This window comes from Oncorhynchus gorbuscha, linkage group LG15 (assembly GCF_021184085.1).
Source record: "Oncorhynchus gorbuscha isolate QuinsamMale2020 ecotype Even-year linkage group LG15, OgorEven_v1.0, whole genome shotgun sequence".
NCBI classification, from domain to species: Eukaryota; Metazoa; Chordata; class Actinopteri; order Salmoniformes; family Salmonidae; genus Oncorhynchus; species Oncorhynchus gorbuscha.
The window spans coordinates 47014391-47086404 of NC_060187.1; the positions used below are offsets into that span (position 1 = coordinate 47014391).

At 42.3% G+C, this 72014-nt stretch overlaps 2 protein-coding genes across 4 annotated transcripts; one reads left to right on the forward strand and one right to left on the reverse strand.

Moving 5' to 3' along the window:
- Window positions 1-17951: 17951 nt before the first annotated feature.
- Window positions 17952-39909, forward strand: erich3 (glutamate-rich 3). 3 transcript variants are annotated; one of them, XM_046302470.1, is made up of 15 exons: window positions 17952-18125; window positions 19958-20051; window positions 23921-24046; window positions 24396-24467; window positions 24618-24746; window positions 26602-26760; window positions 27351-27563; window positions 28911-29088; window positions 29308-29494; window positions 29729-29961; window positions 31654-31806; window positions 32269-32706; window positions 34234-34368; window positions 34485-38096; window positions 38217-39909. In XM_046302470.1, the coding sequence occupies exons 1-14, from the start codon at window positions 18085-18087 to the stop codon at window positions 38072-38074; spliced, it is 5748 nt and encodes a 1915-aa protein (XP_046158426.1). In that variant the 5' UTR covers window positions 17952-18084; the 3' UTR covers window positions 38075-38096; window positions 38217-39909. The 3 variants fall into 3 exon arrangements, with proteins under 3 accessions (XP_046158426.1, XP_046158425.1, XP_046158427.1); XM_046302469.1 differs by having other exon boundaries at window positions 34485-39909; XM_046302471.1 differs by having other exon boundaries at window positions 31654-31785; window positions 34485-39909.
- Window positions 39910-55377: 15468 nt separating this feature from the next.
- On the reverse strand, window positions 55378-58120 carry fpgt (fucose-1-phosphate guanylyltransferase). Its single transcript, XM_046300421.1, has 4 exons — window positions 57848-58120; window positions 57512-57679; window positions 57265-57357; window positions 55378-57066 (listed from the first exon to the last, which is right to left on the reverse strand). Exons 1-4 carry the CDS (start codon window positions 57918-57920, stop codon window positions 55670-55672), a joined length of 1731 nt encoding a protein of 576 aa, XP_046156377.1. The 5' UTR covers window positions 57921-58120; the 3' UTR covers window positions 55378-55669.
- Window positions 58121-72014: the final 13894 nt, after the last annotated feature.

The window sequence follows — 72014 nt, forward strand, 5'->3', positions numbered from 1 at the left end:
TTATTGTTTTTTTTTACATAGAGGGTAGTGTATTTTAATGACCTCTGAACAGCAGGAGGGGGCTTCAAAGGCCTCTGCATTTGGTTGGGGCAGGCTGTGCGACTCTCCTGCCATTGTTGGGCTCAAGGGCTTTGACACCTCTCACTTCCCACGACTGTGCTAAATGAAGTTGTATCTCTTTGTCCTACCAAGCTTGGTAGCCTTAATTTAGCATTCAGTTCTTATAAAGTAAAATATATCATTGTAATGTATTTTTCTTCTAGGCTTTTGAAAATAGAAAATTACTTCAGACTCAACATTACTCACTTAGTTCCAGGTTGGATGGTGTTTCCAGGTTTCTGTTTGTTTGCCAGAGCATTTGCTGTATAGCTTGGGAATAATAATCACTGGTATTAGGAAGCCTTCCAGGTAATTCCGTCCAGTTTATTTCTTCAAACCAAGCTGCTTACCTATTGCAGATTCAGTCTTCCCAGCCTGGTGCAGGTCTACAATTTTGTTTCTGGTGTCCTTTGACAGCTCTTTGGTCTTGGCCATAGTGGAGTTTGGAGTGTGACTGTTTGAGGTTGTGGACAGGTGTCTTTTATACTGATAACTAGTTCAAACAGGTGCCATTAATACAGGTAACGAGTGGAGGACAGAGGAGCCTCTTAAAGAAGAAGTTACATGTCTGTGAGAGCCAGAAATCTTGCTTGTTTGTAGGTGACCAAATACTTATTTTCCACCATAATTTGCAAATAAATTAATTTAAAATCCTACAATGTGATTTTCTGGATTTTTTTTCTTCTAATTTTAAAGTGTACCTATGATGAAAATGACAGGCCTCTCTCATCTTTTTAAGTGGGAGAACTTTCACAATTGGTGGCTGACTAAATACTTTTTTGACCCCTGTATGTCCCTTCCAACAAATCTAAGTTGATCTAACTCTGAATATATATTTTGGTAAAAACATGCTGAAAATGTTGGGACCTCATCTGCTCATCACCGTAAATGCAAAATGCTAATGCAGACGTCAGATTGACCCTGCAGCGCCTTTTAGTCTTAAAAGTGCTACATGGCCAATCCAACGTTTGCATCGTCCGTGCAGCATTCATGGTTATATGGCCTCTGCAGACATTAGGGTATTCATACTTATTGTGCTTAGCCAAGCAGTGTGGAGCTGTTGGGAAGGGAGTGTCAAGGAAGTGAGTTTGTGTTTATACAGGACCTCCCCGCCCTCACCTACCATCAACCAATCACGCCAATGCGGAGCTATGCAGAGCAAGTATACAGAGCAAGTGGGGCGGCAGGTAGCCTAGTGGTTAGTGTTGGCTAGAATCCCCGAGATGACAAGGTAAAAATATGTCATTCTGCCCCTGAACAAGGCAGTTAACCCACTTTTCCCCAGTCGTCCGTCATTGTAAATAAGAATTAGTTCTTAACTGACTTGCCTAGTTAAATAAAGGTTAAATAAAAAATAAAAGTATGCTGTGTCGATCTCGCAACGGAGCCTTCAAACCCAATGGCCTACTGATGATAGATCAGCTCCTAGAGCAGTGATATTCAAAGTTGTAAAAAAAAATTTGGAACAAAAATTAAGAGTACAGATTATTCTATGGGACAATGTTATTGAGAAACATAATTTCAGGGAAAAAAAAAATATTGAGTAAATGTATTTACTGGTTTCTTTGAGATGAAAATGCATTATAATTTAATGATATTTGTTGATGTAAAAAAATCAACAAATACCAAAAATTTGCCCATTTTTAGATTTGGGTTGGGGTGGGGAGAAATTCTTGTGGATATAATGGGGTCCCCGGAAATTCTGGCGCCAAAAAAAAAAAGGTCACTGCTGAAAATGTTTGAATACCACTGTTCTAGAGAAATATTATCACCTATGCTTACAAATATTGAGGCTTATTCTAATGCTTACCCTATAATTGTCACATTTATGAGTGAAGAGTCCAGACCAGGTTTCCACCGTGCGCATTCCAGCTGAGTATGATGATTTGGCTATCGTTTTCAGTAAAAAGAAAGCGACCCAATTACCACCCCATAGGCAGGGGGATTGCGTGATAAATCTCCAGGTTAACGCTGCACTTCCCAGGAGTCATGTGTATCCTTTGTCTCAGGAGGAGAAGGTGGCTATGGAAAATTATATCACCAAGGCTCTGGGACAGGGGTACATTCGGCCCTCCATGTCACCTGTCTCTTCGAGTTTCTTTTTTGTGAAGAAAAAAGATGGTGGTTTGCGTCCTTGTATTGATTATAGAGGTCTAAATTCCATCACAGTGGGTTTTAGTTACCCACTACCTCTCATTGCTACGGTAGTGGAATCATTTCACAGAGCGCAGTTCTTCACTAAACTGGATCTCAGGAGTGCTTATAATTTGGTGCGTATTCAGAAGGGAGATGAGTGGAAAACTGCATTTAGCACTACGTCGGGCCATTATGAGTATCGCGTCATGCCATACGGTTTAAAGAATGCTCCAGCTATATTTCAATCCTTCGTGGATGAAATACTCAGAGACCTGCACGGACAGGGTGTAGTGGTTTATATTGACGATATTTTGATCTACTCCGCTACACGCACTGCGCATGTATCTCTTGTGCGTAAAGTTCTTAGACGACTGCTGGAGCATGACCTGTATGTGAAGGCGGAGAAATGTGAGTTTTTCAAACAATCAGTTTCCTTCCTGGGTTATCGTATTTCTAGCTCTGGTTTGGTAATGGAGGGTGATCACGTTAAGGCCGTGCGTAATTGGCCGACTCCGACCACGGTAAAGGAGGTGCAGCGGTTCTTGGGATTTGCCAATTACTACCGGAGGTTTATCCGGGGTTTTGGTCAGATAGCTGCCCCTATTACCTCACTGCTGAAGGGGGGACCGGTGCGTTTACAGTGGTCAGCAGAGGCGAACGGAGCTTTTCATAAGTTGAAGGCGATGTTTACTAAGGGACAGGGTCTGGCTCTCGACCCGTAACCTGCCTCTCCACTTGCCCTGCCGGAAGCTGGGTCCGCAGTGTATAGGGCCATTTAAAGTCCTGAGGAGAATAAATGAGGTTTGTTATCGATTATCACTTCCTTCATATTATCGTATTAACCCCTCATTTCATGTGTCTCTTCTCAGGCCGGTGGTAGCTGGTCCCATGCAGGAGAATGAGGTACCGGAGGTTCCTCCACCCCCTCTGGACATCGAGGGGTCCCCGGCGTACAAGATACGAGATATTCTGGACTCGAGACGCCGGGTGAGAGGCTTGCAGTACCTCGTCGACTGGGAGGGGTACGGTCCGGAGGAGAGGTGCTGGGTTCCGGCGAGGGATATTCTAGACCCATCCATGTTGAGTGAATTTCATCGCCTCCGCCCGGATCGCCCAGCGCCTCGGCCTCCGGGTCGTCCCCGAGGCCGACGTCGGCGCGCTGCGGGAGCTGCGCGTCAGGAGGGGGGTACTGTCACGAATATTACCGAAGGTGACTCCCCTTCTTGTTCGGGTGGCGCTCGGCGGTCATCGTCGCCGGTCTACTAGCTATCGCCGATCCGTTGTTCTGTGTTCGTTTAGTTTTGTCTAATTGGTAGCACCTGTTTCTAGTTTGGTTGTTAGGATAGGGTATATATAGTCTGTTTAGCGCGCTTCTGTTTCGTGCGGGCTTGTTCGTCTGTTTTGTTGGTTGAGTGTATTTTGTTGTATTTTGGGTTACACGCTGTCCGGTTATATTTCTGTTCATTTGTGTTTTCACTTTGTACATGTTGTGTTTCGGGACATTAAAGCGTGTTGTTTTTCCCACATCTTTGCTCTCTGCGCCTGACTCCACACCTCTTCACTCATAAATGTGACAGAAGCCTGCACCACGATATGGAGTCAGCAGGAGCAGCGACCACTCCTCTTCCCACTATGGAGGAGAGAGTCCAACATCACACATCCATCCTCCATCGCCTAGGATCAGCGATGGAACGGATGATGGAGAGGATGGATCGTTGGGAGAGGAATGGTTTCCCTACTACTCCACCGACCCTCCCACCAGCAACTCTACCATCTTCCCCATCTGGATCCGGTTCCAGCGCTCTGCTCATGACGCCTCCGAGGAAATACGATGGAACAGCGACAGGGTGCCAGGGATTCCTGCTGCAATTAGACCTCTACCTGTCCACCGTTCGACCGGCCCCCTCAGAGGAGGAGAGAGTAGGGGTCCTCATCACCTGCCTGTCTGGTAGAGCCCTGGAGTGGGCTAATGCGGTCTGGAATGGGCCCGACTCGGCAAGAGACAACTACTCAGAGTTCATCCGCCGTTTCAGGGCCGTGTTCGATCACCCTCCAGAGGGTCGTGCGGCAGGTGAGAGATTGTTCCATCTGAGACAGGGGAAGAGGAGCGCGCAGGACTTCGCGCTGGAGTTCCGGACCTTGGCTGCAGGAGCAGGGTGGAACGACAGGGCCCTGATAGACCATTACAGGTGTAGCCTGAGAGAGGACGTCCGTAGGGAGCTGGCCTGTCGGGATACTACACTTGGCCTGGATGGACTGATAGACCTGTCGATCCGGTTGGACCATCTGCTAGCTGCTCGTGGACGTTCTGAAAGGGTCTTGTCAGTTCTACCTCCTGATCCTCCTGCCCCTATTCCGATGGAGTTAGGAGGTACCGCATCAAGGGAGATCGGAGGAGGAAGCTCCTCCTGTACCAGTTGTGGCCGGAGAGGGCACACGTCTGGTCGGTGCTGGAGGAATTCATCTGGGAATCATGAGGGCAGGCAGAATACTCATCGGTCACCCCAGGTGAGTAAGCACCACACTCTCCCAGAGTTTCCTGTTGGTCACATGCTTCTATTAATTTGTTTCCTAAATTATTCTCCTTCTCTCCAGCATAAGGCACTGGTAGATTCAGGCGCAGCTGGAAACTTTATAGATCGCGGACTCGCTCAGAGGTTGAGGATTCCGTTAGTTAAAGTAAACCCCCCTTTTCCCGTGCACTCTTTAGATAGTCGACCATTAGGGTCAGGGCTGGTGAAGAAAGCCACAATTTCGTTGGAGATGATCACGCAGGGGAATCACAAGGAGCGAATTAGTTTGTTCCTTATCAATTCACCTGCGTTTCCAGTTGTTCTGGGGATTCCATGGTTGGCTATTCATAATCCTACGATTTCGTGGAAACAGGGAAGTCTACAGGGGTGGTCTGATGAGTGTTCAGGCAGGTGTGTAGGGGTTTCCATCGGTGCTACAACGGTGAAGCGGGCTAAGCAGACTATATATACCCTATCCTAACAACCAAACTAGAAACAGGTGCTACCAATTAGACAAAACTAAACGAACACAGAACAACGGATCGGCGATAGCTAGTAGACCGGCGACGATGACCGCCGAGCGCCACCCGAACAAGAAGGGGAGTCACCTTCGGTAATATTCGTGACAATAATAATGCACTAAATCAAGATTTGGCACATCATTGCGCACATGTTACACATCATGAAATATATCAAGGCAAAAATTACAGTAATTTTAATACAGTAATCTCGGTTTTCATTTGAATCATCTATATCTTTCACTAGATATGCAAAGAAATTGGTAACTTTGTATTATTATCAGTAGCAATGTTTCCATGAACTTGTCCAGTGATATTTTTTTCGACATTTAAGTTTGGACAGAAAGTAGATGCGACAATTGCCTGCATGCTATGGTGTGTTTCCATTTAGCCCAACTTGTGTAGATAAATAACATGTCTTTTTTCCATTACCCTTTTAGGCAAACAAATTTGTGATAGCCTGTATGCCCTCCCATCTGTTTCATGTCTCAGGTAGGCCTAGCTCGTGAAAGCAAGCATGGCTATAATGTAATGATTGACTAATATTTGCCATATTCTAATAATTATCATGTGCCAACTTGTCACCACGGTATGTGCCATGGTGAAACCTCCACACCAACCAGAATAGTAAGACAAACCAATTTAGGCATTCTTGAAAGTCAGGTCAATTCTTGTCCTGCAAAAAAACATTATTTCATAACCTAGTTGAAAAAAATAGATTTTGCAAGCAGTAGACGTTTACAATAAAATGTGTAGTGGAGCTACACTATATATATATAATAATATAATAATAATATATAATAATAATATAATAATATAATAATATAATAAATAATATAATAATAATATATATAATAATATAATAATAATAATATAATAATAATAATAATATAATAATATATGCCATTTAGGAGCTTTTATCCAAAGCGACTTACAGTCATGTGTGCATACATTCTACGTATGGGTGGTCCCGGGGATCGAACCCACTACCCTGGCGTTACAAGCGCCATGCTCTACCAACTGAGCTACAGAAGGACCACATATATACAAAAGTATGTGGACACCCCTTCAAATTAGTGGATAAGGATATTCAAGCCACACCCTTCGCTGAGAGTTGTATAATATGGAGCACACAGCCATGCATCTCCATAGACAAAAAATGGCAGTAGAATTACCTTACTGAAGAGCTCAGTGACTTTCAACGTTCCACTTTTCCAACAAGTCAGTTTGTCAAATTGCTGACCTTCGAGTGCTGCCCCAGTAAACTGTACAGTTGAAGTCGGAAGTTTACATACACCTTAGCCAATTACATTTAAACTCAGGTTTTCACTTTTCCTGACATTAAATCCTAGTAAACATTCCCTGTCTTAGGTCAGTTAGGATCACCACTTTATTTAAGAATGTGAAATGTCAGAATAATAGTAGAGAGAATGATTTATTTCAGCTTTTATTTATTTATTCACATTCCCAGTGGGTCAGAAGTTTACATACACACAATTAGTATTTAGTAGCATTGCCTTTAAATTGTTAACTTGGTTCAAACGCTTTGGGTAGCCTTCCACAAGCTTCCCACAATAAGTTGGGTCAATTTTGGCATGTTCCTCCTGACAGAGCTGGTGTAACTGAGTCAGGTTTGTAGGCCTCCTTGCTCGCACACATATTTTCAGTTCTGCCCACACATTTTCTATAGGATTGAGGTCAGGGATTTGTGATGACCACTCCAATACCTTGACTTTGTTGTCCTTAAGCCATTTTGCCACAACTTTGGAAGTATGCTTGGGGTCATTGTCCGTTTGGAAGACCCATTTGTGACCAAGCTTTAACTTCCTGACTGATGTCTTGAGATGTTGCTTCAATAAATCCACATAATTTTCCTGCCTCATGATGCCATCTATTTTGTGAAGTGCACCAGTCCCTTCTGCAGCAAAGCACCCCCACAACATGATGCTTCCACCCCTGTGCTTCATGGTTGAGATGGTGTGTTTCAGCTTGCAAGCCTCCCCCTTTTTCCTCCAAACATAACGCTGGTCATTATGGCCACAGTTTTTGTTTCATCAGACCAGAGGACATTTCTCCAAAAAGTACGATCTTTGTCCCCATGTGCAGATGCAAACCGTAGTCTGACTTTTTTTATGGCAGTTTTGGAGCAGTGGCTTCTTCCTTGCTGAGCGGCCTTTCAGATTATGTCGATATAGGACTCCTTTTACTGAAGAAATGTATACTTTTGCACCTGTTTCCTCCAGCATATTCACAAGTTCCTTTGCTGTTGTTCTGGGATTGACTTGCACTTTTCGCAACCAAGTACGTTAATCTCTAGAAGACAGAACGCATCCTACCTGAACGGTTTATACTTGGTTACTATTGTTTGTACAGATGAACGTGGTAACTTCAGGCGTTTGAAAATTGCTCTGAGGTCGAAGATAGGCCTTGAAATACATTCACAGGTACACCTCCAATTGACTCAAATGATGTAAATTAGCCTATCAGAAGCTTCTAAAGCCATGACATCATTTTCTGGAATTTCCTGAGCTGTTTAAAGGCACAGTCTTAGTGTATGTAAACTTCTGACCCACTGGAATTGTGATACAATTCATTATAAGTGAAATAATCGGTCTGTAAACAATTGTTGGAAAAATTACTTGTGTCATGCACAAAGTAGATGTCCTAACCGACTTGCCAAAACTATAGTTTGCTAATAAGAAATTTGTGGAGTGGTTGAAAAACGAGTTTTATGGTCTCCAACCTAAGTGTATGTAAACTTCAGACTTCAACTGTAAGTGCTGTTATTGTGAAGCAGAAACGTCTCGGAGCAACAATGACTCAGCCGTGAAGTGGTAGGCCACACAAGCTCACAGAACAGGACCTCCAAGAGCTGAAGCGCACAGTGTGTAAAAATCATCTGTCCTCGTTTGCAACACTCACTACCGAGTACCAAACTGCCCCTGAAAGCAACGTCAGCACAATAACGGTTGGTCGGGAACTTTGTGAAATGTGTTTTTATGGCCGAGCAGCCGCACACAAGCCTAAGATCACCATGCACAATGCCAAGTGTCGGCTGGAGTGGTGTAAAGTCCATTGGACTCTGGTGGAAACGCGTTCTCTGGAGTGATGAATCACACGTCACCATCTGGCAGTCTAACGAACTAATCTGGGAGTGGTGGATGTCAGGAAGACCTGCCTGTCCCAATGCAGTGTCAACTCTAAAGTTTGGTGGAGGATGAATAATGGCGTGGGGCTGTTTTTCATGGATCAGGCTCCTTAGTTCCAGTGAAGGGATATCTTAACACGACAGCATACAATGCCATTCTAGACCATGCTGTGCTTCCAACTTTGTGGCAACAGTTTGGGGAAGGCCCTTTCCTGTTTCAGCATGAGAATGCCCTCCTGCACCAAGCGAGGTCCATACGGAAATGGTTTGTCGAGATGAAGAACTTGACTGACCTGAACAGAGCCCTGACCTCAACCCCGTTGAACATCTTTGGGATGAATTGGAACTCTGACTGATAGCCAGGCCTAATTGCACAACATCAGTGCCCAACCTCACTAATGCTCTTGTGGCTGAATGGAAGCAAGTCTCCGCAGCAATCTCCCAACATGTAGTGAAAAGCCTTCCCAGAAGAGTGGAGGCTGTTATAGCAACAAAGGGGGGACCAACTCCGTATTAATGCCCATGATTATGGAATGAGATGTTCAACGAGCAACTCTCCACATTCTTTTGGTCATGTAGTGTATATAGTTACACAGTGACATCACGTGCTCCGTGTAGGCCCACTTCCAAAATGAATCGGCAATCCTCATTTATATTTTAAAAAGCGCTTTCAAGAGCAACCTTAGTAAAAATGGTTTTGGGAAACAGCTCAGAGATTTAACAATGCTCCTACAAAGGTTCCAACGATGAACATAGCCTTAATGCTTTTGGGAAACCGGGCCCAGTCACACACACAACCAAATATAAGTGTAGTAGATTATTTGAAATTTCTCTAAGAATTTGATTGAAACAAAACATTGTCATTATGTCAATAGTTTTATTCAAGGGGTTTTGAACAGATAATAATTCAGCTTGATCAAATCAAGATTAAGGTGCAAGATTTGGGGCATTGTTGATAATAGATACTACAAGCATTGGCCAAGAAGGAGTCTTCTAAAATCCCATAATTTGCTACTTCCTTCCTTTCTTTCAAACTTTGGGGCTTCAACTACTTATTTGTTTCATTGAAATGAGGCCAAATTGTGGTGGTTTATAATTGAAACAATGACTTTGGCGTGACCTTTTCTCCTTGATGTGAATGGCTCCTCGTTGAGGCTCAAGGGGGCCTGGTGTTGACTGGGGGCCGATGAGGGATTCAGTAGAAATCACGGCGGTGAAAATGGCAGTGGCAAAAGGGCTCTGATTGCATCAGGACAGCATGCGAGGTGGTGCGACGTACTCGGGCCCAATCAGGGCGACGTGGGGGAAAAAGTGCCCTTATCAGCCAGTAATGGCCCACTTGACAATCACACAGGCACAAAACTGCTCTATTTAACGCTGATTGCAAAGACTGGTTGTCCCCCCCCCCCTTCATCCCCAAACCGCATGACTCCTCTAGATCTCCCTGCCACCCCTCCACCCAGCTTAAAGCCAAGCCGCCCCTCCTGAAAGGAATTTATAATCACCCCACATCTATTTGCAGGCTAATTGTTATTTTAAGAATTATATTAGACGTTTATTTCCAGGGAAATGTCGGCCTTGATTACTATGTTTAATATGGGCATTGGAGGTATTCATACACACACACTGTGCCTCTCGATTCCACCAACTTGACGAGAGGGGAATGTTAAATGCAAATCTGTCTGTCTTTCTGCCCGTCTGTCTGTATGTTTGCCTATCTGTCCATGTCTGTCTATCTGTCTGTTTGTTTGTCTGTCTGTCAATCTGCCCATGTTTGTCTGTCTGTCTGGTTGTCTGCCCATCTGCCCATGTTTGTCTGTCTGTCTGGTTGTCTGCCCATCTGCCCATGTTTGTTTGTCTGTCTGTCTGTCTGTCCTGTCCTGTCCTGTCCTGTCCTGTCCTGTCCTGTCCTGTCCTGTCCTGTCCTGTCCTGTCCTGTCCTGTCCTGTCCTGTCTGTCTATGATTCCTGCTTCTACACTAGCCTCTAAGTTAGAGAAGCAGTCCAGTAACTGCAGGGTTGATGCTTTGAATCCCATGGTTAAATGGGAAATCTGTTAGGGGTATGAGGTGGCAACAAGGGAATTGCTAGCATCAGAATATCGAGTGCCACCTACTGCCATTGTGCCCGTCTGTCAAGTTAGTTGTTGATCATTTCAAGTCAAATTCGTAACTAGGCCACTCAGGAACATTCAATGTTGTCTTGTTAAGCATCTCCAGTGTAGATTTGGCCTTGTGTTTTAGGTTATTGTCCTGCTGAAAGGTGAATTTGTCTCTCATGTGTCTGTTGGAAAGCAGACTGAACCAAGTTTTCCTCTATTATTTTGCCTGTGCTTATAACTGTATCCCGTTTCTTTCTATCCTAAAAAAAACTCCCTAGTCCTTGCCGATGACAAGCATATCCATAACATGATGCAGCCACCACCATGCTTTAAAATATGAACAGTGGTACTCAGTCGTGTTGGATTTGCTCGAAACGTAACGCTTTGTATTCAGAACAAAAAGTATATTTTTTGCCACATTTTTTTTAACAGTATTACTTCAGTGCCTTGTTGCAAACAGATGCATGTTTTGGAATATTTCTATTGTGTAAAGGCTTCCTTCTTTTCACTTTGTCATTTAGGTTAGTTTTGTGGAGTAACTACAATATTGTTGCTCCATCTTCAGTTTTCTCGAATCACAACCATTAAACTCTGTAACTGTTTTAAAATCACCATTGTCCTCATGGTGAAATCTCTAAAGAGTTCCTTCCTCTCCGGCAACTGTGTCTTAGAAGTGATTCGGTGTATTGATACATCATCCAAAGTGTAATTAACAACTTCACCAAGCTCAAAAGGATATTCAGCATCTGCTTTTTAAATTTTATACATCTACCAATCGGTGCACTTCTTTATAAGGCATTGACAAACCTCACCTTGTGGTTGAATCTGTCCTTGAAATGCATTACTCGATTGTGGGACCTTGCAGATAATAGAATGTGTGCAGTACAGAGATGGGGTAGTCATTCAAAAATCATGTTAACCACTTTTATTGAACACAGAATGCATCCATGCAACGTATTATTTGATTTGTTAAGTACATTCTTACTGCTGAACTTATTTAGGCCTGGCATCAGTGGCGACCCGTCATTAAGGGCAGGTGGGCCAGAACCCCACCTGTTTTGAGCCCCACATTTTTTGCAAAAAAATTAAAAAGGCTTGCCTGTTTTGCATGTTATTTTGGCATTAATACATGTCACATATCAGTTTGCAAACAATGTAAAAAAATACATATCACTGAGTTAATAAAGCCGCATACATACATGGTCTCTTTTTCTGTTCTCTTGAGTAAGGCAGCTCCAAAATGCAGGTGTTTCAGCCTAGCTCAGTGCTTTCTGTGGTGGTGGGGCAAGTCAGCAGAAAATACGAAGCGTTGCACTGAGATTGGCTCAGTGATCGGGGTAGAGATAGAAAATTCTATCCCCCTGGGTGCTGCCATAGAGTTACATTAGAAGTGCCAATCCAAGATGGCTCAAGGTCATTGGCCACAGATCAAATTATGTCAAATCACATTATATGTACAGTAGCTTTGATTGGACTGAGCATGTCAACATCATACTTTCAAAATCTTAGCTAGCCGTGATCATCATGAATCAAGTCGACAATCTACTGGAAAATATTTTTTCATCCTTGTCATATGAAGAGAAGTAATGAAGAGAAATTATAGATAAAACATATCGGTGCTCATTGGCCATTGGACATAAACATTACACAACAAGTTGGAAATCGCAAATTCAACTGAGTGGTTTGGAAGAAATCAGTGGCTAACTGCAAGCATTGCAAAGCAATCACTAGCCTGCTATTCAGTGGAGTGTCTGTGTGGTCCTAGATCTGGGATAATGGGGCTCTTTTCCAAGTTTATAATATAATAATAATATATGCCATTTAGCAGACGCTTTTATCCAAAGCGACTTACAGTCATGTGTGCATACATTCTACGTATGGGTGGTCCCGGGAATCGAACCCACTACCCTGGCGTTACAAGCGCCATGCTCTACCAACTGAGCTAAATTGATAAACATTCAACATTGGCCATGCTGTCAATGAAGCATGATCTGACTTGGTGCACATGTAGCCTATAACCTGTTTTAGAGAAATTAAATCTTCAAATATTGTAAGAACTTTCATTGTCTGCAAGCATGCCTCCTTTATTTATCCTATGGTTCTGACTTGATGTACAGGGAGAACACTGTATTTTAAAAATGTAATATAAATGTAACCTTTATTTAACTAGGCAAGTAGGTTAAGAACAAATTCTTATTTACAATTACGTCTTAGGAACAGTGGGTTAACTGCCTTGTTCAGGGGCAGAACGGCCCAACTTGGCCAGTAAAAATGTCCCAAGTTCTAAATTATGTCGCTGTACATTTCAAAAGTACTAAACAAATAGTTATATTGACTACGTCCATCCTAGCTCGCTCATTAACGTCTTAATCAAAATTACAGATTGCCTCTAATCTGCTTATCGTTCACTTATGCCATAGTTTGTACATCTCAATTGTCATTAGAAACCACATTTGTTTAGGCAAGTCAGTCATATCAGCTATGTTTTTAAAAAGGCAGTAAATGAGACTGAATTAACTGTTTTGCTGCTAGACTAGGCTCCGCTGATAGCCAGGTGTAGTAGTGGTAAGATGTTGGGACAGCTTTATGTAGGCCCGAACAGTTTGTGGGCACCGTTTGTCACCATTATAGTGCAATTAATATATTGTTTAGTGTTGTTTTGTAGCTTTGCTGGCATGCATCCCACTTTATTTTCCTTGTTGCTGGCATTGCCCAACTAAGATTAACATGCTAAAATCCCCACTACCTGGGATAACAAATACATTGAATACTTATTGACTCAAGACATTTCAGCTTTTAGTTTTTGATTAGTTGAAAAAAACTTCCACTCACACAATTCCACTTTGACATTATGGGGTATTGTTGTGTAGATCTCAATTTTAAATGCTGTCTGCAACACAACAACGTGTGGGAAAAGTAAAGAGGTCCTAATACTTTCTGTGGACGCACTTTAACAAGAAAGAAACCGCTTATGCACAACTAAGTTTCCGAAATTGCACAGTGTGTATTCTACTATTCTTACTCTCAGCAAGTTGACCACAACTGAGTTCCCTATTTTTTGGGGGTTGAGGGTCCTCCAGGCATACAGTTGAAGTCGGCAGTTTACATACACCTTAGCCAAATATATTTAAACTCAGTTTTCACAATTCATGACATTTAATCCTAGTAAAATGTCCCTGTCTTAAGTCAGTTAGGATCACCACTTTATTTTTAAAATGTGAAATGTCAGAATAATAGTAAAGAGAATAATTTATTTCAGCTTTTATTTCTTTCATCACATTCCCAGTGGGTCAGAAGTTTACATACACTCAATTAGTATTTGGTAGCATTGCCTTTAAATTGTTAACTTGGTTCAAAAGCTTTGGCTAGCCTTCCACAAGCTTTCCACAATAAGTTGGGTGAATTTTGGCCCGTTCCTCCTGACAGAGCTGGTGTAACTGAGTCAGGTTTGTAGGCCTCCTTGCTCGCACACACTTTTCAGTTCTGCCCCACATATTTTCTATATGATTGAGGTCAGGGCTTTGTGTTGGCCACTCCAATACCTTGACTTTGGAAGTATGCTTGGGGTCATTGTCCATTTGGAAGACCCATTTGCGACCAAGCTTTAACTTCCTGACTGATGTCTTGAGATGTTGCTTCAATTCAATATATCTACATAATTTTCCTCCCTCATGATGCCATCTATTTTGTGAAGTGCACCCATCCCTCCTGCAACAAAGCACCCCCACAACATGATGCTGCCATCCCTGTACTTCACGGTTGGGATGGTGTTGCAAGCGTCCCCCTTTTTCCTCCAAACATAACAATGGTCATTATGGCCAAACAGTTCTGTTTTTGTTTCATAAGACCAGAGGACATTTCTCCAATAAGTACGATCTTTGTCCCTATGTGCAGTTGCAAACCGTAGTCTGACTTTTTTATGGTGGTTTTGGAGCAGTGGCTTCTTCCTTGCTGAGCAGCCTTTCAGGTTATGTTGATATTGCACTCGTTTTACTGTGAATATAGATACTTTTGTACCTGTTTCCTCCAGCATCTTCACAAGGTCCTTTGCTGTTCTGGGATTGATTTGCACTTTTTGCACCAAAGTACGTTCATCTCTAGGAGACAGAATGCGTCTTCTTCCTGAGCAGTATGAAGGCTGAGTGGTCCCATGGTGTTTATACTTGCGTACTATTGTTTGTACAGATGAACGTAGTAACTTCGTTTGGAAATTGCTCCCAAGGTTGAACCAGACTTCTGGAGGTCTATTTGTTTTCTAAGGTATTGGCTGATTTCTTTTGATTTTCCCATGATGTCAAGCAAAGAGGCACTGAGTTTGAAGGTAGGCCTTGAAATACATCCACAGGTACACCTCCAATTGACTCAAATTATGTAAATTAGCATATGAGAAGCTTCTAAAGCCATGAAATCATTTTCTGGAATTTTCCAAGCTGTTTAAAGGCACAGTCAACTTAGTGTATGTAAATTTCTGACCCGCAGGAATTGTGATACAGTGAATTATAAGTTAAATAATCTGTCTGTAAACAATTGTTGGAAAAATTACTTGTGTCATGCACAAAGTAGATGTCCTAACCAACTTGCCAAAACTATAGTTTGTTAGCATGAAATTTGTGGAGTAGTTTAAAAATGAGTTTTAATGACTCCAACTAAGTGTATTTAAACATCCGACTTCAACTGTACAGTGGGGCAAAAAAATATTTAGTCAGCCAACAATTGTGCAATTCTCCCACTTAAAAAGATGAGAGAGGCCTGTAATTTTCATCATAGGTACACTTCAAGAGATCTGCATGGAGGAATGGGCCAAAATACCAGCAACAGTGTGTGAAAACCTTGTGAAGACTTAAAGAAAACGTTTGACCTCTGTCATTGCCAACAAAGGGTATATAACAAAGTATTGAGATAAACTTGTGTTATTGACCAAATACTTATTTTCCACCATAATTTGCAAATAAATTCATAAAAAATCCTACAATGTGATTTTCTGGATTTTTTTTCTCATTTGGCTGTCATAGTTGAAGTTTTACCTATGATGAAAATTACAGGCCTCTCTCATCTTTTTAAGTGGGAGAATGTGCACAATTGGTGGCTGACTAAATACTTTTTTGTCCCACTATGTCTCTTATACCTGGAACAGGCCATGTAGATACTGACTCACCATAAAGGGAATCATTTTGGTACTACATCCTTTTACAATGCTTGAATTTTACAGTACTTGCAAATACTCAAACTATTTAAACTATGTTATAATTGCCAGATGAGGCACTAGCTGAATCAAGGAATCTAGAGATAAGAACAGACTTCATTACTGCTCCTCTTGGCTCTCAATATCTAACTGGAAAAAGAAAAACAATCAAAATAGCTTGATATTGAATTTCTATACAGTACCAGTCAAATGTTTGGACCAACTTATTCGAGGGTTTTTCTTTATTTTGGCTAGTTTCTACATTGTAGAGTAATAGTGACAACTATAAAATAACACATATGGAATCAGGTGGTAACTTTGTTGGTTACAACATGATTCCATGTGTTATTTCATAGTTTTGTTGTCTTCACTATTACTTTACAATGTAGAAAAGAGTACAAATAAAGTAGGTGTGTCCAAACTTTTGACTGATACTGCATTTCAATGTTATTGAGACATAAATGAAAATTAATAGATTTATTAGCACAATTATTATCAAATATGATATTACAATTATAGGAATATTTTAAATATTTTATTTTTGTGTATCTTATATACATATGTAAATAAGGGATTTATATTTATGTATTTTTATAAATTAGCAAACATTTCTAAAAACCTGTTTTTGCTTTGTCATTATGGGGTATTGAGGAAAATATAATTTCATCAATTTTAGAAATGGGCTGTAAACGTAACAAAATGTGGAAAAAGGGAAGGGGTCTGAATACTTTCTGAATGCACTGTAAGAGTATGGGTTGTGAGGGTGAAGAAGATGCTGAGCTCAGTAGCTCATGCTCTTCAGCCATTGACAAACTTGGATCACAAGCATTTCCTACACTTTTGCCAGAATTGCCCTTTGGCCAGTCCATCCCTGCCTGGTGGGCTGCAGTATGTGCAGGGTCCTGTCTCAACCTAGCACAAAAACAACTAACAATCACCCAGACCTTGATTGGCTGCCCTCTAGGGTCAGTGAGGAACATTGTCATCATATTGTAAGCCACAAACATTCATATAAGACCGATGGCTCTATCTACTGGTCAACTGCTGCACTGCAGAGGCCTCTTCAGCAAACAGGTGCTCTCAGGAACGGTTCCTGAACAAAGATTGGCAACCTTGATCAAAGAGACAGACACCGACTCTGTCTGGCAGAGATAGATGTGTAGCATGCTGTGAAGAATGCAGTTGACCCAATAACATTATTTACATCATATTCCAAATGACATATTTTCATATTGTGTGGAATGGACCATAGATGTGGAGCTCAGTGACCTGTTATGTGGGGTGGCAGGTAGCTTATTGGTTAAGAGCACTGGGCCAGTAATTGAAAGGTTGTTGGTTTGAATCCCTAGAACCAACTAAGTGACAGTCAGTCTATATGCCCTTGAGCAAGGCACTTAAGCCTAATTGCTCCAGGGTTGCTATTTTTTTTGCATATCCCACTGAGTGGGATATGAAAAAAATAAAATGTACAGTTCACACACTTGTACATGTGTGAAACAGTAGGACAAATGTAAGCACCCACCTAATTATTATATAATAGTGCATTTTGTATAATTTGTCACTTGATCAATGAGGATTAGGGGTTATTTCCTATATCATAGGCTGTTGGTAACTAGTGATCACTGTGTCTGGTCTCTCATCTCCAGCAGACGGATACCGTGGGGGGTTCTTGGTAGTAGGCCTACAGTAGTGCAATGCATGAGTTCAATTGTGGTTCCACACACATCTATAGTGTAGAGGTGAATTGAATACAGTCAGGAACGGACTGGGACCAGAAATCGTCTCATGAATTTCTGACACCGGACCTTTTTTTTTTACACCTTTATGCCCCCATTATCAGCCCAATAAATACATTTTTGTGCAAAACCCCCAATTTCAACAGGCCCAGTAGGCTAAAGATGGCCCAGCCCATCTGGCATTTGCCAGAACTGCCCTATGGCCAGTCCGACTCTGAATACAGTCCAGTGTTGCTACCTACATAATTATAATTACAAATAAAATTCAAATAAATTAGACAAAAAAGCTACAGATTGGGTCCATGCATATCTGATAATAGATAGAATATAATATAATTTAGGTCCAATAATTCAGACATGTTTTTTTAAAATTCTAGAATAAACTACGATAGAAAAAAACCTTGCAGAAAAATAAAATAATCCATACTGTAGTTGTAAATGGAGACCAGCCTCCTCGATAGCATCGTCACGTGACTTTCCATAGCAACGGGGAAATTGTCATCAGTTCCGCTCGGAAAGAAGTGTAGCAAGTACAGTCAGGTTTTACCAAGCCGGACATTCGAATAGGACAGTATTCTATCGTCTGGTTCTATATTTGCATGTATTTGAGCAAGGCGGACAGTCTTCCGACTAGGAGTGCTCCGTTTATTATATGAAACTGCATCCCGAAATCATGAGTCACCTATACCCAGGGTAGGTGCCATTCTTTGGACATTTTCTACAGGTTGACGTTCCCTAGTGATGATAGAGGTTTTAGTAGGGCTTGTCTACAGACCCGAATGATAGGGTAGCCTACTTGTTGACAATTCTAAGACTTTATTATTCATGTTTGAAATATGTTTTTTTTTACTTCATTGGCTATTGGACTCTGTTTAAAAATATGATTGACTTTATGGAATTGAGTGAACAATAAATATTAGTAGCGAATGGAGAGAACGGGACGCGAACTCGGGTCACCGGCGTGAAAGGCATAGCCTACACCCTACGCAGCTCGCCAATAGGCGTAACTGAATTGGTGGGAATTGTAACGTGGTTCAAATACAATATAAAAAGTTGTTAAGGACTTTATAGCTAATCATATTTTAGCAAATAGCAACTTAACCTTGATCCAGCTACTGTCATTGCAAAACCTTGACGGTTACGCCAAGAGATCCCGAACCCCTTGACGAGATCGACGGGGTGTTACGTTCAGGTCGCTACATTATCACTTCCTTCGATAAAGCGCTTCTATAAACGAAGTTCCTTGTGTGTATACGCCTCATGGCAAAAACAGTTTTTTTGTGAATTTTCAGGGGGTCACCCCAACCGGGACTTGAACGCTGGTCCAGTGAATGTCATCACCTTACTTTAGCCATTACACCAAGAGATCTGATCGTAACAAAAATCACGAGGTGTTGTGTTAAAGGGATAGTTTACTTAAATTACAAAATACATATTAATTTCCGTATGACAGAAATCCATACTTTGTTTTTGTTTACCTGGCCACTGTTTCAAATGCTAACTGTTTAGCACTTGTGGCACACATCTAATACAAGTCAATGGAAACAATATAAGCATTTTCACGCTTCATGTCCAAGTCGTCCTAAAGTATCAAGTAAAATATGTCAATTATTTTGTTACTTTGAGATGATTTGGACGGGAAGCGTGAAAATGCTTATATTGTTTCCATTGACTTGTATTGGAAATGTGAAACATGTAAAAAAAAAAAGATGTGGTCAGATTAACAAACCAAAGCAAGGATTGCCGTCGTACCTTGTCCATATAGTGTTTACAGGGTAAGGAAACCAATATGTCATTTTATAATTTAGTGAATTATCCCTTTAAGTTCGCTTCAATATTATTATTAAGTAGCATATCTTAGATTGTATCTAAATCATTTGGCCACTCAGAATATCTTTGTATGGGATGACAAGGTATCCCATGCTCTTGGACAAGCTCTGGTGACCCTACCCCGATGAGAAATCCGTACCGGTGTTATTTAGAGCAGGAGAGAAAGACATGGGCACAAAAGGGCGATTGGGTTAAGTGCGCTATCCATCCTTTAATTCCTAAGGTAATCAGACACGGGTAATAGAGCCAATAGTTGTGGGGAAACTGTAACGCTTTAGGAAATCAAGTCTGTGTTGGAAAGAGCTAGGCAGAATTGAAGTTGAACACATCCGAGGGTAGACCTGACACCATGATAGCCTAGTTAATGACAAAAACAACAACATGGAAGTTTTTTAATTTTTTTAAACTAATGGCGCAGATGATTCATTGACATTTAGTCTAGATGTTGTAATGATGAAATTAAGCATAATTGTTACTTTCAGAGGTGATGCAGACTGGTGAACCACTTTAATTCATTAGACAGGTATTCTCAATCCATAATACAACCCACTATAAAGGAGAACAGCCAAAATGAATTACGTTACTGATACATGACATATTAGGCACATTAAATGGATACAGTTCGTATGATGTTTCACATTTGAAAAAAATAGCCTTTCTGTCATAATGTAATAGGACTTGCCTTCTCTCTTTAGGCTAATTTCAGCCTACAACAGTCTGACAGACAAACACCTTACTGGATACTTCAACAATACCCGGATCAGGAGACATCTCCAGAGAGTTGGCCTGGTACGTCAAGTACACCAGTGGTTAACACTCATCAGCAATATTCCCCTCAAAGTTTGTATTTGTTGATGATGATGTAGCTTTGGTCCCGGGCGTTACAAGCCACACGTAACACCTTGGACCAGAGCAAATGATGATGATGGTGAGGCAATAAGGCACAAGACTACAGTCCTAGCTAAATTCTTTCTTGAGAAATTGCTCTTGCTAAGAAGCTATTTTTGTTTCTTTCTGATCCATTCAATTAAAAACAATCACAGTAAGGTACCAAATTGTTACCCAGAAATTATTTGATATCGAGATAAAAACAGCTGAGCTGGACCTTTAATTAAAGCACATTTTCTGCAATTCAGCCTCCTGGGTGGAGCAGTGGTCTCTGGCACTAGCTGTGCCACCAGAGACTCTGGGTTCGCGACCGGGAGGTCCATGGGGCGACGCACAATTGGCCTAGCGTCGTCCGGGTTAGGGAGGGTTTGGCCGGTAGGGATATCCTTGTCTCATTACGCAATTAGCGACCCCTGTGGCGGGCCGAGCGCAGTGCACCCTAACCATGTCGCCTGGTGCATGGTGTTTCCTCCGACACATTGGTGCGGCTGGCTTCCGGGTTGGATGCGCGCTGTGCTAAGAAGCAGTGCGGCTTGGTTGGGTTGTGTTTCGGAGGGCGCATGGCTTTTGACCGTCTCTCCCGAGCCCGTATGGGAGTTGTAATGATGAGACAAGATAGTAACTACTAACAATTGGATACCACAAAATTGGGGAGAAAAGGGGGTAAACATTTTTTTAAGCTGCAATTCTACACATTTTGCTATGGGGTGGAGAGGGAAAAATGCAGTTACAGCTAATTTCCTGCAATTCTACTCATTTTGCCATGGAGTGGAGATCGTGGCAAATTGAGTGACTGTCAGTGATTGACATAGCGAGAGAAAAACTGCTGATGCACAAACACATTTTGAAATTGTACCTGGTGTATTCTACTATTCTTACTCTCATTAGTAAGTTGAGATCCAGACTTAGTTCCTAAGATATATATAGTACCAGTCAAAATTTTGGACACTCCTACTCATTCAAGGGTTTTTCTTTATTATTTTGTTCCTAGACCGTCATTGTAAATATGAATTTGTTCTTAACTGACTTGCCTAGTTAAATAAATATTTTTAAAAACAACTTTCAATGTTCTTGATATTTTCAGGATTGACTGACCTTCATGTCTTTTCTCTTTGCTTATTTGAGCTGTTCTTGACAAATTATGGACTTGTTCTTTTACCAAATAGGGCTATCTTCTGTATACCACCTCTACCTTGTCACAACACAACTGATTGGCTCAAATGCATTAAGAATGAAATAAATTCCACAAATTAACTTTTAACATGGCACACCTGTTAATTGAAATGTATTCCAGGTGACTACCTCATGAAGCTGGTTGAGAGAATGCCAAAAGTGTGCAAAGCTGTCATCAAGGCAAATGGTGGCTACTTTGAAGAATCTCAAATATAAAATATATTTGGATTTGTTTAACACTTTTTTGCTTACTACATGATTCCATATGTGTTATTTCATAGTTTTGATGTCTTCACTATTATTCTGCAATGTATTATACAACTCTTGAATGAGTAGGTGTGTCCAAACTTTTGTCTTGTACAGAAATATATATACAGTGTGACAAAAAAGTATTTAGTCAGCCACCAATTGTGCAAGTTCTCCCACTTAAAAAGATGAGAGAGGCTTGTAATTTTCATCATAGGTACACTTCAACTATGACACACAAAATGAGAAATAAAATCCAGAAAATCACATTGTAGGATTTTCAATGAATTTATTTGCAAATTATGGTGGAAAATAAGTATTTGGTCAATAACAAAAGTTTATCTCAATACTTTGTTATATACCCTTTGTTGGCAATGACAGAGGTCAAACGATTTCTGTAAGTCTTCACAAGGTGTTCACACACTGTTGCTGGTATTTTGGCCCATTCCTCCATGCAGATCTCCTCTAGAGCAGTGATGTTTTGGGGCTGTTGCTGGGCAACACAGACTTTCAACTCCCTCCAAAGATTTTCTATGAGGTTGACTGGCCAGGCCACTCCAGGACCTTGAAATGCTTCTTACGAAGCCACTTCTTCGTTGCCCGGGCGGTGTGTTTGGGATCATTGACATGCTGAAAGACCCAGCCACGTTTCATCTTCAATGCCCTTGCTGATGGTAGGCTTTGTTACTTTGGTTCTGGGATTTTTGCTCACCGTTCTTGTGATTATTTTGACCCCACGGCGTGAGATCTTGCGTGGAGCCCCAGATCGAGGGAGATTATCAGTGGTCTTGTATGTCTTCCATTTCCTAATAATTGCTCCCACATTTGATTTCTTCAAACCAAGCTGCTTACCTATTGCAGATTCAGTCTTCCCAACCTGATGCAGGTCTACAATTTTGTTTCTGCTGTCCTTTGACAGCTCTTTGGTCTTGGCCATAGTGGAGTTTGGAGTGTGACTGTTTGAGGTTGTGGACAGGTGTCTTTTATACTGAGAACAAGTTCAAACAGGTGCCATTAACACAGGTAATGAGTGGAGGACAGAGGAGCCTCTTAAAGAAGAAGTTACAGGTCTGTGAGAGCCAGAAATCTTGCTTGTTTGTAGGTGACCAAATACTTATTTTCCACCATAATTTGCAAATAAATTCATAAAAAATCCTACAATGTGATTTTCTGGATGTTTCTTCCCCATTTTGTCTGTCATAGTTGAAGTGTACGTATGATGAAAATTACAGGCCTCTCATCTTTTTAAGTGGGAGAACTTGCACAATTGGTGGCTGACTAAATACTTTTTTTGCCCCACTGTGTGTGTGTATATATATATATGTGTGTGTGTGTGTGTGTGTATATATATATATACACACACAAACACACACACACACACTGAGTGGACAAAACAGTAACGATACCTGCTCTTTGTGAAAGCTATGTAAAAGCTATGATCCCTTATTGATGTCACTTGTTAAATCCACTTCAATCAGTGTAGATGAAGGGGAGGAGAATGATTTTTTAAGCTTTGAGACAATTGAGACATCGATTGTGTGTGTGTGCTATTCAGAGGGTGAATGGGCAAGTCAACAGATTTAAGTGCCTTTGAAGTGGGTATGGTAGTAGGTGCCAGGCACACCGGTTTGTGTCAAGAACGGCAACGCTGCTGGGTTTTTTCACGCTCAACAGTTTCCCTTGTGTGTCAAGAATGGTCCATCAGTCAAGCATTGGAGTCAACATGGGCCAGCATTCCTGGGGAACCCTTTCGACACCTTGTAGAGTCCATGCCCCAACGAATTGAGGCTGTTCGCAGGGCAAAAACGGGGGTGGGGGGGATTAATATTAGGAAGGTGTTCTTAATGTTTCGGTCGGGCTAAGCGATCGCTGATTTCGCTATGCCTGGAACCAGCCTGTATGTCCATGATAATGATGTTGATGCGAGGCTCATAAAAAGTTGTATCGTCTCGTTTGGGCACGGTTCACTCTATGTATGGTACTACACAGATCGAAATTCAAAAGTGAAACATTGTTTCTGAGGTTGGACAGGCAGACAGCGAGTCTTATATTTACCAACGCTGAACCAAACAAAATGCTACTGTAGGCTTTGAAGTAAGGGAAAATAATACCGAGTTGAGATAGCAGGCATAGGTGTGTCCGTGACGGCCAATACAGCGCGGCTTGGAACGCTGCTCGTCCAATCAGCATCCAGGATCCAAACAACCAGTTTTGTAATGATGATGATCATGATGTAGTGATGATGACTGAAGTGTATGGGAGACAGAATGGTAAGATAGTAAAAATCTTCTTTTGAGGACCGTACAGGCTAATAATAACACTTCCTAATGTGATGTGTGATATTCTATCAGATCACCAGGAGTGGACGGATTGTCCCAGACAAAGAGTACAGACACAATGTGATGCAGAGAGCGCACCAGAGGCATGTGAGGGAATGCCTGGCCCAGGCCATCTTCCATAAGGTGCTGGACATGGAGGTGAGAGAGGGAGTAGGGTGAAGTTGCCCCTAGACGCTGACCTTGGGTCAGTTTTGCATTCCCCCAACTAGTGTTTTTTATTTTAGTAATTGTTTTTACCTTTATTTAACCAGGAAAGTTCATTGAGACCCGGAGTCTCCTTTTCAAGAGATACCTGGCCAAGAAGGCAGCAAAAATCAATACATTAAATAATTAAAACATACAACAATAAGAACATGATTTAGCCTAAATGAAATTGCATTTACGCTCCTGAATATGACCCTGTCCTAGAGACCATGATCCCATTGTTCTGATCGGTGGGTTCTTCCTGCCTCTGCATGAAACGTTAAACATTGTCCTTCGCATTCAGCGTCTCCATCAGATCGAGATCAAGAGGAAGTTGGAGGATTTTGCCCGGAGGGAGAGAGTGCATAAAATCAAGGTGCCTCATTTGGATATGAATATTCTGTATAACCTGTGACTCCTTTGAATGTATTGTATCAAACATAATCGAATGCAACCCAATGTCTCATGTATTTTGGAGGGAGTCGTGAGTAAAGGCATTATAACCATAGTCTTTGTCTTGGTGAAGGTGGAACGTTCCAAGAGGTACGAGGAGGAGATAATCCATATCCTGTCTCCACGGCCGCCCACGGGCCCCAGGGTCTCCCACGCACAGCATTCTGGCCCAGAGGGGGAGCACTCTGAATCCTCTGAATCTGTGAGTGATGCCTCTGAGACTATAGCAATTAAGGCAAATGCACAATAATAACAATTTTGATAATGATTGCTCAAGAGTCACATTATTGTGACAAGGTAATGCCGGATAGTTGTGACAAAGGTTTGGAAAATAAGTATCAGTGTTGGCGATTATGTTGTTTGTTTTTAAACTTGATCACGTTTGACGTTTTAAGAGTTATTGTTACAAGAGTTATACACATGTAGCAAATTGAACTTTGTTTCAACCACACAGCAGCCATGGAAAATGTATTTCATTGGTAGCTCTAGGCTGTATGTTGATGGATGTGTGTGGAGCTGATTCATGGCCCGCGCATCCCAAATGGCACTCTATTCCATATATAGGGATGGGTCCTGGTCAGAAGTAGTGCACTATATAGGGAATAGGGTGCCATTTAGGATGCAAACATAGCCGTACGTGCTGAGATAGTTGCCAGGTTGGTGTTGACATTCTAGTCAGCAGGTCTGAAGAACACTTCTCTCTTGTGTTTGCTCAATGTCTCGTTTAAGAGTGTATTCAATGTGAAGTGGTGGGATTACACAAGTTTATCTCACGCTTTTGAAATGTAAGATGTGGTAGCTTAATGGCTGAATCAACATATGTCGAGGGGTGAACGCCTGCCTGGGTTTTTCTGGCTTTGATTGTTGTGTTTACTAGAAGTTAGATGGTGTCTCTTGACAAAATCTGCAAACAGATGTATCACAAGCATGTTGGGGCTTGTTCAAATCTTACTATATAGTGTTGCCAAAAATACTTCAAATATCATTAAAAGCACTTGGTTAAACATACACTGAACAAAATATAAATGCAACATGTAAAGTGTTGGGCCCATGTTTCATGAGCTGAATTAAAAAATCCCAGACATTTTCCATATGCACAAAAAGCTTATTTCTCAACAACAAACAATTGCACAAATGTGATTGCATCCCTGTAAATGAGCATTTCCTCTTTGTCAAAATAATATATCCACCTGACAGGTGTAGCATATCAAGAAGCTGATTAAACAGCTTGATCATTACACAGGTGGACCTTGTGCTGGGGGCAATAAATGGCCACTTTAAAATGTGCAGTTTTGTCACACAACACAATGCCACAGATGTCTCAAGTTTTGAGGGAACGCGCAATTAGCATGCTGACTGCAGGAATGTCCACCAGAGCTGTTGCCAGAGAATTTAATGTTAATTTCACTACCATAAGCTGCCTCCAACGTCGTTTCAGAGAATTTGGCAGTAAGTCCAACCGGCCTCACCCCGCAGACCCTGTGTAACCACGCCAGCCCAGGACCTCCACATCCGGCTTCTTCACCTGCAGGATAGTCTGAGGAGTTTTTATGTCTGTAGTAAAGCCCTTTTGTGGAGAAAAACACCTTCTGATTGGCTGGGCCTGGCTCCCCAGTGGGTGGGCCTATGCCCTCCCAGACCCACCCAAGGCTGCGCCCCTGCCCAGTCATGTGAAATCCATAGATTAGGTCCTAATGTATTTATATAACTGAACCAATTTTATTATATGAACTGTAACTCAGTAAAATCTTTAAAATTGTTGCATGTTGAATTATATATTTTTGTTCAGTGTAGTAAATTTGTAGATACTGTAAGAGCATGTTTAAAATATTTAAACATTTACTATGATGAGCATTTAAATGTCTATCAGAATAAATAAAAAAACGTATCCTGCTTAGAATGTATTGTTGATGTGTGTGTGTGTGTGTGTGTGTGTGTGTGTGTGTGTGTGTGTGTGTGTGTGTGTGTGTGTGTGTGTGTGTGTGTGTGTGTGTGTGTGTGTGTGTGTGTGTGTGTGTGTGTGTGTGTGTGTGTGTGTGTGTGTGTGTGTGCCTCAGCCGGGCTCGTCTCGACCCAACACGGCTCCAGGGAAGATGCAGAGGCCGGTGCGTCTGAAGCCCATCCATAGTAACAGCACCACAGCCTCCCACAGACACACCTCCCCCTACAGGCCCCATGACTCCTCCAATGAAACGGACCAGCCTTTCAACTGCATTGTGAGACCACCAATGTCGACTGTATTATTTATAACACTGTAGCACTCACACACGCACGCAGACACACACAGACTTACGGGGTTGGCCACCAGTGGAGTCTTTATCCGTTAGTCAGAATTCCATGCATGTTTTATTGCACTTGCTTGCCTTTGTATTCCCAGACCCTTATCCGGGCAACTTGTAATTGAAGCGTTATCACAGGAATTTTCTGTTTTCCTCCCTCTCAATTTCCGTTCCTGTGTCGTGGTCACACCTGTTTTTCCGAAAGGGGGCGGGGCATCCTTTCCCTGATTAGAGTCCATTTCCCTTTGTGTTCCAAGTTCCTGTCTAAATTGTGTACTGTCCCTGTCGATTGTTTTTGCCTTCATCAGATGCTGCGTGCAGCAGTCCAGAGCCCAGGACCTGCCTGTGAGCGCTTCTCTGTTATTCACAGACTTAAACTCTGTTTCTGTTTCATGAGTTTTATGACATGCAGTTTTGTCACACAACACAATGCCTTAGATGGTCTCAAGTTTTGAGTATCAAATGTAGCACCCACCAGAGCTGTTGCCAGAGAATTTTTGATTTTCCTACCATAAGCTTCTACCCAGATGGACAAAGACTCCAGAAGACATTTGACCGGGACAGAGTTTTCCCGTGGTATATCCCCCTACCGCCTTCCAGTCATCAACAACTTTGTTACCCCAGTGCCACCACCGACTAAGAGGAAAGAGAGGGGCGGTTTTAAGGGTACCCCCAATGGCACTTTCAGGGGACGGAGACTGCGCCCCACCACGGCCCCAAGTGGTCCCGGAATGACGGAGGTCTCTCTCTTCTCCCTTCCTTCCTCCCTCTCTATCTCTTCAACCATAGTTCCCTCCACCCTTCAGATGACACATGGTAGCGTGTCCAACCATTCTATAGTCAAGTCTGATCAAACGCACGCTATTTTATGGGGGTGCGGGTTGAAAAAAGTCGGTATAAAATAAATAGAATCCGCACACTCGTGAGCTCCACCACGTACCTTTATTAATAAACAAACAGAGTTGTTGGAGATGTGCTTTGATTATGAACTTCCACTTTCTTACGATATAAAATACATTTTACCAAGACAAATATGATTATTCATGTTCTGAGTTGTTCAGTGGGGTCTTTCTCTAACGTATCATTAACATTATATCGAAGAAGTCCGATTTCGTAACCTAATACATCCGATAATAATCACTGAGCTCTGTTGGCATAGTGGTGCAGGGTTCTCGTAACAACTGTTGAGGATTTTACATTTCGGGATCGTCGTCTTCAAAATCGTTATCTGCGGGTTTGCAAAGAGCTAAATTAGCATGACACGAGCTGAATTAAATGTAAAAGGCTTTGAAAATAAAAAGCTTGGTATAAGCTTGGTATGCTCTGTTAATATTTCACAGAGATACGCTTAATATTAAAAGCGTATACAACAATATGAAACTACTACATGTCATGTCTCAAACTCGATATCCATCTTACCTCTATATTGTTTTTATGTCCTGTGGATTCGAAAAGAAAGATAATGAGTTCAACGGGAAAGAGCCTGTCAGGTAGCCAGTAATTTAGCCTTAATTCTTGCACAGAATCCAGCCTAGCTGACGTGATGCAATTTTCCTGATTAAAAAAACAACGTTATTTTATCTGATAGAGAAATTAGGTTTGGACCATTGCTTTTCTTAGAGGATTATCTACATAATTAACATAATTCTACCCATTTGTCAAAATATGCGTTTTTTGATTGGACATTCTACACGAGTTTTAAAAATAATTCTCTACAATAAACACACAGTGATTTTTATGTCAGACCAAATCACACTTCTCTCAGATATACTATTCTTCAGTACCAGTGCACAGCTGCAATTTATAGTACAGTTTGATTACAAGGGCTCTCCAGATAGGCACAGTGACTGTAAGTTAGCTGCCCACTTCTATCATACCCAATAGAAACCATTCAGGTTTTATGGTGCTTACTTAGTGTAATATAATATAAGCAATTTAGCAAATGCTTTTATCTGAAGTGACTTACAGTCATGTGTATATACATTTTGAATGAATGTCCGTAGTGGGTACTTACTGACCTAATTATTCCTTTGCAGTATTATAAAGGCCGCAGGACACATTGAAAACAAATCTGGTTTTGCTTCCAGGACTCTACTCTCCCTCGGACCTCTGTGCAGAGCAAAGTATGTGTGAGCATGATGTTCTTTGGGAAGACAGTGCACCTGTCACATGACCTGATGGACATGAGGGATGAGGTGAAGGTGTTCCAGCAGCACTGTGGGGGAGAGAACCTGTGTGTGTACAAGGGCAGACTCCAGGAGGGAGGTCAGTATGGGAACACGCAGGAAGGGAGGTCAGTGAGGGTGTGACAGACAGAGTCGGGTCTATTCGGTCTTGCCCAAATAAAAATAAAAAACACTTTTTTTAATAGCACTTCATTTTTTTTCTAATTTCAAACCATTTGCATGCAGATTGCGTAAACATCCCATAAAATATGAAATACTACAATACAACGTATCCACTTTACCTCTATTTATTTTTTAGAGACGTTCCAGTTTGTGTCGCGGCGCCACCGTGGCTTCCCCTTCAGCCTGACGTTCTTTCTCAATGGGCTGCAGGTGGAGCGCCTCAGCTCCTGCTGTGAGTTCAAACACAGGAAGGGTTCCCGGCTAGGCGGCCGCCACGGACATTTTGGATTCTCCAGCACGGAGGGAGCCTCGCCCTGCTACAGGTGAGATACATTAACAGCAGGATTTTAAAAGTACGTGTTACTGTCTGAGAATGGAGTGGTCATTTCGAGTGTTAGAAAATGTATATTCAATCCAAACTTTTTTTTAGCACCTCTATTATCTGAATTTGTCAATAAAACCCCAATTATGATGAAATCTCAGTGATACACGTTCAATGTCTGCAGTTTAATCAGGTCACAAGGATACAGTATGTGAGGTTCATTTTCATTTTCCAGGTGTATCATAGCCATGGGGTTAGACAAGAAGCCCACCCCTCCTCCAAAGAGAGTCAAAGAGGAAATCATAGTCACCCGCCCTCTAAACCCTGGGAAGGACACTGCAGGGGTGGAGGAGGAGATGATTGGTAAAGACAGTCACTCTCAACCAGAGCCTGAGACAACTCAGCCACAGAACATGGAGACAGAGATCAAAGAAGACATTCCAGAAGAGGAGGACAAACCAAAAGATGGTACACTGAGCTACACAGATGGAGACCTGAGAGTTATATCAATATTATATTGACATTTTGGTAATACTTTACTGTAGCCCCCCTTACATGCATTTATAAAGCCTTTATAACAGCTACAGTTGAAGTCGGAAGTTTACATACACTTAGGTTGGAGTCATTAAAACTCGTTTTTCAACCACTCCACAAATTTCTTGTTAACAAACTATAGTTTTGGCAAGTCGGTTAGGACATCTACTTTGTGCATGACACAAGGAATTTTTCCAACAATTGTTTACAGACAGATTATTTCACTGTATCACAATTCCAGTGGGTCAGAAGTTTACATACACTACATTGACTGTGCCTTTAAACAGCTTGGGAAATTCCAGAAAATGATGTCATGGCTTTAGAAGCTTCTGATGGGCTAATTGACATCATTTGAGTAAATCGGAGGAGGTGTACCTGTGGATGTATTTCAAGGCCTACCTTCAAACGCAGTGCCTCTTTGCTTGACATCATGGGAAAATCAAAAGAAATCAGCCAAGACCTCAGAAAAATAATTGTAGACCTCCACAAGTCCGGTTCATCCTTGGGAGCAATTTCCAAACGCCTGAAGGTACGACGTTCATCTGTACAAACACTAGTCTGCAAGTATAAACACCATGGGACCACACAGCAGTCATACCGCTCAGGAAGGAGACGTGTTCTGTCTCCTAGAGATGAACGTACTTTGGTGCGAAAAATGTAAATCAATCCCAGAACAACAGCAAAGGACCTTGTGAAGATGCTGGAGGAAACAGGTACAAAAGTATCAATATCCACAGTAAAATGAGTCCTATATCGCCATGACCCGAAAGGCAGCTCAGCAAGGAAGAAGCCACTGCTCCAAAACCACCATTAAAAAAACCCACTACGGTTTGCAACTGCACATAGAGACAAAGATCATACTTTTTTTTAAAGAAATGTCCTCTGGTCTGATGAAACAAAAATATAACTGTTTGGCCATAATGACCATTGTTATGTTTGGAGGAAAAAGGGGGACGCTTGCAAGCCGAAGAGTACCATCCCAACCATGAAGCACGGGGGTGGCATCATGTTGTGGGGGTGCTTTGCTGCAGGAGGGACTGGTGATCCTAACTGACCTATGACAGGGAATTTTTACTAGGATTAAATGTCAGGAATTGTGAAAAACTGAGTTTAAATGTATTTGGCTAAGGTGTATGTAAACATCCAACTTCAACTGTACATGAAGACATAATATCCATCATAGGCTGTCATAAACAAGGCATAAGTTACCAATATTTTTGTGAAAATTATTAATAATACCTAGTCAGTTGTCCAACTGAATGTACTCAACTGAAATGTGTCTTCCACATTTAGCCTAACCCCTCTGAATTAGAGAGGTGCGCGGGGCTGCCTTAATCAACATCCATGTCTTCAGCACTCAGGGAACAGTGGGTTAACTGCCTTGCTCAGGGCAGAAAGACACATTTTTACCTTGTCAGCTCAGGGATTTGATCCAGCAACCTTCTGGTTATAGGCCCAATACTCTAACCACTAGGCTACCTGCCACCCCATAATAGAAGCATAGTCGTTGCTCTGTCTAACACTCTATGGTACAAGATTAAAATCATCTTAATAAGATAGTTAATCATGTTAAGAATAATTTTTTATGCTATGGAGTCATAAAGCGCTATTTTTTTTCCCCAACAGACTATGAAGAGGACTTTGAGGCGGATGACGAGGGGCAGGCTGAGGACAGAGGAGAAGAGAAAGACAAGGAAAGTGTTCCTCCCTCCAGCGAAAGAGACGGAGAGGATAGAGAGAAAGGCAACCAGTCTGACAGTGAGGACGATGACAAAGTTGGTTAGTTAATAATCTTGAAAAATCTTGATTTATAATCAAAGGAAAATGAATTAAATAGAAGAGTTTACACCCCAATCCAAATATAGTCCACTTCATCCCTTCATCGTAGATCTCAATCCAAATATAGTCCACTTCATCCCTTCATCGTAGATCTCAATCCAAATATAGTCCACTTCATCCCATCATCGTAGATCTCAATCCAAATATAGTCCACTTCATCCATTCATCGTAGATCTCAATCCAAATATAGTCCACTTCATCCATTCATCGTAGATCTGAATCCAAATATAGTGCACTTCATCCATTCATCGTAGATCTGAATCCAAATATAGTCCACTTCATCCATTCATCGTAGATCTGAATCCAAATATAGTCCACTTCATCCATTCATCGTAGATCTTAGCTCTTTCAATGATAAATGTTCTATTCCTTTGTCTCCTGTTAACACTGTCTCCCTTGTAGAAGAGAGAAGGTCAAGGTCGAGGTCAGACTCCAGCTCCTCAGGAAGTGACATGGACGACAGTGAGGCTGAGGCCAAGGAGGACCAAGCAGTCAACCAGGCAGCTGACCTAGAGGAGGCTCCTCCCCAGGCTGAACAGGCAAAAGACACCCCCACCACCATAGCACCTGATCCAGACCAACCACCCACAGAGGATCCCACCACAGCCACAGAGAGCAGCTCTCCTACCCCACCCCAGACCACCTCGACTGGGGAGGAAGACACAGGGACCTTGGGGTACAGCCCTGGGGACAGCACTGCGAGACCCACAGAGCTTGAGGTGTCAGACACAAGTGGGCTGTCGGAGGAGCGGAAAGGTGCTGAGGCTAAGGAGGAAGACGACAAGGAGAGTGGGGCTAAGGCGGAGGGTGAGTCGACACTGGAGGAGGAGCCTGAGAGGGGTAAGTATGTACCGTCACATCCAGACTCGCCTGAGTGAGAGCTGTAACCCTCCCCTCCCCGGGGGCCTTTTCCATAATCAGAGCTGTTAGTTTTTCTATATAATACAGTAGTTGAGTTTGATATATTTCCATGTATACAGGCCTTTACATAAGAATCCATCGATTTTAATTCTGAGTATTGTGAGATAACAGGTCAGTTCGGATGGTGGAAAAGGTGATTCTGTGTGTTGCTTGGGAGAAACCATTTCCTGTTGCATTTTGGACCTGCCTGTCCTTTTCTCATTCGCCTTCACGCCATTGTAATTGTGATGATAAATAAGATGGCTGTTGGAGCTAAGTGGGAACATGCTTTTTTTGGTCTCATCTGTGTTTGTATTCAAGTGCGTGCCGGTGTTTTTGGACTTTAATTTGATAAACATTGTAATGTACAGATGTAGGATTTTAATTTGAGCCAGTTTGCTACAGCAGGAAAATAATCCTTAAACAACAGGAAATGTGAATTATTATGTGGATTATAATTCAAGGACCTTTTTGTCGTCTAAAATTTCAAAATGGAAATTACGAACTTCAGGAGGCTTTTTAAACCTCAAATACACTACAAGTTTTACATTTCCTGGATTGCAGGAAAGTTCTCCTGCAACAGCATGATCAAATTAAGATCCTAGATCTGTAGAATGCCTCTGAGGAATTTGTATTACTTCACCATAGTTCTTCCTCAGAATTGGTTGAACAGATTTAACATTCTTAATGAACAACTTTGTACTGTATACCTGACAAATTATGTCTGAAAATACTGAGCTGAGGATTGTGAATGTCTGTTTTGGGTTTGCTCTCCTGCGTTCTTTGTTAAGTTGATGTAATTTTGGCCAACACAAAATATTTTTATTTTATTTGTTTGGGCCCATGAACTTTATCTCTGTATTGCTTTTTGCTTGTTTATTTAGCAGGTTAGCGTTTTTTGTCATGAATCTTGTTCTGGGGGCAGCTCTGTAGAGTGGTCACTAGCTGGTATGGCCACAAACTCATAAAATCAGTTTTTTAACATAACCATAACCATGACATTAACCACACTGCTAACCCTAATGCATAAAACCCTAACCTTAAATCAAGACCAAAAAGCTAATGTTTTTTAAAAATGAATTTGTACAATATAGCTGGTTTTTACTTTGCAGCTGGCCTATCTAGCAGAAATTGGTCAGTTCTGCCTCCAGGGCCAGATTCATGACAATAAATGTCAACCTGCATTTATTTCATGCATGCTGAACATCTGAATGTGATATACATTATACTATTCTCCTTCAATTGGCTAATGTGATATTAAAATGAGTCTCTCTCTGAAATGAAGTTTCATTTTACTTTGTTCTGTCTAATGTCCAATCATTGCTTTCAGTTTATTTTGTTTTAATGGCTCCTCATTATGTTATTTTTGTATATGATTATATTATATTACTGCTTGTGTTTGTTGACATGTAAAGGTCATTCATTGCATGCTTCACATCTCTGTCTCCTTCCCACGCCAAACCCAAGCCAAGTCTGTGCAGGAGAAACTAGCAGAGGCCATTTTGAAGGAGGCTCAGAGTCACTCAGAGCCAGAGCTGAGTGACACCAGCACTGAGACGGAGGAAGACCCCACTGAGAAAAACCAACAACCAGACACCATTGGTAAGAGCTCCAGTTATTTGTCCTTAATTAACACTTGTGCAGTATATTTAGCGTGTGAGAAAACGTCATTAGTCAGTCACCTACCACCTATTTTTTTCCCGCATGTACGGAACCAGAGCAAGCCGGGGCTTTTACTCTGGAGCGTCAGATCAGTACAGAGGAAGTGAAGTGTGAGGAAAGTTCACTCAGTGCACAGGAAATGACCTCACAGAGTGCTGCCGAGGGAAAAGAAGTCGGGACTGAGCTGAAGGAAGAGGAGGAAGATGGTGCACCGGAGTCTGAACAGATAACTGAAGAAACCAGTGGTGTGACAGAGGCGAAAGAGGAGGATCCAAAAGCCAGTCCGGAGACAGATGATCAAGAGGAGGCGGACAGCAAAGTAGAAACAAAGGGGAAAGAAGAGGGCGAAGAAACTAAGGGCAACCAGGAAGAAGATGAGGCTGTGGATCTTCAGGCGGGCAAGCCAGCTAAAGCAAGTGATTCTGTAACTAGTAAAGAGCAGCAGGAAGAGAAAAACACAGCAGATCCTGACATACCACCTAGTGAGTCAGAGGAGATGAAAAGTACCAAAGACGAGTCATCTGCACCAAAAGAACCAGAGAGCAAGACAGAGATAGAAACAGCTGTGACGGATGAGGCAGGGACTGAGGTGGCAGAGAGTGAAGCAGTAGAGATGAAAGCAAAGCCCACTGGGGATTCAGAGTCCCATAGCCACAAAGAGATGCCTATAACTGACAAGGACAGGCAGGGAGATGGGGAGGAGGACACAGTTGGAGGCACAGAGACTGAAGTCACAGCAGATAATTCAAGCAGCGTGTCAGAGAAAAGTGGAGATACTACTGTCTGTGCTGAAAAGACAGCAGAGGGAGCTGAGAAGCGTGAGGATGCACCTAGAGAAACCGAAGCCAAACTTGAGAGTGACACAGGGGAGGCTATGAAGGAAGACAGACTAGAAAAAGAAGCTGGTCCGGATGAAATTGGAGGAGAAACTACTACAGAGGATAAGGCAAGTGATAAGGCAAGTGATAAGGTAGAAAATGACTTTGCCCAAATTGAAGAAGGGAAAGTAAAGGACGGTGAAAAGACTGGAAATGATAAGAAAGAAGAAAAGCAAGAGCCTGAGGAAGTAAATACTGGAGAAGCTAAGAGAGATGAAGAGAAAGTTAGTGAGGGTAAGGTAGACAGAAGTGAGAAAGATGGGGAGGATAACGCAGAAGAGGGGACACAGGGTGGAGAAAATGCTGAGGGGAATAAGGCAGAGGAGGGAGAAACAGATGACAGCAAAAAGGCAGCAGAAGTAGAAGATAAGGTGGAGTGTGAAGAGAAGGTTGGACAGGCAGAAAAGGAAGACGATGATGGAGAGGAAATTGTAAAAGAAGAGGGCAAGCTAGAACGTGGGGAAATGGTTGAAGAAAATAATGCAGCAATAGTATCTGAGCATGAAACAGGAGAGAAAGAGCGAGAGGAAGTAGTTGAGGAAAATGTTGTGGATGCAGAGGAAGCCAGTGAACTTAAAGCGGAGGAAGGAGAAAACATGACAACAACTGAGGTCAAAGTTGAAGAGACTGAGATCAAAGACAATGTTCAAGAATCTGTATGTGATGCGGACGAGAATGATGAATTTGATGTAGAGAGTGGCTCAGCTCCAATTGTTGGAGATAGCACTGCGGCCAGAGATGAGACCCTAGTCAGCAGGAAAGAAACAGAGAAAAAGGACAGTGAGGTAGATTCTGAAAATGGAGAGACAGCTGCAGCCTCTGAAGTTCATAGTGACACCGCAAGAGAGGAGACAGAGTCCACAAACCAAGATACCCAAGGCAAAAACAAGGTAGATGAAAAAGACAAGGAGGCAGAAACAAAGACAGATGACCTAAACAAGGTAGTGACAGAGGAAGATCCTAAAGACCAGGAAGAGGCAAATGACAAATGTGAAAATACCAAAGTAGATCAGGATGCAGACACAGCAGACAAAGAATCTAAGGCTGAGGAATCTAACAGAGATAGCCATGCTGGTTCACATGTAGGGGACCCAGAGCCAGTTAACACTGGGGCTGAATCCAAAGAAGAGGCTATGTCAGAGAATGCTGATAAAGAGACTAAGAATGTCAAGGAGATAGAGGCATCTGTAGAGTCTCAAGAGCAGTCGGAACTAAAAACTCAGTCAAAGGACAGAATTGTAGATGCTACACTTGAGAGTGCAGATAAGAACCCAGATACAAGCACAGATAACTTGGATGATGGCAAAGAGAAAGTTAGCGATGCTACTACAGAGGTGATTGTTGTTTCTGAAGAGACACAAGCTCCAGCTTCAGAACCCAGAGCTATGGAGCTAGAAGATACTACAGAGACTGAATCAGATCTGAAGGAAAAAGAACATAAAACGGAAGACGAATCCACAGAAGGGGCAAGCAAGCCATCTGAAGAAGGAGCCAGCGTTGTCCTGAAACCTCAGTCAGAAACACAACAGAAAGAAAGCAGTGCATCAGGTAAAGACGCTAATGTACTTGAGGAAAGTTTTAAAGCTGAGGACCATTCTGCAACTCCAGAGACCTTGGATAAAGGAGACAATAGGGATCTTGTAACTAACTGGGTGAATGTACATCAATCCTCAAAGTTCTTTGAGACATTCATAGAGCCCCTAGATGACTTTACTTCTGACAATGCCATCAGTGAGTCTAATTCGGATGCCAGGGCTATAGCGCCAACACACGTGACCGAAATTTCCAGACCAGAGAGACCTACTAAAACTGCAAAGACACCAGACCCGAAACCTGACGATCATGATACCAATGCCTCGGAGAGGAGCGCAGCTGTTGGAGGCGGAGCTGGCACCATTGTTGAGAGTATAGTTACAGAACTTAAAGAGGCAGCCCCATCCACAAAGGATGACAATGAGTCAAACAGTAATAACATGGTGGAAGTGATCCAGTCAGATCTCAGTAGTACTCACTCAAGAGACGATGACGCCAGTGAAACTGGGCTAATGAAATACTCTCTCGAGGTGGAAGAAGGAAAAGAAGCCACTCTCTTCACACTCTCTGCTGAACTTGAAGACAGCAGTAGAGAAGACACAGCTGGGCCACGGGAGGAGGGTCAGGGTTATTCAGAGGAGCTCAAAAGAACAACAGGGATGTCTGAGGATGACAAGGACAAAGATATGACAATGCAGGGAGAAACTGATCTGACAGAAATGTCCAAAATTGATGTTGAAAGGATACAGGGCTCTAACCATTCAGCTGCCAGTGGCAGGCCTGAAAAGATCATTGAGGATTCAGCAGAGACTGAAGAAACCAAAGATAATTCCGGGTTGGATGAGCAACAAACATTGCAAGAGATAACCGTCCTGACAACACTTTCCAAAAATGGAGATGAAACACAGGAGCAGTCTGAGAGTCCAGAGAATCACTCTGAATCTGGCACAACGTCAAGAGAACCAGAAGACACCAAAGATACAAAGGAACCGAAAGAGCAAGAGGCTGCAGAGGTTACAGAGCTAAGAGCCATTTCTAAATCTGAGAATGAGAGCCAGGAATACTCCCAAAGAGTGCAGCTCCGTTCTAAACAACTGGATGGAAGCAGGAGGGGAGACAAAGAAGATCTACAGCTGATTGACCAGCTGAGCACCTGCTCAGTGGAAGACTCTTCGCTGTTTGGCCACACCTCATACCCTCTGTTGACAACTGCACTGACTGACAGTAACTATTAGAAAGCAACAGGCTGGCACAAGGGTAAGCTGCACCATTATTCCATTTCTATATATCTGAGATTTGTTGATATCTGAACAAGAAAGTAAAATAACACATAGGCCTTTTATTTGGAATGACGTTTGCTCTATCTATATTACAAAGCACTTGAGACAATCAGATGACTGCAGGATGACCAAGAAGGATATTCTTCGACATCACATTCTTTCCGGAGTTGCGTTATTCTTGAGAGGGACTTGCTGTAATGGTTCTCATGAGAGGACACTGCAGGAAAAGTTTATCAAGAGCTTTAATGATTTCCCCCTTTTTTTTACCAGCAAAAAAATTCTGGGTCATGAAAATGTGTCTTTATAAAAAGTTTTGATTGTAGCACAGATGTTTACAACCATCCCTTTTTGGGGACAAACAGTGAGGCCTTGTCTGCTGGAGGTATCAAGCACAGGTGCTGTCACCAGCCCCCTGTAAACAGATACCCCTCAATTCACGCTGCACAAGTAAATAAATCATTCATAGTCGTTAAGCCTGGTGGAGGCCAGCTTGCCCCAAAGCACCTTAACACACTTCGCAAGGTATGGTTGTGTGATGATTGGTTTGGAGAGAAAATAAAATACCACTGACTTAAAGCACTACAACACTTTTGCGTTGATGACAAAGACCTGATTGGATTATAGTTTGGCACGGGCGAGGAAATACAGTTGGCTCTTTATACTGGATGTATAGCCTTAATTACGCAGATAATGTTCATCGTTTAGACACAGAAAGAAGATGTATGAGATAGGTTTCCATATTTTACATTGTGATAACTCTCCAGAGATTTGTTTCACTTTATCTGTAACGTATACATGGCCTGTTGTCACAAATTGTATCCCTGCATTTCCATTCAACTTTCTAAGTGATTACAATGTATTCCTTTCGAGAATTTTCGAATCCAATTTAATGGACATGCATTGAAATCAAATTCACCCAGTTCATTTGAAAATATTGTATGTCAACCATACAATGAATACCTGCTGTACACAACTACACAAACAGTAATAATAAAGACTTGCCTAGTTAAATAAAGGTTCAATAAAAGGTCAAAGGTCAAACATACAGTAATAATGGTTGGAGAAATTGTGAAATGTCCTATGTAGGAAACAGTTGGTGTCAAAATGTGTTGCTGCTAACACATCTAATACCTGTATCATTCTTGGTTCGTTTATGCCTTCAGTTGGGGTGGCAGGGTAGCCTAATGGTTAGAGCGGTGGACTAATAACCGGAAGGTTGCAAGTTCAAATCCCTGAGCTGACAAGGTACAAATCTCTTGTTCTGCCCCTGAACAGGCAGTTAACCCACTGTTCCTACCCTGAACAGGCAGTTAACCCACTGTTCCTAGGCTGTCATTGAAAATAAGAATTAGTTCTTTAACTGACTTGCCTAGTTTAATAAAGGTAAAAGTAAACATTTCTTCAGTTGCCATTCATTATGAATCCTGTATTTAATAATGAGGTGTTTATTGTCACAAACAGCGAATGTGTGCAGTGAAATGTGGCGTTTTACAGGGTCAGCCATAGTAGTATGGCGCCCCTGGAGAAAATCAGGGTTAAGTGACATTGCTCAAGGGCACGTCAACTGATTTTTCACCTTGTCGGCTCGGGTATTCAAACCAGCGACCTTGCGGTTACTGACCCAACGCTATAAACACTAGGCTACCTGTCGCCTAGTTTGGCATAGTTTGGTTAGGATTCTTCCTGTTTACGTATAAATTGTTTACGTATATATCATATCAATGTCAAATCATCTAGAATGAAACTCAATGTGATTTCTCTATTTTATTGAAAAATAAAAGCACAAATTGACTGAGCATTCTGAGGCTGAAATATGGTTTTACGGAATGCAATACTATTTTCAAAACCCCCCCAAAATGGCCAAATTATTTACAAGAAATAAAAACTAACTGAAATCGAATCAAACAGTTCAACACCATGAACAGAGAGAACAGAGTAGATAGCTTTAGGAATACAGATAACGATGTAGCTTATTCTTCTTTCACCCAAAGTGAACGTTCAAGACTAGACAATATGTGTCTATGTGATAAACGTATAAAAAAAGGTTATGGCCTTATGAATGTTCATTCCTATGCTTCTTACCATTTCCGTCAGTGGGTGGAAACGGCATATTCCTCCTCAGTTCATCCAGAGATGGACCTTGGGAATCATGTCATCCTCATGATTACAATGTACTTCCCACTCTAGAATGCGCTTCGAGCCAATCAGAAACGAGTATTGAACGAGTATTGAACAATGCCATGGCTTAAAGAATAAATAACCCCTACTTACACCACTTACTTTAAAGCTGAGTTGCGCAAAAGGTGTTTGCCTTGGCGCATTTGTTATTGTTTCTGTTTTGTTGATCAAACGGAGGAAGTGTGTATCCAGTGCCGTGGCCCTCTGCTGTTCTATCCTGTGTGCAAGGGTGTCAGAGGGAAAGAAAACAGCGGTGGTTGTCTGAAGTCACGTCTTTGTTGTTGTAATATGGCAAACGGACGTGGCAGTGTCACCGCAACGGATACCAACTTTAAAGGAACTTAAAACGACAATCTGCACCATAGGGTTGGGGTAACAGAGGGCACATCGAGGGAACAGAGGGCACATATATAACACACTAATCAGGGGAAATGAGAACCAGGCGTGTCATCAGACAAGGGGGGGAGGGGATTCCGTGACAAACGTGACACCCCAGGACCTAATAACCACGCTCTCTCACTTTCACGTTGAGTAAAAATACAATTTATTTATGACACTTTTGATCTACTGCCAGGACATTTCTAACGGACAGACAGACACTTCAGCAGTAGAGCACACATATACACATTCAACTCCAGTTACTGTGTCCCTCGAGACCGTTGCCAGGCTCACTGCTCTCTATTCCCTTCTCTCTGCGCGCACACACACACACACAGGGCTGGCCACCAGTGGAGTCTTTAGTCCTTAGTCAGAATATCATTCATGTTTTATTGCACTTGCTTGCCTTTGTTTTCCCTGACCCGTATCCGGGCAACTGCACCTCTAACCGTTGCAGTAAAGTGTCTCTAGTGTTGTACCCTGCTCAAAACAATGGGTCAAGGCGAGTACTGTATCTGCCACAAAGCTCAATTTTATCATTACAGGCCCAGACATGACATTCGTGGAATTCCTACTAGTACTGGATTTGACTTGGTTATGCCTAGCAATCTAGTTTGTGCACTTAGAGAAAGGAAACGCAAGCCAACATGCCCAGATAGAGAAGAGATAAATGTTCTAACTCCCTAAGTGAAACTTTCATTTAACCCACTCTTACTCTAACCCCACTGCGTGTTTAGGAGATGATGATATCCTTGTCTGGTCCCAGATAACTTTGTGCTGTGTGGTCAACATCTATGATCGTTATCAATGCCAGGCAATGACAGATCTAGGATCAAAATAGTGGTGCCCTAACTCAGAGTCCAGACGGCGTGGGCGTTGAGTGCATACTCCAGCTCGAAGCAGGAGCAGAGGGTGGCCACGTGACTCCGACCAGGACAGCCCCTCGCCAGGCAGTCAGAGGAGCCCGGGGGTGACAGGGACCTGCTGCTGTTACGGGAGGCCAGTCATTTGGATCGACCCACGCATGAATCTGCTTCAAAAGCAGGCTTTAGATCTCCTACTTCGCTGTAAGAGAACTAACAAAGACCAGAGGAGAGGCACTCAATAATGCATTGCATTCACAGTGGCCATGGTCTGTATGCCGTTTTCATTGAGCAAACCCAAGAGGGTATCCAAATTGTGCTTCCCGGGAGTGTCTATTATTAAAATGCACAATATTCATCAGCCTTCTCAACAATTAAAATGCTTTAATCGATGTATATTGCTAATGATCATCTTAATCAACGCTCAGTCACATGTTTCTACACTTTAAACATGAAAGTCAAAGATGAACAACCGTGTAAACCTAGAAATGGTTGGACCATGTGTACATGGCGACCAAAAAAAGAATTAGAAGCATGTTGATTCTGCCCCCAACTGGACCTTATATTAAAGCACATGACCTTTGGCACAGTTTCGGGATGGGTAGGCTGGGACACTCAGGCCCTAACAAGAGAAGGTAACTACGGGTGAGATCGTGAGAGCAGAGCTGCTGATAACAGCACCACAGCACAACATTAAGTCCAGAGAGACGGTTGTCTGGCAACCCAGCCCTGCAAACAGAAGAACTAGGACCCTGGAGCATCATGGGAGATAAGAGATGAATGCCGCAACCTGCCCGCAACAGGTAATGAGGGAATAATAAGCTATGCCACATCTAGCGGGTTCGTCACAGCCTGACTCTATGGGATGGCCATGCGGTTCATGAGTACCTGTAGATTGTGTGGCTGTGTGGATTCATGCAACAACACAGCACCTGGGGAATACAGTTCCATTAATTATAGGTTTGATGATACTTTCTAAACCCCTCTGCTAGCATCTGACCTTAGCATTGACCTTAGCATTGACTCTGGAGGAAACACCTCTACAGGTCTATACAAGTACAGTAAACTTAGCTCACATGAACTTTACACTCTACTTTGCATGAATTTAGCATACTTAAAACATTAACTTTTTGCCTTTAACTCCCTTATCTCACCTCATTTGCTGACATTGTATATAGACTTGTTTCTAATGTATTATTGACTGTATGTTTGTTTTACTCCATGTGTAACTCTGTGTCGCTGTATGTGTCGAACTGCTTTGCTTTATCTTGGCCAGGTCGCAATTGTAAATGAGAACTTGTTCTCAACTTGCCTACCTGGTTAAATAAAGGTGAAATAAAAATAATAAAAAATCAGTTCTCACATATAGTTGCAGGTATCCTAGTGGTTAGAGCATTGGGCCAGTAACCGAAAGATCTCGTGGTTCAAATACCAAAGCTGACAAGGGGAAAAATCTGCCCTTGAGCAAGGCTCTTAAGCCTAATTTGCTCCATGTGTTCTGTACTGCTATGGCTGACCCTGTAAAACAACACAGTTCACAGCACCTATACAAATATTTTTTCAGTTAATCTGAATTTAGCATAATTCGCACTAAGATCATATGAACATAGCATACTTAGCACATGAACTAAGCTCACATGAATTTGTGTCATTTCACACTCTCTGAAATCAAGGGGCTATATATTGTAAGAGGACACTGACCTCTGGACAGTCGTTTCAGCCCCTCATTAGCATGGCAGAGATGGGTTTGTGGATCGAGTAGCCAATAGGAGGCCGGATATGGTGGTAGGCCATGTCTGCAGCTGTGATGAGGATAGGAAAAATCACATTCTAAATTACATTCCAACATTTAAAAAACAGCAAAGAAAGAAACGTCCCTTTTTCAGGACCCTGTCATTCAAAGATAATTCCTAAAAATCCAAATAACTTCACAGATCTTCATTGTAAATGGTTTAAACACTGTTTCCCATGCTTGTTCAATGAACCGTAAACAATTCATGAGCATGCATGCACCTGTAGAACGGTCGTTAGGACACTAACAGCGTACAGACGGTAGGCAATTAAGCTCACAGTTATGAAAACTTAGGACACTAAAGAGGCCTTTTTACTGACTATGAAAAACACCAAAAGAAAGATGCCCAGGGTCCCTGCTCATCTGTGTGAACGTGCCTTAGGTATGCTGCAAGGAGGCATCAGGACTGCAGATGTGGCCAGGGCAATAAATTGCAATGTCGCTACTGTGAGACGCCTAAGATAGCACTACAGGGAGACAGGACGGACAGTTGATTGTCCTTGCAGTGGCAGTCCATGTGTACCAACACCTGCACAGGATCGGTAGATCCGAACATCACACCTGCAGGACAGGTACAGGATGGCAACAAAAACTGCCCGACTTACACCAGGAATGCACAAGCCCTCCACCAGTGCTCAGACTGTCCGCAATAGGCTGAGAGAGGCTGGACTGAGGGCTTGTGGGCTTGTTGTAAGGCAGGTCCTCACCAGGCATCACCGGCAACAGAGTCGCCTATGGGCACAAATCCACTGTCGCTGGACCAGACAGGACTGGCAAGAAGTGCTCTTCACTGACGAGTCTTGGTTATGTCTCACCAGGGGTGATGGTTGGATTCGCGTTTATCGTTGAAGGACTGAGCGTTACACCGAGGCCTGTACTCTGGAGCGGGATCGATTTGGAGGTGGAGGGTCCGTCATGGTCTGGGGTGGTGTGTCACAGCATCATCAGACTGAGCTTGTTGTCATTGCAGGTAATCTCAACGCTGTGCGCTACAGGGAAGACATCCTCCTCCCTCGTGGTACCCTTCCTGCAGGCTCATCCTGACATGACCCCCCAGCATGATAATGCCCCCAGCCATACTGCTCGTTCTGAGCGTGATTTCCTGCAAGACAGGAATGTCAATGTTCTGCCATGGCCAGCGAAGAGCCCGGATCTCAATCCCATTGAGCACGTCTGAGACCTGTTGGATCGGAGGGTGAGGGCTAGGGCCATTCCCTCCAGAAATGTCCGGGAACTTGCAGGTGCCTTGGTGGAAGAGTGGGGTCTCACAGTAAGAACTGGCAAATCTGGTACAGTACATGAGGAGGAGATGCACTGCAGTTCTTAATGCAGCTGGGAGCCACACCAGATACTGACGGTTACTTTTGATATTGACCCACCTTTGTTCAGGGACACATTATTCCATTTCTGTTAGTCACATGTCTGTGGAACTTGTTCAGTTTCTGTCTCAGTTGTTGAATCTTGTTATGTTCATACAAATACTTACACATGTTAAGTTTGCTGAAAATAAATGCAGTTGACAGGGAGAGGACGTTTCTTTTTTTGCTGAGTTTACATAACATGTTTGGAACAATTCAATACTTACTCATATTGCTTCACGTTCTCCCAATACGGTATCAGATTGGTGTGTTTGTATTCATGCAGGGATTACCAGATTTCAGGTGGGAAAAGGGAATCTCTCCAGCTCCCACAGACACAGGGCAAAGCTGAACATGTCTGCTTTGACAGTGTAGCGGGTACACTGAGTGAATGTCTCTGGGGCCATCCAGCGCAGGTTCAATTACCAGCACAAACACTCTGGCTACCGAGGACAAATCGTTCTTCAGCGAAGGCTTCACCCCAGGGAGCATAACACACACACGCACACGCACACACACACACACACACACACACACACACACACACACACACACACACACACACACACACACACACACACACACACACACACACACACACACACACACACACACACACAGCATCTGAGCTGAAAGCCACAGAACTAGCACTATCCCCAATGGTGATAGACCCATTCTGCCTGAGTGCAGTTTCCTCCAGGTCCTAATTCACATTATGAAGTAATTTATAGTATGGTGAATAAGGAAGTTGGACTAACCCTGGGCTGCTTGGTCATATTGTTCACAACCTCAGGTGACAGGAACTTGGATTCTGATGAGAGAACAAAAGGGTTCATGATCTTGATAATGACGTTAGTGATGTCAATGACTAATTAACTACAGGAAATAGCTATTTTATGGTAATCTGTCTTCATTATACTGTAAAGGTTTGTTGTAACTGCTTACCTCCAAAGTTGGCCACCACGTCATGTCCATCCTCATTGAGTAGAATATGACTAGAAATGGCAAATACTGTATCATCATAATTAGAATAACTCACAACATTTCATTTCATAGTCACAATTCAACCTTACTACCAATGCTACTAAATGTGACACACATACCCCCCCCCCACACACACACAGTGACCCCCACCTACCACATTGACTTGTTGTGGTCCCTGTGGATGATGGGCTGGGTCAGGTTGTGCAGGTACTCCATGCCCTTGGCCGAGTCAATGGCGACGATGAGCTTGGTCGATGATCCTGTCCATTGACACATCATTGCACATTATTAGAGGAGCAACAGCAACACTTAGCAACACAGATCGATGCTCCCTGGCCCTGCCAATCAACTGATTCCACTTTACACAGCAGTAGATCAATGAGCTAGCTCATAGACTGTTAGACTTCATCTAGACGCAGAGTAACACTTAGTATAGATCAATGATGGGAAAGACTGACGTAGAGACAGTACCAAGAAATGATACTTGAAACAGTTGCTTTGGAGGCAGACAGTATTCATTGTGAATTTATAATGCATAGCCTACCTTTATCACGATACACAGGTTTCCAGCCAGGCACTATGAAGTACTTTGTTCTTCATTGCTAGCACCATTTGTGGTACAGGTATCCCTTATTTTAAGGCATACATATTAGCCACTAATGTGTCATTTATAATTGTGTATATAAATAGCTAATGAGGCCTTTCTTATGTCTTATTAGCCATATATTAGGCTTTAATTAAGTATTTCCTTATTCAAACATTATAAGTAATGTATTACTGGCCAATCCTTAATAACATAATAACATACTAATATTTAATGAAGAGCCAGTTACACAAAAAACATAAATAGTTAAATAGTTCTGTTGTGATACAGTTTGGTAATGTTTTTCTTTGAAGAATCTCAAATATAAAATATAGTTTGATTTGTTTTGGTTACTATATGATTCCATATGTATTATTTCAAAGTTTTGATGTCATCACTATTATTCTACAATTTTCGTTTTTTTTTTAATAACCCTTGAATGAGTAGATGTGTCCAAACTTTTGACTGGTACTGTATACAGTGCATATTTCCTTTATTGTTATTGTTCTATATATTTTTTACTGTATTATTTTTCTGCCTCTTTGGCGGAGTCAGGCGATAGACCTGAGCCAACTCCCCGTGCTTACCGGGAGAGGCGTAGTACTGGTCAGGCACCGTGTTATGCGGTGAAGCGCACGGTGTCGCCAGTGCGCGCTCATACCGCCAGTGCGCAGTTTCGGCCCAGGGTTACTTGCGCCGGCACTGCGTGCTGTGTCTCTTGGGCGCTGGGAGTGTGTAGTCCTCAATTATTTTTCTGAGGTCACAAGCTCCGATTGTGAAAATACATTTTAAACAGTCACCCAATTTGGAATTGCAAGTCAGGCCTCTCTCTAGAGCTCTGACCTGAAGTTCACTGACATCATCATGATTTGACCTCGAAAGCACCATAAATCCAGAGAATGCCAGACTTTGATGTTAAAGTTTACCCACTAAGGACCACCTTGACTCAAACCTGGGTGTCTGTAGTGACACCTCAAGCACAGAGATAAAGTGCCTTAGACCACTGTGCCACTCGGGAGCCCCTGAGTGTTTAGCTTGGTGTTTACTATATTGATTACCAGACAATAATTAGGAGAAACACTCTAATGAGTGACATAGCAACACTGGGCTCCTGAGTGGCGCAGAGGTCTAAGGCACTGCATCTCAGTGCTTGAGGCGTCACTACAGTCCCTGGATTGAATCCATGCTGTATCACATCTAGCTGTGATTGTGAGTCCCATAGGTTGGTGTGCAATTGACCCAGCATTGTCTGGGTTTGGCAGGGGTAGGCTGTCATTGTAAATAATCATTTGTTCTTAACTGACATGCCTAGTTAAATAAAGTAGCCAGGGAGTTTCACATTGGCTTGTTGTTTGCTATCAAGTACCATATTATTTTATGTAGGAGACACTCTGTAATAAGTCCCATAGCAACAGTAACCAGTGAACCGGTGAGTGCGTCATTGTCAGCTGACAGGGATGTGAAGTACTGCTGGGACGATGGATTACACAGCGTGTGTGTATGTGCATGTGCATGTGCGTGTGTGTGTGTGTGTGTGTGTGTGTGTGTGTGTGTGTGTGTGTGTGTGTGTGTGTGTGTGTGTGTGTGTGTGTGTGTGTGTGTGTGTGTGTGTGTGTGTGTGTGTGTGTGTGTGTGTGTGTGTGCGTGTGTGTGTGTATCAGTTGAAGTGCTGGGGTACTTTTAGTCATGCTTTTGATCTTGCCCAGGGGGGGGACAGCACAGACACGTAGGACCAATCTGAAAGAGTAGTGACAAGATAAACAGGATGTTCAATGAAACACCCGTTTTCTGCTCAAACCATGCTCAACATTAGCCTGATCCCAGATCTGTCTGTGCTATCACAAGGAGTTGTCAAGAGAGCAGAAACAGACTGACCAAGCTAGCTCAACATCTATTCCTTTTTAGAAAATGACATATTTACTTCTATTGTATCAGTACTCTTGGTAAGGTGTTATCTTAGACTTAAACATGAATCATGTTAATAGGCAACATCCTCTCCTTTACAACAGATATGTAAACTCAGCAAAAAAAGAAACATCTCACTGTCAACTGCATTTATTTTCAGCAAACTTAACATGTGTAAATATTTGTACGATAAATATTTGTATAACAAGATTCAACAACTGAGAAATAAACTGAACAAGTTCCACAGACATGTGACTAACATAAATTGAATAATGTGTCCCCCAAAGGGGGGGGGGGGGGTCAAAAGTAACAGTCTGGTGTGGCCACCAGCTGCATTAAGTACCGCAGTGCATTTCATCCTCATGAACTGTACCAGATTTGCCAGTTCTTGCTGTGAGATGTTACCCCTCTCTTTCACCAAGACACCTGCAAATTCCTGGACATTTCTGGAGGGAATGGCGCTGGCCCTCACCTTACTATCCAACAGGTCCCAGACGCGCTCAATGGGATTGAGATCCAGGCTCTTCACTGGCTATGGCAGAACACTGACATTCCTGTCTTGCATGAAATCACGCACAGGACGAACAGTATGGTTGGTGGCATTGTCATAATGGAGGGTCATGTCAGGATGAGCCTGCAGGAAGGGTACCACATGAGGGAGGAGGATGTCTTCCCTGTAATGCACAGCGTTGAGATTGCCTCCAATGACAACAAGCCCAGTCTGATGATGCTCTGACACACCACCCCAGACCATGACGGACCCTCCACTTCCAAATCCATCCCGCTCCAGACTACAGACCTCGGTGGAACGCTCATTCCTTTGACGATAAACGTGAATCGGACCATCACACCTGGTGAGACAAAACCACGACTCATCAGTGAAGAGCACTTTTTGCCAGTCCTGTCTGGTCCAGCGACGGTGGGTTTGTGCCCATAGGCGACATTGTTGCCGGTGATGCCTGGTGAGGACCTGCTTTACAACAGGCCTCACCTCAGTCCAGCATCTCTCAGCCTATTGCGGACAGTCTGAGCACTGATGGAGGGATTGTGCATTCCTGGTGTAACTTGGGCAGTTGATGTTAACATCCTGTACCTGTCCCGCAAGTGTGATGTTTGGATGTACCAATCCTGTGCAGGTGTTGTTACAAGTGGTCTGCCATTGTGAGGATGATCAGCTGTCCGTTCTGTCTCCCCGTAGTGCTGTCATGGGCGTCTCACAGTACTGACATTGCAATTTAATGCTCTGGCCACATCTGCAGTCCTGATGCCTCCTTGCAGCATGCCTACGGCACATTCACACAGATGAGCAGGGACCCTGTGCATCTTTCTTTTGGTGTTTTTCAGAGTCAGTTAAAAGGCCTCTTTAGTGTCTTAAGTTTTCATAACTGTGAGCTTAATTGCCTATCGTCTGTAAGCTGTTAGTGTCTTAACGACCGTTCCACGGGTGCATGTTCATTAATTGTTTATGGTTCATTGAAAAAGCATGGGAAACAGTGTTAAAACCCTTTATAATGAAGATCTGGGAAGTTATTTGGATTTTAACTAATTATCTTTGAAGACAGGGTACTGAAAAAGGGACGTTTCTTTTTTTGTTGAGTTTAGCATTATATATACAGTATATACACTCCATGACCAAAAATACATGGTTACCTGTTCCAGTGTAGCTCAGTTGGTAGCACATGCTGCTTGCAACGCCAGGTTTGTGGGTTTGATTCCCACAGGGGAACAGAATGAAAAAGAAGTTTTAAAATGTAGGCACTCACTACTAACTGTAAGTTGCTCTGGATAAGAGTGTCTGCTAAAAAATAAATGCTCATCAAACACCTCATTCCCAAATCATGGGTATTAATTGGGGTTAAGGTCAGGGCTCTGTCCAGTCAAGTTCTTCCACACTAATCTCAACAAACCATTTCTGTATGGACCTCACTTTGTGCACAAGGGCATTGTCATGCTGAAACAGGAAAGGGCCTGCACAGAATAGTTGAGAATGTCATTGTATGCTGTAGTGTTAAGATTTCACTTTACTGGAACGAAAGGGCCTAGCCCTTAACATGAAAAACAGCTCCAGACCATCATTCCTCCTCCACCAAACATTACATTTGGCATGCATTCGGGCAGGGAGCGATTTCCTGGCATCAGCCAAACCCAGATTCGTCCATCAGACTGCCAGATGGTGAAGCGTGATTCATAACTCCAGAGAACACGTTTCCACTGCTCCAGAGTCCAATGGCAGTGAGCTTTACACCACTCCAGCTAATATTTTGCATTTCCCATGGTGATCTTAGGCTTGTGTACGGCTGCTCGGCCATGGAAACCCATTTCATGAAGCTCCCGATGAACAGTTCTTGTGCTTACGTTGCTTCCAGAGGCAGTTTGAAACTCGGTATTGAGTGTTGCAACAGAGGACAGTCAATTTTTACGTGCTACATGTAACGGATTTCCTCCTCTTCGTCTGAGGAGGAGTAAGGATCGGACCAAAGCGCAGCGTGGTAAGTGTTCATGATGATTTTTTTATTCAAACTCAGAACACTAAACAGAAAATAACAACGTGAATTTACAAAACCGAAACAGTACCGTGTGGCCAAAACACTCACACAGAAACAAACACCCACAAACCAAAAGTGAAACCCAGCCTACCTAAGTATGATTCTCAATCAGAGACAACTAACGACACCTGCCTCTGATTGAGAACCATACTAGGCCGAACACAAAAACCAACATCGAAAAACAAACATAGACTGCCCACCCCAACTCACGCCCTGACCATACTAAAACAAAGAATAAAATAACAGAACTATGGTCAGAACGTGACACTTCAGCTCTCGGCAGTCCCGCTCTGTAAGCTTGTGTGGCCTACCACTTTACAGTTGAGCCGTTGTTGCTCCGAGACATTTCTACCTCACAATAACAGTACTTCTCCCCTGCTAGCAGCTCTAGCAGGAAATTTGACAAACTGACTTGATGAAAAGGTGGCATCCTATGATGGTGCCATGTTGAAAGTCACTGAACTCTTCAGGAAGGCCATTCTACTGCCAACTTTGCCTATTGAGATTACATGACTGTGTGCTCAATTTTATGTGGCTAAAATAGCCGAATCTACTACTTTGAAGGGGTGTCCACATCCTTTTGTATATATAGTGTATAATATCAGATAGAAAACATAAGCCAGTCAGTGAGTATGACAGAGTATCCCAGTGATCCCTTTCTCCTCCACTTATCTCCTCCGAGCTGGGAGTACTCATTGCAAGGGGAGTCATCCAGGGGACGCTTGTAGTGTTTGAGCAGAGTGTTTGGCATGACAATGAGTGACAAGGAGTTGACATGATAGCACAAACAGATCAGTGACCTGGCTAAATCTGTACTGCTAATCCCCTGAAACCCCAGGACTGGACACACTCTAGGCATTTTATCAGGAAAGAAAATAGAACAATAATGTGTATTTGATGTGACTTGCGCTCCACCATGTGGTAACACCATGGAAATATCTCCATGCATCACAATCACTGTATGAAAGGTCAATGGATAGAATCATTTTTACAAAAATATTTGGCAAATTGCAATTCATTACTCACTAAGGAGAACACATTTAATGAACTTGTTAAACACATTATATGTCCAATGAACTTGTAAACATATTATAAATGCATTCATATATAGGGGACATATATATACAGTATATATATATATCCCTATTATATATACTGTATATATCCCCTCCTGAAATGACATACATTTCATTTTGAGAGGAGTGTCACCACACTATAATGTTAAACACAATCAAGGTATTGAGCACTGAGCCCATTCCCGGTCAGTCTCGATGGACACAGGGTCCGTGTGTGGACTCCTACCCAGGACCCAAATCTGTCTGTGCTATATTGTCATGACCTTAGGAGTTGGCTAGACAACATAAATTGATATGGGACCAGGCTAACAAAATATCGCAGCCCAATCAAAGCTGATGAGCTAATGGGTGTCAATCCAAGAGCGTAACAGTACTGTAAAACACTGTCATGTTTTGGTAATAGGATATTAATAGTAATTGGTCATTCATACCTCCAAACATGCAGCAGAGATGCAACAGGGACAGCCCACTCCCTGTCCGGTAAATGAAGTTCACCTTTTGGGAAGCTTAATCAGAGCTGAGCCATACAAATACAACATACTGTAAATCGAGTGTAAAAACATATAATTCCATTAGTTATTACATTGTACTTTACACTAATGTAAAACATAATCGATGTCATTAAAATATAATATATTTAATAAAACATATACCAATGGTAATAATCATCCCAGAATACATTTTTTTAAACTGTTGCAAAAACTTTGGACATTGTCTAGAAATATGAAATGTACATGGATACAGGGCATGAGTCTCATATTATTTCTGTGATGTTATGATGACGCGGTATCATGACATGTGAAAGACTAGGAAGAGGGATGAATGCATCACTTTAGTCACAGAGAGCTACTGTTTCCTGAAAACCAGTTTGAGGTCTATCAGCACTCGTCTTTGATGCGTAGGTCATCCTCAAGCCTCTAGATGATCACGCAGTACGACTCACTCAGCTTCTTCCACTCATCATAATATGAGTTAGCATTATACTTTGTTTGCCTGACTTACTGAGTTACAGTGCATTCGGGAAGTATTCAGACCCCTTGACTTTTGCCACATTTTGTTACATTACAGCCTTATTCTAAAATGGATTTAAAAAAAAACATTTTCCTCAGCAATCTATACACAATACCCCATAATGACAAAGCAAAACCAGGTTTAGAAATTTTTGCAAATGTATTACAAATGAAAAACAGAAATACCTTATTTACATAAGTATTCAGATTCTTTGCTATGAGACTTGAAATTGATCTCAGGTACATCCTGTTTCCATTGATAATCCTTTAGATGTATCTACAACTTGATTGGAGTCCACCTGTGATAAATTCAATTGATTTGACATGATTTGGAAAGGCACACACCTGTCTATATAAGGTCCCACATTTGACAGTGCATGTCAGAGCCAAAACTAAGCCATGAGGTTGAAGGAATTGTTTGTAGCGCTCCGAGACATGATTGAGTCGAGGCACAGATCTGTGGAAGAGTACCAACATATTTCTGCAGCATTGAAGGTCCCCAAGAACACAGTAGCCTCCATCATTCTTAAATGGAAGATGTTTGGAACCACCAAGACTCTTCCTAGAGCTTGCCTCCAGGCCAAACTGAGCAATTGGTGGAGAAGAGCCTTGGTCAGGGAGGCGACCAACAGTGTTGGAAAAGTACCCTATTGTCATACTTGAGTAAAAGTGAAAGTCTCCCTGTAAAATAGTACTTGAGTAAAAGTCTAAAAGTATTTTGTTATAATTATATTTAAGTATCAAAAGTAAAAGTATAAATAATTTCAAATTTCTTATATTAAAACACACCAGACAGCACGATCGTTTTGTTTTTTAAATGTACCTATAGACTTGGGGCACACCAACACTCACACATAATTTACAAACTAAGCATTTGTGTTTAGTGAGTCCGCCAGATCAGAGGCAGTACGGATGAGCAGGGATGTTCTCTTGATAAGTGTGTGAATTGGACCATTTTCCTTTCAAAATTTAACAAGTACTTTTGGGTGTCAGGGAAAGTGTATGGAGTAAAAAGTAAATCATTTTCTTTAGGAATGTAGTGGAGTAAAAGTAAAAGTTGTCAAAAATATAAATAGTTAAGTAAAGTGCAGATACCCCCCAAAACTACTTAAGTAGTATTTAAAGTATTTTTATTTAAGTACTTTAAACCTCTGGTGACCAAGAACCCGATGGTCACTCTGACAGAGTTCCAGAGTTCCTCTGTGGAGATGGGAGAACCTTCCAGAAGGAAAACCATCTATGCAGCACTCCACCAATCAGGCCTTTACGGTAGTGGCCAGACGGAAGCCACTCTTCAGTAAAAGGCACATGACAGCCCTCTTGGAGTTTGCCAAAAGGCACCTAAAGACTCTCAGACCATGAAAAACAAGATTATCTGGTCTGATGAAACCAAGATTGAATTATTTGGCCTGAATGCCAAGCATCACGTCTGGAGGAAACATAGCACCATCCCTACGGTGAAGCATGGTGGGGGTAGCATCATGCTGTGGGGCCGTTTTTCAGCAGCAGTGACTGGGAGACTAGTCAGGAATGAGGCAAAGATGAACGGAGCAAAGTACTGAGGATTCCTTGATGAAAACCTGCTACAGAGCCCTCAGGACTTCAGACTGGTGGATATTTGATATTCTCTCTGGTGAAACCAAACAATCATACCAGCATGACATCATAGACTGGAAACTTGCCTCTGATTGAATGCCGATAGGCCACTACCTGTATATTACTGTGTAGCAGTGTTTCCCAACTCCTGTCCTCGAGTACCCCCAACAGCACACAGTTTTGTTGTAGGCCCCACCTGGACAAACTCACCTGATTCAACTCATCCAGGGCTTGATGATTGGTTGACAAGTTGAATCAAGTGAGTTTGTCCAGGGCTACAACAAAACTGTGTGCCTTTGGGGGTACTCAAGAACTGGAGTTGGGTAGCACTGCTGCAGGGCCGGCGACAGTCGGGGCTCAACTTACTGTTGAGTTAGAAGTAGAATACACAAGATGCAAGTTCGAAATGTGGTTGTGCATCAGCAGTTTTCCTCTTGTTTTGTCAGTCACTGACAGTCACTCAATCAGCCCATGTCAGCTGACAATTTTTAGATTGATAAATTAATCTAGTCAATTTGCTAATCTTGTAGTAGTCATAGCCGAATTACCAACCCGGGCAAGCAGGGCATGTGCCCAGGGGCCCTGACCTCCAGGGGGCCCATACTGATTTTGTTCGTCACTCTCACTCAGATATCATTAACATGGAATAAGTCATGTGTAGAATTGCAGGAAATCAGCTTTAAAACGGCAGAAAATTCTCTCTGCCCCATTGCAAAATGTGCAGAACTGCAGAAAACTTGCTTTAAAACTTAAAATGTTCTCTCCGTTGGGGGGCCACCAAAAATAATTGCTCACATGGTGGGGGCCCCCCCAACCAAATCTTGCTTCATAGGGCCCCCCACCATAGGGCCCCCCAAAAGGCTAGAGCTGGCACTGCTGTACAGGATGTCAAAAGCTGTCCCTTAAAATTGAGCACAGTACCAGAGTCTATTTTAATTCTGAGGAAAGTGTCCCACACCAGCATAGGACAATGAAGAGAAACACAAATCTAAAATATTTTCTGTCATTATTACAAAATGGATTGTCATTACCCAATCGTTTCCCCGTGATTTAAAAAAAATATACAACAGAAATAACATTTTTGTAACAAACAAAAGCTACATCCAAATGTCCCGTTTATGTATCAAATAGCTGATCCAACCATTGTACCCGAATGCTACCAAATGCCCACCACATTGTATCCCTACTTCAGTTCAATTTAACACACAATCCTTCCTATCATGATTACAAAAGGCACAATGGTATTACAATCAATAGTAGCCTAATCACTATAGCTCACAGTCAGCTCCATTTCTTCATCTTTACATCCTCCATTAGTTTCTTCCTGTACTTGAGCATCTCCTCCAAGTTTTTACATTGCAGGGCCTCCTGTAGAGACATCAGCTTGGTGCCTGGGGGCAACGTGACAGTGGACCCGCCCGGCTGCAGCATCTCCAGAGTCAGGGAGAAGGAGTTGCGCATGTCCAGGCACACAGGGAAGAGACAGGCGTTCCAAAGACTACAACTCGATGTGTCACCAGAGAACCTTAGGCTCTCGGGACTCAGGCCCCACTTGGCCAGGCACTCGACCAAACTGGCCCCGAACAGGTTCAAGCCCTCCATATTCGCAGGGGACCCCACGCTCTTCTTGAGGTCATCCTCGATGCCGAAGGTGATGGTAACAAAACCGGTTTGGCCCTCCCGGTTCACGCAGAGGGAGTGCATGAAGGTTCCATCAGGCACTTTCAGGCCCGCACCTACCCAGCAGCCGCTGAGTATGGTCCGCCCGCCAACATGAGCGCCAGCCTCCAGCCTGCAGTACTCTACCACCGAGCCTGGAGTTAAAGAGCAGCCGGGCTTCACGTCACTGAGCATCACACAGCAGACCTTAAAGCTAAAGTTTTGGCTGTAGCCTAGCACCTTGTATAGTCCCAGCTCACCCCTCAGGCACGGGTCCTCTGTGAGGTAGAAGAGGTACTCTGTGGTGGTGCCGATGTGGTAAAACTTGGAGTGGTTGAGAGCCACAAGGTTGAGCGGGGTTCCCTTAAGGCAGTGGAAGATCTTCTGACGCATCTCCACCAGGTTGCTCTCCTGCTTGGTGACGTTGGCAGTGTTGTTGGTGTAAGCCACCGTGGCTTGGGGACCCAGGGCCTGAAGGAAGTCCCCATAGGCATCTATCTCACAGCCCAAAGGACCCACTTCTCGGAATAGACTAAGCAACGACATTGCAGTGTTGTAATCTACGTAATATGTACTGTCTGTGTACACAAACTCTGCATCACTCAGAAGTGACATACAGCTATCCTGGCTCTTACACACAGCACCGTTTTCGTGCATCTTCTTGACGCTAGGTTTGTGCAGAAAATGGAGGCAGGTCCTGTATTCCATGTCGGCCAATACAGACTTCTCCTTCTGGTCCAGCACAAAGACTCCGTGGGTTGTTCCAATGGAGATGGGGGAGGGATGGGCTAGAGCAGTGAACCCAGACCTGTCAAACCTGATGTTCTCATCCTCCGCTATACTGTAGAGCTCTATGCAATCCGCACTGGTTACCAGCACACCCGGTTTCATGTGCTTGGGTAAATCCACAAACACGGCCAGTTTGAGCTCCAGCATCTGGTAAAGAGGGTCACCCAAGGGCATGGGGGTGAAGATTTTCCCCAGGGCACTGGCATTGGGCAAACGCTGACTGAATCCACCTAGGAAAATCAAAGTTATTTGAACAATCAAAAATATACATCATTTAGCAGAAACTTTTATCCAATGTGACCTACAATACTTACAGTAGTGCTTGCATAATTATGTTCAATAATATAGGCCTACCCTACACTTATATCACTTTGACATAATTTCCAATTAATATACAGTTTTACAATGTAATGAGCGATTGATTATACCTGCATGAATCAGAAGGATCCTGTATCCACCCAGAGCCTTCCCATAGATGTCTTCCAGCCGTTGCAGAGAGTACAGTGTTGCGCCTCCATTTCCTGCGAGAGAAGTTCAATTCAGTCAAAGTGTATCAAGGTTCTCCGAATAGGAATCTAGGATCAGGTCCTCCTTGTCCATGTAATCTTATTAATGTGATTCAAAAGGCAAAACAGGTCCATAATCTGCACATAAATCAGGATGGGTTATCCTCACCTATTTTGGCTCCAGGTGGATCTGAGAACACGTGATATGAAATGCCAAGTGGGATCTCTTTCCTCCCAAGTTTCTCTGAGATCTGAAGTTCGTATGCTTCTCTCTGGTTGTCATCTACAGCGGTTAAAACAACTAGATCCCAAAACTCTCCAGGTTGCACCTGCTTACCTAAATGACAAGCAAACATTACTTAAATGACACGGATAGCCTATGACTGGTGACTAGGCTACTGTTGCCTGTCAATCAATCTGTCAATCAAATTTTGTAGAAGTCACTGTCCTAAAGCTTTTACATTGAACCATTCAAGTTTGAATAGTTACAACAGGCTACACTTACCACGTAATGCATCGAATCTCTCAAGTTTCTCCATTGTTGCAATTTGCAACTTTTTACTTCCTTGTTCGTTCATTCTCCTAGTTCAATGTCAAGTGGTCTAATGCATACGAAACGGGTATCTGCAGAACAACTAACATCACATTTGCGTCATTCAATTTTTAAATGTAGCATATTCAGTTCTTGTGGATATGGAATGGATTGAAATTGAAATGTTCTGACTCGAAACTGCTGCAGTGATGTCACCTGCCTAATTTCCGGGTCTAGTCACATGATTATTATTATGCCCGAGAGCTACAATCAGAGAGGGAGGAGGATGCGAGATAACCCACTCCCTCGTTTTTTTTCTCGTTCATATACATTCAACGAACTAAGTAGACCAGGCCCAGCGGCTATCGCATTGGTGTCTATGGGACCTTAAGTAGACCCGAAAATTAGAAGAAAAAAAATCAATGGTAAAGGACATCTTAATTTATCCACCATATTTGACCACAACGTTGTACAAGGCTGCCAAAAGTTGCCATTCTGTCTGGCAGCGAGAGTCTAGTTACGAAGTAACGAATTATTTAATCGATTCAATGACACAGAAGGTTTTAGCCCAGCGATTCTCAACTGGTGTGTCGAGAAATTGAGTGGATTGGCGGTGTCCGAAAAATAGAAGAAGAAAAAAAAATAATAATAATAATAAATAAATAAATTAAATAAATAAATAAAATATATAGGGATTATTCAATGAAGTCATTGTTGTCATTCAACAAGAGACGAATAATTTTAATGCACATTTGATTTCTTCAGAAATACTGCACCAGAAATACTGCAATTAATGACCGATTTCTTGAGTGATTTTAGATGAATTCTGGCTATTTTGAGGAAGTGTAAACTGCCTATGGCGTCTCAAAATGGACAAACAGTACTATTGCTGCTTTTTAAAATGTATTTAACCTGGCAAATTAGTTAATTACAATGACGGCCTACCCTGTCTATGCTGAGCCAATTGTGCACCTCCCTATGGGACTCCCAATCACAGCCAGATGTGATACAGCCTGGACTCAAACCAGGGACAGTAGTGACACCTCTTGCACTGAGATGCAGTGCCTTAGACCGCCACTTGGGAGTTTTTCAAGGGAATGTCTTTTAAGGGATTATGCGAGCACACTTGTCTTTATAAATAAATCCATCAGACGTGGACATCTGCAAGAACATGTTTGATATAGTGCTACAGAAGGCCGAAAATGACATTGATGAGCAGTGGTGTGTATCCATGGAAGCCAAGGGAAGCCAGGCTTCCCCCAAAAATATATATAAAAATTAATAATAATTTATCTTTTGTCTCTCGTATTTTTTTGTGTTTCATAATTTTCCTTCAATTCGCAAGAGGCCGAATGTAACTCACAGGAGAAAGCATCCAGGGGAGCGAAACAGCGCCCCTCTGTTTCTCTACTTGAAGGCCATCTATCTTATGCTGTCTGGTCCAAACGAGTATGACATTGTTGCCGTCCGTTGCATTGAATGTAAGCGAACTCAGTGAGCATTTGGCAACACTTGACAAAAATAGTATAAAACATTTGCCAATCAGCTTTTAGCTCAACTGTGAATGGTCCTGCCTGAAAAAAAGTGTCAAAGGAAGCCAGCTTGGATTTGGCATCTCTCCAATCAAATCACTTAGATAACATAAAGAACTTGAATTGTTGCGTCTCATTGTGTTGTTGTCCTCTGGTGACTAGCTAGCTAGCTAAAATGGTCCCTTTCCTAAATTACCCATGGATGGAGATAGTGATTTGGACTTGTGGTTTTACTTAGTTCTCTGTACTGGCCAATGATTATAATGGCGATTCTGATCCAACCATTAATTTATACATTGTTGTACCCCTGGTCTGTGAGGGTGGAAATGCAATATGTAGCTAGATGTAGAAGGCTAATGTTAGCTAGCTCACGTTGTCCATGAATGGAAGTTAGACTAGGACAACAAAAAATAAAAGTGTGTACTGTATGACAGAGTGATAGACGTTTCATCAACAAGAAAGAGAGGAGGATGACATTGGCGTTTCCCGACAAGTAGGGTGAGTCAACATGTTTTTCACACACACATGCGCAATCAGAACCACGGCCAGACATATCATATTTAGCTTATGTAGATTAGACTAAATCGTTTTTGGTATCTTTTAGTTGACACTGTATTAGACTAAGCAGAGGTGATTTATGATGTTGAAGTTGAAATGGTGCTGGAATATTGGAGGCAGCTCCTGTTTTCTTTGCGACGTGTGGTAAATCTCTGTGGTTCTAAATCAATAGTTGGTTAGTGGTCCGAAAATGTCGGAAACATTAACTTGCTTGACCATGCTGTAGGTCATGTAACTGCTTGTTACATGTAATATGCATTGTGGACTTCACCTGGAAGAGGTTGCTATCCGGTTTTGCAATAAATCAAAGCTGTCTTATTGTCTCGGCCTTTAGGCTTCTATATCATAGTTGCAAGGCATATGCATTAACAGGTTATAGAGCAAACAAAGCAATTGTCACAACACATAGGTTTTAATATGGAGGGGGGAGATTGATGAGAAGATGTCATCAATCTTTTTTTTTGAGAAAGCCATTGATAAAAAGGCTGCCCGGCCCCAAAACAGCCCTGCTGGTAACATCAATGAGACAGTCTTTGGGCTCGTGGGGACCGTCCTGGAGAAGATGAAGAGAAAGAAGAGTGCACAACATGTGGATTTGAGTTCGGAGTCCATTGCCCCCGGCACTGAACCCAGTGCATCTTCAGAAACCTCCGAGAAGGGCCTGAGGTGCGGTGACCACCTCCGAGTTCACGCCTGTGGGAGCCCAGTGGGAGTGAGATTTTTGGAGAGAAGTAATCCTTGCCTTCTGGCTGACCCATATGTGGTGTCAGCAGGAGCGCAACTTTGCCTTTAGAAGTGGGGGAGGACATAATTACTATAAACAGCCTACCCGACCGCTCAGAGGTGTCTGAGGGGGGGGGGGTTAGAAATGCAATTTCAGAATGTCATGTCCTCCCCCTGTCCCCAGTGAAAGTTGTGCCCCTGGGTATCAGGGTGGGTGGAGAAGAGGTTGGGGACTGTTAAATTGTGATGATTGTGTGTGTGTTGTGTGTTTTTTGTCCAGACGGAGCAGGCACCACGTGCCTCGGGACAAGACCTGTGACTTGCTTTGCTTTCCGGATCAGGCCACCATTGAAAGGAGTGATAACTCGAAAGATGTTAAGTGTTGAGGAGGACCAACTGAAATGGAAGATTCCCAGTGTCTGTGATGCCCGCCGTTTGGAGCGACGCAGACCTGGCGTAGAGCGTGGTGAAACAGAGAAGGCGCTGTCTGTCCTGCTGAGTTCTGATGCCGTCTTTACCCGACAAAGTCAAGTTAGCATGTGTCAGTTATCCCGTGAGAGCTTTTGTCCCAAACCCATTACAGTTTGCCAAGCTTATGGTTATGTTGCAGCAGGGCGTTAGGAGGGAGATTCATAGAAGTGATAAGTGTACGGGAGGGCATGAGACAAAGGAATGTGTAGTATCGGTGGGAAAAGCTGTGAACTGTACGGGTACCCATGGTGCTGGAGATCAGAAGTGTCCGGTGAGAGAAAGGCAGGTCGAGGTTGCCAGGATCAGCGTAGTATCGACCCACGTCACGTCAGTTACATGATCAATGTGGAATAGATGTTCAATTAACGTCTGTGCCCAGTGGGGAAGGTGTCGTATGCTGAGACAGTGAAGAGAGTAGTAGAGGAAGGTGGGTCCAGGGGGAGGGATCCTAAGAGGCTCCCTGTGAGTAGGCCCGAGGCCAATAGAGAGTGATAAGAATAACATGTGTTTCAGTGAGGTTGGCGTCTTAGCATTTATGGCCATGGTTTATCATCTGTACTGCAGAAAGTGAACATAAATCACAGAAAATAAATGTTGTGGTGGCAGCGTCAGAGAAGTACTTGGGTGTAAGATGTGTTACTGCAAAGGAGTTTCAAGTTGTGTTGGCTGCCAGCCTGGTGTAGGATCAGATAGGGTCAAGTGGTAGAATAGTGGTGAGGTTTTAATGGGTGTAGGGTTAGATGGTAGGGCAACTCTTCTTCCCTTTTTTCTGACCTTTTTTTCTCTTCCCTTTTGTGTCACAGTGTAAGGAATTCACACTCCAGAACAGTAGGCGGAAACACGGGGCTCGATAAGAGAAATAAATGAAAAGGAACAGCCTCAAACTCCAGCACGGTAGGTGGCGTGTATGCACCTTTCTGTTGGTTGCGATCTGCCTATACAAATTTAAAGAAGAAGAACAAGGAAAAAGTGTTAGCAGGCATAAAGGTGTGTACATCATGTCTATCACAAAACAATCAAAAGGGTGAGTTGTGAAAATGAACGTAACGAAGAGCTTTTGGGATTTTGCCAGTGTTTGGGAAGCTACTCTTAAAATGTAGTTTACCAAGCTACCAATGATTTCACACTGGACGAAGTTAAGCTACACTAAAGCGACCCTTAAGAAAATATAGTTTACTCAACTAAAGTTTCTTTAAAAAGGTAGTTGGCTACATCCAAACTACTTTGTGATGAATCATCATATCTAAATCTTCAATGTCATAGACTACAAAATTGCAAAAACAAATAACTTTGGAGTCATATATAGACTACAAAATTGAAACAACAGATCACTTTGGAGTCATATGTTAACAGAATGTGTAATTAAGCCTATTAACACAAAAATGTCAGGTCTGATGCCGACAAAGAAAGCAAATGATTGTCTACCTCACCCATATGTTTTTTTATTTTTGCAAAATAAGTAGTGTGTAGTGTCCAGTAGTTACACCGCTACATCACAAAAAAAGTAATTTATTACTAAAAACACTACCAGGATTTGAATTTAGTTAAACTACCACCAAGGCACTGCAAGATGTAGTTAAATTACTAGTTTAGCTACATGTAACTATACTCCCCAACACTGGATTTACCATTAAAGTTTTTGCTCACTCAGGTCAGGGCTGCCATGTGTAAAATGCGCAACATAGGCTGTAGCAGGCAACAGACCAAAGCAATTGGGCTACTTGGTGTAGGACTAGTTGTGATGCTTGTAGAAATGTGTATGCTAAAGGTTCAATGATGAATGCAGTCCAATTCATAGCCTACATTCAGAGAAACATTTCTTTTCATCATTTAGTCATCCGTTCGTTTCTTTCAGGCAGGTTAATAGCCTTTGCCCCATTACCTACAGCTGTTGGTAGTCTTATTGAAACTGGACAAAATATTATGAGAATACCTTTGTCTTTTACTTGATAGAAGGTGACAACAAAGTGAGAAACACACCTTGCTTGCTCTCTGCCTCTGCAAAGCCAAACCTTTGTAGGTGTGCATATGAATTGTAGCCATGACAACACGAAACATATTGATGTTCACTGACACTGGGATGGCAACACTGCGCAGTGAATACCTTAGTTGTTATCAGAAATCTAATTCTCAACAAAAAAAGCTAAATATTTAACATGATTTATATTTAATATCATTGTAGGATCTTTTCTTTATTGGCAACTTTTGGTTTCATTACCTTTTTGTGAGATGTAATTTCAAACAAATGTGGCTAAGCTACTATTGTAATATTCACAACTAGCCTATAATATATATCAACAAATTAGAGGGAAAATATGAATACCCCTGGAGAAAATGATTCACTCAATGCCCAGAGGACTTTATACTGAGCCATGGGCAGGTTTGGAACAGGAAGAGAATGAAACTGACCCTCAACAGGTTGTTATGGCAGCTTACTGCTGAAAAACCTGGACAATCGGGCATGCTGCAGGTCATTTAGAATATGCATCTTGGTGGACAATTTCGTAACCAAGATAGATTCTCTTATTGCATGTGTACATCTATTGAATTAGGACCTAATTAGGACCCAAAATGAGATTGGGTACTTACATTTTTTTTAAGCCTAACCTTTATTTAACCAGGAAGTCCCATTGAGGCCAGACAACCTCTCTGGATACGACTCAATTCACGTGATATTTATGTGGTATATCGTATTCCTTCGCAATACCTGGATGCTACTGTCTCTATCTATCTTTTGTGTATGTGATTGTTTAACATAGTGATCCAGTTATATTCTGTATCGTACTATAACATTTATGAGTCATGACTAATATCTTGCTCTCTTAAACGTTTTGTCCCAAATGACACCTTATTCACTATAGTTCCATACAGGCCCCATTGGGCTCTGGTCATGAGACACAGAGTTTTACGGATGCTTTGGATGTGTCAGACTTCTACCCCTTTTTTAAAATGAGTTTTACATTATGTGGAACAATGTGTGTGACGTGTGGAGCACTTGTTCCACATTTTGCAGAACATGAAATGTGAGCATGATGCATTCTAGCTCTGGTCCAGGGCATTAGTACACGTTCCTCCACTAGTGTTCATGAGGTACACTAGTGGTGGAACGAGCACTAACGCCCTGGACCAGAGCTAGATGTTTTCCATCTGTCTTTTCCCTGCCTGGCGTAGTGTTCTAGGACAGCCTGAGATGACTCCAGCTTCTTCATGATAACAACATGGGGACTAGGAAGAACATTGAGGATCTGTCAGGCCGTCCTAACCTCACAGCGTTGACCCTCTACGACAAAGCCTCCTGTGCTTAAAGGGTAAATACAGACACTGCATCGTCAACAGCATCTGGTTACTGAAGACCCTGGATAACTCTGTGATCGCTGATGAGGAGATCATTGAAAACTGGAAACTCATCAGAGGGATGCATTGAGGACAGGTACTGTATGGTCAACAGGTGGATTGTATCTGTTCTCTACCTCTAAATGTACCTTAATCTCATCATTGTCATTCAGAATGATTTCGAGACTCTTTACGAAGCCAACATAGATGCTTCACATGACATTTATAATCATAATGTATAAAATATGTTAAAACAGACCCTTTTCCCCCCCACCACCTACATAGCATTGCAAGCTCACTGATAATTTGAGATTCATCTATGAAGATCTTATAGTCGCCGCCTCTGGTACCCCCCCCCCCCCCCCCGGTATCTATCCTCCATTGCAGCGCTTGTCAAGCGTTAAATGCCATGTACAGTTTTTTTGGGGGGGTATTTATTTCTCTTTTATTCTGTTTATGAAACCACAAGGAGTAAAGAACAAGGGAGAGGTCAAACAAAAGGGGTCACTGGTCTATTGTGTTTATTGTTCGAGTGAAATCATGGCTAGTTGTTCACCTCGTGGCGTCTACTCATGTTGAAATACCTGTTGTGAAGCAAAGTGTATTTGGCTCATTCTGAGATTAGATAGTGCACTAGTCTCCCAAATCAAAATCACAAATACAGTAGATGTATAGATGTATATCTCGACTACAGATTCGAAAGGCAAATGGTTGATTAAGAATGTGATTTAAGGAGGTAGAACATAGCCTATTATAAAACAAATTGCATGTAAATACTCCTACCTGAACTAGTCTGTTTTTTTATCCACAGTTCGGTAGCAAGAGACAAGACAAAAACATGTACAAACATGTCAGACTCAACTGCATAGCAAACCAGTTTGCATACTTCTCCTGTTCATAGGGCTACTATCTGTTTAATGTCCAGATAAGACCTAACTAAACACAAGTATTGTTAAGTATTGCACGTAATATCAAAAGATGAGGTGAGTTCGATATAATATTATACAAATGGACGTTCACCAGCTGACAGTCTTGAGAGATAAGAGTAACCTGTAGTGTGGAAATGTACACTGATCTGGAAGATCATGATGTAACCTCCAAGAGAGTAACACACATCAGTAATCCCAAAACTAGTCCCACATTTGAAAATCCCACATTTTAGAAATGCAAAAGTACAGATTTCCTTGGCAGTTGGGGTCGGGGGATATCCCAGAACTGGCGTTCTCAGGTCTCCCACTGATAAGAGTTAGGCTGTTCCTCAGTACAGAATGGGTGTAAAGGGAACTAGCTATCCTGGTCCTTTCCAAGTGCACATATTGGTAGGGGTGCAGGGCAGCAGGACGGTGTCATTCAGTAACAAGGCAGAAAGATGCTGGGTGATACCATCTTTCACAGACCAGAGTGGTGCAAGGCGGCTAGGAGAATGGTACCATTCTATCATAGGTCAAAGGGGCAGCACTTCCAGGACTGTACCATGTGTGACAGGACGGGAGGGGATCAGGATGATACCATTCCGTCACAGGTCAGAAGGGGGCAGGGTGGCTAGGCTGTCTCTGTTCTCCTCTCGGTACTTGCTGCAGGAGTGAAAGGTGGAAGAAAGGCCTGCGATGTCGTTGGAGATATAATGGAGGACTCCTGGTGTGGCCTGGTTGTAGTAGGAGATCTGAGGCAAAATACACAGAGACAATGAGATCAGTGGTCCATATAGATTTCCACATTCTCAGCGTATAGAATAAGGGTGAATACACAGTGTGAAGAAAAGAAGCACAGTTAGCCTGGTCCTAGATCTATTTGTACTGTCTTGTCAACTACTGTCATTGTCATGTTTGGCATGTGAACGACCAAAGTAGGCTTTACAGCACAAACAGATATTGGACCAGGCTAGCTTTTCGCTGAGTTAACAAAGAGCCCCATTGGCCCACCCTGAGTCGGACTCCTCGCAGATACTGAAGCCTGCACAGAGAACCTCTCCCCGGGTGTATTCCTTAGTGGCAGGGCAATCAGGTATGGGTCCCTAAGAGAGACAGAAGAGGCAGATTGTACCATTAAAAACGTGACACGGAAATGAAATCTGGAAGGTGTAGGTGCACTGTGGGATGCAGTCAAGAAACATTTGGGGGTACAACCAAATCTGGGTCAGTTAGGGTGCAGTGAGAGAACAGAAAAATAAATGCAGTGCCATTGGACATTCGTAAGGATTATGGAAGCATTGGGGAACAGTGACCAAGCAACACCAACAAAAAAGCATACTGGTGATTACGGGAATTAAGTCCTGTCCCTTTCCCCCCTTACTGACACACGGAGTGGCCACATGGTTGATGGTGTCATTCTCATCTGCCTGGACGATCACATCACATTGTCTACATTGGACAAAAGGGACAAGTGGAGGTTGCAATCCAAGGATAAAGACTGGTTATGACTACTTGTGACCGTGTTATAACTAGTTGTAAATAATTGTAAGTCGCTCTGGATAAGAGCGTCTGCTAAATGACTTAAATGTAAATGTAAATGTAACTGTTGTGACCAATGAATGTATATATGAATGGATAAAGCCGTCGATCACGTGACACCATTCATTCCTATGTGACCCCGCAACAGTGCAATGAAGCAAAATGAAGTCGGTTAAGATGATGTTTCATGGAGAAACTCATTACTCACTGAGTAGCTCAAATTGAAGGCTGCTATTAGGGTGCCAAATTATCCTTAAAGCTCTTGTGTGCCATTTTAGAATAATCTGTTCAAGGACATACATCTGGTGTATTGTGTTTTAAAAAAAATGAATATTGCCATTTTTCTATTCCCTATAAAGGGGGATCCTGTTTTCTGCAGTACTGTGGTGGGCCTTGAACTTCCGTGGCTTCAATGAGAGGGGCAGTCGTTCTCCCGTGGTTGTGACTAGCTGTGTCTAGTTATGACTTAAAGTGACACGTTAGAGTTACAGATTTTTATGTGGAACAGTTCAATTTCAATATAGGCTACTGAACTATAAAGGTAAAATAATGCAATTTAAAAAATACTTTGTTTATTGCAAAATACACGGTTCAATTTACTAAAACAACTGTAACAACTAGGCTATTGGGAAATATGACAGAGATCTCGGTCTTGAGCTACTCTTTACATGCTGACTAGACCGGGCACACATGTGCGTCCACCATCGCGTGCATGTTGATTTTGTCCATCCACACCAGAAGCGATCTGGGCACGCAGGATGAAATATCAAAACTAACTCTAAACCAACTATATTGATTTGGGGACAGGTCAAAACATTAATGGACATTTAGCTAGCTAGCTTGTTGTTGCTAGATAATTTGGAAATTGCTCCCAAGGATGAACCAGACTTGTGGAGATCTACAATTTGTTTTCTGAGGTTTTGGCTGATTTCTTTTGATTTTCCCAAGAAAATAAAAAAGAAGAGGCACTGAGTTTGAAGGTAGGCCTTGAAATACATCCACAGGTACACCTCCAATTGACTCAAATTATGTCAATTAGCCTATCAGAAGCTTCTAAAGCCATGACATCATTTTCTGGAATTTTACAAGCCATTTAAAGGCACAGTCAACTTAATGTCTGTAAACTTCTGAATCACTGGAATTGTGATACCGTGAATTATACATGAAATAGTCTGTCTGTAAACAATTGTTGGAAAAATGACTTGTCATGCACAAAGTACATGTCCTAACCGACTTGCCAAAACTATAGTTTGTTAACAAGAAATTTGTGGAGTGATTGAAAAACAAGTTTTAATGACTCCAACCTAAGATTATGTAAACGTCCGACTTCAACTGTACATGTACATATTCCCATTCACCCCTTTAGATTTGTGTGTATTAGGTAGTTGTTGGGGAATTGTTAGATTACTGCAATGTTGGAACTAGAAGGACAAGCATTTCGCTACACTCGCATTAACATCTGCTAACCATGTGTATGTGACAAATAAAATTAGATTTGATTTAGATTTAAAGACAGGTGTGCCAAGCTTATAGCATCATACCCAAGAAGACTCGAGGCTGTAATCGCTGCCAAAGGTGCTTCAACAAAGTACTGATTAAAGGGTATGAATACTTATGTAAATGTGACATTTTTTAAATATTTTTTTATACATTTGCTCAAATTTCTAAAAAAAACGTTTTTGCTTTGTCCTTATGGGATATTGTGTGTAGATTGATGAGGGGAAAATACGATTGAATCATTTTTACAATAAGACTAACGTAATAAAATGTGGAAAAAGTGAAGGGGTCCGAATACTTTCTGAATGCACTGTAAGTGTACATTTATTTTGCAACTCTCCCGCACACAATGCGGCCAGCATGTTAGATGCTTAAGCGGATTGTTCCACTTTGAATCCCTCAAGTGCTAAGTAGACAAGCCATTCTCTACTGGGCGTAACAATGACCAACACACGCAAGGCATTTTCAGAGGGTTTTCTGTTTTTGCTAACTCAAAAGTAATGTAACGACTAAGAAGTTACTTTCCACAGTAAGTAACGGTGTAACGTAACGACTTACTTTTCATGGCAGTAACATTGTAACCTAACAAGTTACTTTTAAAAGTAACGTTCCCAAACACTGGTTATGACTAGCTGGGATCTTGTTGTGACTAGCTCTAAATAGTTACTACTTGTGTCTGTCTTATGACTAGCTATGACGTTGTTGTGACTAGCTCTAACTAGTTACTACTTGTGTCTGTCTTATGACTAGCTATGACGTTGTTGTGACTAGCTCTAACTAGTTACTACTTGTGTCCTCCATCTTATGACTAGCTATGACGTTGTTGTGACTAGCTCTAACTAGTTACTACTTGTGTCGGTCTTATGACTAGCTATGACGTTGTTGTGACTAGCTCTAACTAGTTACTACTTGTGTCTGTCTTATGACTAGCTATGACGTTGTTGGGACTAGCTCTAACTAGTTACTACTTGTGTCTGTCTTATGACTAGCTATGACGTTGTTGTGACTAGCTCTAACTAGTTACTACTTGTGTCTGTCTTATGACTAGCTATGACGTTGTTGTGACTAGCTCTAACTGTTGTGACTACTTGTATCCGTGTTATGACTAGTGGTGACTGTTGTGGCTACAGTAGTTGTGAATAGATGTGACTGTTACCCACTGGTAATGCCTGTCCCACTCATGTCTCCTGCGCAGGTCTGAGAGCAGATGGAAGGCCTGTTCATCGGGGACGTTGACATGAGACACTCTACCTTAAAACAAAGCATTTGGTTCTCCAGAGTGTGCAGACTGACCTGGGAACAGATCAGGAAGGAGGGGGTTAAACATGGAAATGACCATAGAATCCATATGGGTTTAAACAGAGCCTTGTAGGGTTCTATTCATATACTGCTAGATCATTAAATCATTGACATGTAGTGCAAGTGGAAATGTTATACATAGCTCCTTTAAGAAAGCACTTGACTTGTTCCACATTGCTTCCATCCAACTTAATCTGAATTCCAAAACACTCACTATGACTGTGCATTTTCAGCTGGCCATCGAAAGTCATAATTGGATTAGCCGGTAGGGAGGAGAGGGGGAGAGTTAGCAGGAAACAAACAACCCTATGAGCTTATTCTAATTTAGTTGAATAACATTTCTAATGATTGATGCCTTTATGTTTAACTGTTCCACAAACGAGACGTACCTTGTTTTTCCTCAGAGCTCAACATCCAGTTGCTTGGAGCAGCCATTATTTTCAGTGCAGACACATTGTTGTAGCTGAGATACAGCTGAGAAAGAAACCGGTTTGGATTCTTCCGTGTAAGTGTGTGTGCTTTGTCTTACCTAGTTGCGGATGTCCCAGGGTACAGACAGAGGCACCTCCGTTTGTTTGCAGGAGATAATGTACTTCCTGTAAACATATAGTGATCTCATAACAGACGGGATTGCAATTTGAGTTTTCATAAAACTGGTCAAATGGAAAGACACACGGCACAACTATGGTTTAACCCTTATCCTAACTCTAACCATAAACCTAACCCTACCGCAACCATAGCAAGTGGTTGCAACAGTTGATATTTTGTCGCTAGTGTGAGCATCTGTAGATCATCTATAAGGGACTGTCCAAATGAAGTGTGACCGGGAATAGCACAGTGATGATATTGCCTCCCCTCTTCCCTCCCCTCCTCACCTGTCCAGTCAGATTTTCTTCCTAGCGATAGCCTTCTTGTAGTGTCTTTCCCCATCCTGAGAATAAAATAAAGAAGTGAATTTGGAACCTGGCTTTCACCGTTATGCAAGGAAATTGGATGAGCAGAGGCATTTGTCTCGTGACATTACTGTAATGGCATTTCTCAATCTACATTCTAAAATGGTACATTTGGATCCTGGATGGTGACTGGTTGATAGCCCTTATTTATTCACAATAATCTACAGGTAATGCCTGTTAACAGTTCCATTTGAATTATCAATGCGCATCTACTGTCCCACAGCCGGGCCAGTCAATTCATAAACTTTATCTCCACATGAAAAAAGCATCTCAACATTATCTCCCCATGCTTCTAGCCTAGCATCTGGTTTGCAACAGTGGGGGGTTGTCTAAACCTTGCTTCCTGCCTCTCCGACCTCTGCAATAAATGTTTCAAATTACAAATGTGATTTCCACCTTGCCATAGAGAATGAACATGTCCGGATGAGACAGAACGCTTCTCTGAGCCAGGCGATTTCATGCATCAGCATTCCTTATTATGGATACATCCAAATAAATGGCATTAGAAACAAAAGTAAAACAAATTAATATACACATAGCTTGCTGTCATTTCAGCTGCTCAATGTGATTGTGTTAGCTTTAGTTGTCTAGCTAGCAAAGGAGAAGTGCCAGCCTGCGTAGCAACCTTTTTTGCTTAGAATGGACAATGACCGTCCAATTGGCTAGCAATCATGCCAATAGAACGGACGACCAGTCCGCTTGGCTAGCAACCTCAGAAATAGAACAAACAACTGGGTTTTGTCCAGACTATATCGTCTGGTGGAAGGATGAAATAAAAATAATTGACTCATTAAAATAACATTTAATGAAAGTCGTTAATAATTTGACGTTAATAATTTTTTTAATACAGTTGAAGTTGGAAGTTTACACCTTAGTCTCCTTGTTCGCACACACTTTTTCAGTTCTGCCCACAAATGTTCTATAGGATTGAGGTCAGGGCTTTGTGATGGCCAATCCAATACCTTGACTTTGTTGTCCTTAAGCTATTTTGCCACAACTTTGGAAGTATGCTTGGGGTCATTGTCCATTTTGAAGACCCGTTTGCGACCAAGTTTTAACTTCCTGACTGTCTTGAGATGTTGCTTCAATATATCCACATGATTTACCTCCCTCATGATGCCATCTATTTTGTGAAGTGCACCAGTCCCTCCTGCAGCAAAGCACCCCCACAACATGATGCTGCCACCCCCATGCTTCACGGTTGGGATGGTGTTCTTCGACTTGCAAGCGTTCACATTTTTCCTCCAAACATAATGATGGTCATTATGGCCAAACAGTTCTATTTTTGTTTCATCACACCAGAGGACATTTCTCCAAAAAGTAT

What these genes read in the sequence shown, in the direction of transcription:
- fpgt (XM_046300421.1), bottom strand. Translation starts at nt 57,920, where the DNA reads ATGAACGAACAAGGAAGTAAAAAGTTGCAAATTGCAACAATGGAGAAA. An exon ending in GAGATTCGATGCATTACGTG is followed by an intron (nt 57,680 to 57,847) that starts GTAAGTGTAGCC and finishes CTTGTCATTTAG; the next exon opens with GTAAGCAGGTGCAACCTGGA. An exon ending in GATCCTTCTGATTCATGCAG is followed by an intron (nt 57,067 to 57,264) that starts GTATAATCAATC and finishes TGATTTTCCTAG; the next exon opens with GTGGATTCAGTCAGCGTTTG.
- erich3 (XM_046302469.1), top strand. Translation starts at nt 18,085, where the DNA reads ATGAAACTGCATCCCGAAATCATGAGTCACCTATACCCAGG. An exon ending in ATAAGGTGCTGGACATGGAG is followed by an intron (nt 24,047 to 24,395) that starts GTGAGAGAGGGA and finishes CTTCGCATTCAG; the next exon opens with CGTCTCCATCAGATCGAGAT. An exon ending in ACTCTGAATCCTCTGAATCT is followed by an intron (nt 24,747 to 26,601) that starts GTGAGTGATGCC and finishes TGTGTGCCTCAG; the next exon opens with CCGGGCTCGTCTCGACCCAA.